Source organism: Watersipora subatra, chromosome 4 (assembly GCF_963576615.1).
Source record: "Watersipora subatra chromosome 4, tzWatSuba1.1, whole genome shotgun sequence".
Lineage (NCBI taxonomy): Eukaryota > Metazoa > Bryozoa > Gymnolaemata > Cheilostomatida > Watersiporidae > Watersipora > Watersipora subatra.
Genome location: NC_088711.1, coordinates 57,372,480 through 57,433,427, shown reverse-complemented (window position 1 = coordinate 57,433,427; position 60,948 = coordinate 57,372,480). Strand labels below are relative to the sequence as shown.

Sequence of the window (60,948 nt, the reverse complement as noted above, 5' to 3'; positions counted from 1 at the left end):
CAACACAAAAGATGCAAATGGTTATTAATATATTATATTGACATAACAATGTAGTCAAACTTTCATTATTCTGCCTACAATTGAAAACCGAAATTGTTTAAAACGTTTCTTAAAAACAGAAATAACCGGATTATATGTACACCAAAAGCAAGCCTTTTCTCCAACCAACCAATCATTGGACGTAGACAAAAATAGTAATTAAAGATAATTCTAGATAATTACTAGACAAATAGGTATAGCAAGTGACACCATCTCAACAAAAAAGAAACTTGTTTCTTTAATATTAATAAAGAAATTAACTATTATTATTGTACATCATGAGAATATGTTGAGTACCTCAAATTAGACTAAGTATTTTGATCTTAAAAAGTTTGGTTAAAAGAAAAATAAATATCACATGCGTAGTTAATTATGCGCTGTAATTATAATCTATATTAGAATTACACTCTGCTTAATTTGCCGCCGCACATGCAGAGCACCTGTTTTAGTATGTCAAACTATGACAGAGCAGGGCAGCCAAGTGCCAAGCAGTGGAAATAAGTGGTGACAAAATGCATGGTCAAGTATGACAGTGAAGGTCAGTTAGATTATAGTGCAGCCACAGCAACACTGCTGGGGGTAGTCAGCGGCGTGCACTTTCCTCTACATGCCATAGACCCAAAACTTTGATGCTCTGTCCATGAACTTGTAATCCACTTCTGTTACTGGAACAGCCCTTAGTATCTGCCTCTGCAAATCAAGAGAAACTAGACTAACTATTGAAAAGTTCTGTTTCTGTTGCAGAAATCATCTGTTATATTCAGTGCTACAGGTATAACCATTGAGTATAGTAGCTCATTGCTGGAGGAATCGAATCAAGGTGCCTGTAATAATTGTTGCAATCTATATTACATCGATATACAACTTTTTGAGGCATTTATATAGTTAGCTATGCGTGTAGATGATATGACGTTTTTCATTTTTAGGTGATTAAGAATTCAAATGTTATGCGAACAACAATGATAGAATTTGCCATTTTTTCAATCTCGAACTATAAAAACAACCTGATATTTCACTAAATAGACTTGATATTAGCTATTTCATAGGCAGTAGTAAACATGCAGTCATAAAAGCAGACCAAGGGAGGCAAATTAAAACAAATAAAAAGGTGAGAGTTGTTCCTTACTGAGTGTGAAGTATCGTGCAATACTACCTGGGAGACAATAGTCTAAATGAGGCTTAACAAAATCAGATCTTCCATCAATTATCTCTCAAGGTGAGTAAATTTACTGACCTGTTGGAGTTGTCGTTCCGTGGGATGAGCTCTCTTCGCCGCCTCTACCAGCCTCACAGAGTTGTCATTCACTGGTCTCACAGGAAAGGTTGTTATAGGCCAAACCTGGAGAGAAAGGAGAGGTCAGCAGAGGTATGGACAGCAGTACGTAAAACTATATCTGATCTAAATTACCACTTAAGCTTGTTTATAACAATTAAAATACACAACTAACAAAATTCTAAAACAATAATATTAATGACAAAAGATTAGAGGAGCTATTAAAAGTTACGTCCTTACTCGAACGGTCATCTATGCTTGTTTGCTCAATCTTGTACGGCTGTGAGTCTTGACAGTCAAACGAGAGTCGTGACAGTACATAGGTAGAGAGTTTCGGTCATTGAGATAGTGGTGTAGAAGAGGCTCAGCTGGTGAAGGAGAATGAGGCTCCAAGGGTGGAAGAGAGGCTCCTCAGCAGGCAGAGGGGAGTGCATTCAAAGAGATCCTCGGGAAGAGAAAGAGAGAGATAGAGATGCTGAGTCATTGGAGCTGTTCTTTTTTATAGATGTCTGGCATATAGGATGGCTAGCCTGTGGGTGTAGGTCAAGTGTTAAAATTCAATGCTTTATGTCGGAGGTGTGAAGATATCTTGTTTGTGTAAGTCTTCAGTTGGTGCATGTGATGTCAGCATGTAGGGTGGAGCTCATGACTTACTCCTGGTATCTAGGTCATGCTTGACAGGAGTGGCAGATTTGTATGTGACTCATTTGACTCGTCTCTAATGTTTCTCTGGTGGCTTTTTGGTGATGGTGGTTGGTAGGTTTAATTGCTTCAACTTCCCTTTGGCATATTCTCCATCTGGTGTTGACGCAATTTCTATGATTGATTTCTTCCAATTTTGAAGTTTCTAATTTGCTTTTGACATTTTCTAATTATTGAATCTTTTGATGCCTTTGGGCATTTTGCTGCTTGTACGTATTATATGCTTATTTTGTGGTCTGTCTGCATTCCCTATTGGTATGTATGTTGTTTTCGCAGTATTTCCATACAACAACATTTATTAACCATTTTCTGTAAATATTATGTCATTGTCTGGTGTCCGGGTTGTAAAGACTGGAGGGTAATTTATCATAAAACCTTTATTTGAATGCCATGGCGTTCTATTTTTCAACCCTTATTATATGACAACATTTAATTAGAGGTGACCTTCAATAAAAGGATGGCATTCAATTTTTCTACTAGCTGCTCAAAATTTTGGTAAATTAAACTTCATTTAACGAATAACAAGTGATAACACAACATCCGACATGAAGTTATAATATAATTTAACGAACAACCAATGATAAAATATCAACCAACATAAAATTATAAGAAAAGAAATATAATACAAGACATATAATACAAAATTACATGGTGATTACTAGTATGTAATAAAATATTCAATGTTGAAAATCAAATGATACATCCCTATTGCAGCAGTTCTCGTAATTCTCTAGAACTGTCGAATAGTTCTAGAATCACTCTAGAATCAGAGTCGAACAGTTGGATCTCATTTTTATTGGTAATGCCAGCATTAGCCCGCGCTTGTTGGATGTGACATTATGCAAGGACTGTTAACAAACAATGGATTTGCTTTTAAGTTACTATGTATTGTTTAAGAGTTGTTTTCTTTTGGTATGTATTTTCTAAGAGTCGTGCTTTCGTAGCTGGGTTTTAGCTCACAGCTGTTCTAGTTGCATGCTTTATTTGAGTTTTTGAGTCGGCCATTTTTAGGCCGACAGTTTAATGTGTGCGCTGAATTAATGTAAATAAATACACTCCATATCGCCACTATCACAGTATATCAACTCAAAAAATAATCTTACATGGTGTCAGAAGCGGCTGAACTCACATGAGGAAAGATGGAAAGTGGTCTTAGAACATCAATTCTTCTTTTATTTGAAGGCAACACTGCAGAAAACTGGAGAGTTTTTGAAGATGAATTGGATATATACATTGAGGCTGGTTTCTCAGGGAACGCTGAAAGATCTAAAGCAATGATCTTACTGAATCTAGCAGAGTCTGAAGCAGTAAAGAAAGCCAGATCATTTACATGTTTGCCAGAAAGAACTAATCCAGCTGACCCAACAGGGACAAATTGCCTGCCAAAACAAAGTATCAAGTAGACACTTTGAAGTACAAGTTTAAAAAGTTATGCAATCCAATCACCAATGTGATGCTTAAAAAACACAAGTTCAACACGCGTTCACAGAATTTTTATGAACCATTCAATCAGTTCTACAGTGATTTGCGAAATAAAATCAACCAATGTTCTTATGGTGAACTGATGGATGAACTCCTAAGAGACCGCATAGTTGCAAGAATCAATTACAATTCACTGCGAAAGTAACTCTTGAAGACATCAGATCTTACTTTACCTAGAAGTATCTAGATGTTTCAAATACATGAAGCAGCTGAGAGTGACCTAAATGCATTTCAGGCTAGCTCAACAAACACTTCAGTGGATGCTGTTCACACTAGGTCGAAGCCCATAAACAAGATGCGACCACCTATGACATTTGCACCAAAATGTGAAAAATGTGGACAAAGTCATAAGAATGAGGGTGCATGTCCAGCCAAAGGTCAAAGGTGCAACAAATGCAACAAGTTCAATCATTTTGCCATCGTATGCAGATCATCGGCCAGCAAAGTCAATGGAGTAGAGACAGACAATCAAACAGAGAATGATAGTTTTTTTATCAAAACTGTTGATTGCGACAAACGCAAGAGTGCACATGTGAAGGTTGATGTGTGCATATCTAAGAATTAGACCAAAAGTCTATCGCTAAAAATTGACACTGGTGCTAAAGTAAATGTCATATCTGAAGAGACAGCAATGAGGTATGCTGCTCCAAATGACATTAACAAGCCACAAAGCATTCAATTGGTAGGATTTAGTAGTAGTGCAGTTAGGTCAGTAGGGTCTTTAAATCTAGTTTTACTCAAAGGCTGTGAGCATTATACTGTATGTTTTCAAGTAGCTAGCAAATGTGATAAGATATTGTTGGGTTTTAGTGATAGTGTTAGATTAGGATATGTGTCATTGTTCAAGGGTGTTTACAAAGTAACTGACAGCAAGATGAATCCAAGTCTGCCAAGTAGTATAATAGAGCAGTGCAGTAGTCTGTTTGATGACAATTTGGGCATACTACCTGTGAAATATAGGATTACTGTGGACAAACACGTTGAACCAGTAATAAGACCAGTTCAGTCTGTGCCAATAGCATTGAGGCCCAAGCTCAAAGAAACCTTAGACAAGATGGCGAAACGCAAGATCATTGCACCAGTCACTGAACCTACAAACTGGCTGTCAGCACCGGTAGTGACAACCAAAAAGAACACCGATGATCTTAGGATATGTATTGATCCTGGTGACTTAAACGGGACAATCAAATGTCCACACCACCCACTCAAGACAATTGAACAGATAGCATCACAGATTCCTGGATCAAAGTACTTCACTGCATTAGATGCCAGAGAGGCATTCTACCACATACCGCTTGAAGAGAAGTTGTCATATCTAACCAAATTTGGCACTCCATTTGGCAGGTTCAGATATCTTAGAATGCCCATGGGCATCTGTAGTGCCAGTGAAGTTTATCAGCGAGCCATAGAGCAACTGTTGGAAGGCTGCCCATGTCGTGTCATCATGGATGATACACTTATAGCAGGCAAAACTGAGTCGGAGCATAATGCAAACCTCCACAGCGTACTGAGAAGGCTACAAAAGATTGATCTCAAGTTTTCGGCTCGCAAATTTGTGTAGAAGAAGTTTGAAGTGTTGTACATAGGTCATATTCTTACAGACAAGGGTCTTACACCGAACCCTGCAAAAGTTAAAGCGATCACAGACATAAAGGCTCCAGTGGACAAAACAGAGCTTTTTCAATTTTTGGGTATGACTAAATACCTAGCAAAGTTCATAGCAGGTCTTAGTGAGATCGCAGCTCCTCTGAACCTACTTCTTAAGAAGGATGTGGAATGGGTATGGTAAGACTCGCAGAGCAAAGCCTATCAGGCTGTCAAAGACAAGATAGCTAACACCACCCCTTTGATGTATTTCGATGTGAGGAAACCAGTTACACTCACTTGTGATGCTTCAAAGTTGGGGATTGGAGTAGCATGTCTTTAAAATGGCAAAGTGGTGTGCTTTGCTAGCAGGACAATGACAATGACAAACACGGAAACATGCTACTCACAGATTGAAAAGGAAATGCTAACAGTAGTATTTGCTTGCTCCAGGTTTCGTGACTACATTCTGGAAAATCCAAACGTGCTGGTAGAAACTGACCATCAGCCATTGGTTTCCATAGCCAAGAAGCCTCTGATAGCTGCCCCGGTTCGAATTCAGAAAATGTTGTTACAGCTTCAGCCATACAAACTGTGTTTGAAGTACAGAAAGGGCAAGGATCTTGTCATTGCTGACACTCTGTCAAGAGCCTATCTATGTGAGGCAGAAGTGTCTGCAATTGAGTTTGATGATGCCATGGCTGTATCTTCTGTATCTAAAACCGAAACACAAACGGAAGAACTGCAGCACATATCAACAAATGAACCTATAATCACCAAAATTCATGGAACTGTGCCACACAGTATGGCCAAGATTGACTTTTCTCTGGCAGCAGAACTCAAATGTTACTTTTCATTCAGAGATGAAATTGGATCACAGAATGGTGTTTTGTACAAAGGTCAGCGTATTATAGTTCCAAAGAAACTAAGACAGCAGTACATAAGTATTCTGCACCACGGTCACGTTGGAATCAAAGGAACCAGGAGACAGGTCAGAGGTATAATGTACTGGCCCAACGTGAACATAGACATTGAATAGCACATTGGAAATTGTGACATATGTTAGCAAATACAAAATCACCAGCCTAAAGTGCCTGTAAACAGCTACTCTATACGAACTAGACCATTTGCAGTAGTTGCAACAGACCTATTCGAGCATGCCAACAAGACTTACCTTCTGACCACAGACTCATTCTCAGGCTGGATAGAGGTTGACCTTTTTACAAGAACCACAGCAAAGATGGTCATTGGAAAGCTCAAAGCTCGCTTTGCTCGGTTTGGGATTCCTGTCCAACTTATGCCTGACAATAGCCAACAGTTTTTATGCCAAAAGTTTAGGCTTTTTACCCAAGCCTGGGATATTCAGCATAATTGAACTGTAATTATGCTGAATGCAAGAGTCTGTTGTTCTAGGAAGAGTCTGTTGTTCCAGCAACTGCTCTAGAACAACAGACTCTTCCTATTAAGTTGATGGTGCACAAGGCAATGCGTACCACCGAACTAGACAGCACCTTTTAAGGCTACTACCTTCAAAAGAGGTTAATGACAACACTAGCAGTGAAAGTCCATCAGACAACCTTACCAACCAGTCGGCAGCACCACCTTCAAAAGAGGTTAATGGCAACACTAGCAGTGAAAGTCCATCAGACAACCTTACTAACCAGTCGGCAGCAACTACAGATGGTGAGCTTGGTCGACACCCTACTTCCCTTTCAACCGCTTCTGCTAAAGGATATTACACAGCACGCTTTTGTCGTACTGTTCGTAAGTCTGCTGACAAACCAGATAGCCCCTATGTTTATTAATTACTGAAAGGGGAGGATGTGACATTATACAAGGACTGTTAACTAGCAATGGAGTTGCTTTTAGCTTACTATGTATTGTTTAAGAGTTGTTTTCTCTTTGTATGTATTTTCTAAGAGTCGTGCCTTCATAGCTGGGTGTTAGCTCACAGCCGTTCTAGTTGCATGCTTCATTTTTAGGCTGACAATTTAACGTGTGCTCTGAATTAATGTAAATAAATACACTCCATATCGCCATTATCACAGTATATCAACTCAAACAATAATCTTACACTGGAGACACTCCAGTCCAGTCTTAATCGTGCCGTCTGACCTGAAACGATGGATCTTGTTTTTCTCAGAGCCGTTTAGAGCGTTGGTAAGTCCATATCCCTTGAACAACCTGTGTTGTAAACGTAAAAATAAAGCGAGATATTCTAAAGAACAAACTCTATGAAAGGAGTGGTGGCCATGAAAAAGACTGTGGGGGGAATAACCCCGAAGAGTTGTCTTATTTGGATGCTATCGGTCCCATGGACGTCAGGCTCATCAAGGCGCTCCGTACACCCGTCGCAGAAAAACATGGTGAACTGATCAAAGGGAAAAGGTGACTTAGCCAATATATATACCGTATATAGAGAAGAGACTTCTGGGATAGTGGTTGACCTAGAAAAGATAACAGACGCCATTTATTAAGGCTTTTACGCAGTGAACAATCTTTTATAATTTATTTCTTACCGTTCACTCATTGGAAGACATTTTTTATGTTCATGGTTACATGTCAAAATATTCTAAGTTTCTGTTATAATTGATTGTTAGTGGTTTAAGATTACTTAAACAATATTGTTTCCGTTTTTGTTCTACGTTTTCTCGAGATAAGATTTTGTAATTAGCCCTTTTCGTTATCGAAATATGTCTTAATGTTTTTTTACACTTACTGTTCGCTACCCAGTATATGTAGAATTTCCTGGGCTTTTTGTTAGTGTTTAGATTGTTATGCTATAATGGCTCATTGTCTAGCAATAATTTTTTATTGTTCTGTATGTGAAAATTCTTAGAAACTCGGCAGTCAGCAAGACTATATGATTGGTCGGTTTGAACGATAACCGTCAATCTCTAGGCCAATCGCTTATGTAATATAAATACTGCCACTAATTTTTAGGCAGTTCAGCTTGGGTGTGACTCTTGAATTGGTTGCATGATTAGTATTACTATAATAAAGTCGTTATTGTTGGAGGAATATCGTTTATAATCGTCACTAACAGCAAGCTCACACAAAATGACTACAAATAAATAGGATAATTAAATAATTATCCTTACAAGAGTTGTGTTCTCTCCTGTTGGTTTCAGCAGGTTACAGCGTTGGTTTCGGCGCACTCTGTTGGTTTCAGCAGAACGGAAGTGAGTTGGGTTCAGCTCCCTCCTGTTGGTTTCAGCAGGTTGTACAGTCAGCAGCGCTGGGTTCAGCGCACTCTGTTGGGTTCAGCAGAGCACAAGTGAGTTGGTTTCAGCTCCCTCCTGTTGGGTTCGGCAGGTTGTACAGTTGGCAGCGTTGGTTTCAGCGCACTCTGTTGGTTTCAGCAGAACGGAAGTGAGTTGGGTTCAGCTCCCTCCTGTTGGTTTCAGCAGGTTGTACAGTCAGCAGCGTTGGGTTCAGCGCACTCTGTTGGGTTCAGCAGAGCATAAATGAGTTGGTTTCAGCTCCCTCCTGTTGGGTTCAGCAGGTTGTAGCGTTGGTTAAAGCTCAGAGAACTAGAGCTAGGGGTTGTCCCAACCCACTCTTGCGAGTTTTCTTCACTCCAGTCCAGTCTTAATCGTGCCGTCTGACCTGAAACGATGAATCTTGTTTTTCTCAGAGCCGTTTAGAGCGTTGGTAAGTCCATATCCCTTGAACAACCTGTCGATTAGCATCTTCGGATTCGTGCCTGCTCGATGTGTTTGCCAAAGTTTATAGGTACATTCTCGTAGTACTCTGAGGAATTTTAACACACAACTTATGCGGTAGGAACATTTTAATATAATGCCTAGGCCTCGATGTAGTAGGCTCAATCTCCAGGCACCACGATCTAAGTGCGTCTATTCACGTGTTTGATGCATGGTCAATGCATTTAATACCGGCCCACAAAACTCAAAGTCCATCGAAGTCGGACTGGTCATTTATTACAATATGCCTAACTAGGTACCTTTGATTGCTAATTAGCGTGATGAATGTCAAAGTGTCGCTCAAATATAAGTGGCCTTAAAATAAAGATAGCCTTCAAATAAAGGGTGCTAGGATATTGCCTTTGTGTTCTTCTAAACAGGCCCGGTTTTCACAGTGACTGAGTATAAATAAGTTGAGAAATTATATTGTGATCAGATATACTGTTCAGAGTGTCATTTTGTAATATTTTTGGTTAGAGGTGGGTCGCAAAATTTTTTAAATGTAAAAACGTGTCCTGGCTCAAAAAAGGTTGAAAAACACCGCTATAAATGACAATATAAGTAATTAAACACTGTCTTCACTTTTTTTACATTCTATAAAATCTAAGTGTCAACCAAAAGCAGCATAAGTGGACAGGCACTAAAGAACTGTTACACACTAGCAACAAGGTGTGTAAGATAAAGTAAGCAACTCTTTGAAATTGCAAAGAGTAAGCAACTCCTTGAAATTGCAAAGAGTAAGCAACTCCTCAATCTTAAGTTAACAAGTCAATGGATCTAAATAAGGAGCTGACTCTTCTAACCTTTTAACATCAGAGACAGTAAGCCAAAATAATAAAAAAACACAAACTAAATTCTCTTTTTTAAATAAAATAGTACATAATTAATATTTATAAAACAATAAATATTTTATTAGATGAATAGTAACCAAGACATGCAACTCAGCCAAAGTACAAATTCCACTTAAAACAACTAATAATTTTCACTGTATAGCTCTTAGCTGACAGTTTCCCAGCTCATTGTCATCACCTGTTATGGCGCCAGCTCACTTACATGTCTCACATGCTTCAGTAATCATCACCTGTCAATAAGTACTGTATGTACTGAAACTACAGAGCTATATGAGTGTAGTCTGTGTCTGTTAGTCATATAGTGAGTAGAACAGCTACAGTCAGGTTACAGAGTAGTGAACATACCTGTGGCATATACTGATTAAATACCTCGACTCCACTCACATCTCTAGTGAGCTCATCAGGCATGGCCGTCTCTTCAAGGATGTAGTCTGTCACATAGTTCTTGCTACAAAGCCACATGAGTAATGTTTAGTGCTTTTCCTTAGTAATATTACAGTATTCATACTGATATCGCTCTAATCATACTAATATTGCTCTAATATTACTAACAACGCTCTGATCGTACGGACAATGCTCTGATCGTACCGATAAAGCTCTGATCGTACTGATAACGTTCTCATCATACTGATAACACTCTGATCATACTAATATCACTTTGATCATACTGATATCGCTCTGATATCGCTCTATCGCGACTTGGTACATTTTAAGATTTCTAAAATGATAATAGCAGCAAATGTAATTTGGCTGACAATTCTCAGCCAAAATTGTCTTTTGGCTAGCTTTTTGAGGAATAGTTGAACTGGCCGTCATAAAGCAGGGCTCAGTTGTAGTCTTGCTTGTAAAATTAGTTATTATTTCAGTACAACATTTTGGTGTGATTCTAATTTATAAATTGTCTTTGGTAAGAAATATTTTTGAAATTGGCTTCCTCACCTTAATCTAGATAAATATTTTTTCACAACTTTGAACAAAGTAGACCAGTATGCTGCCCTGAGCAAGCAAACCGCCCTATCTTGATTGTTGTAAATTGTTGAGCACAAACACGTTTTAGTTAAGCCCGGCTATAGCATTGGCAGTATTTCAATTATTTTTTCTAAATTATTATGGATAGACCTCCAACAATGTTTCCCGAAAAAATTTTTTTGTGAAAATTCAAAAGCAAAGGAGTTATTTAACTTGGGACCTTTTGATTTTCTACATTGTCAGAGAGGGTGTTTTGCTTGCTCAGGGCAGTATGGTCTGACACAATTTGGATTGTTGCGTATCTATATAGGCTACATGCATATAATTATTTTTCAACGTTTATGTATATGTGTGGTTGTCCAGGTATAGCTATTGCAATCTTTGAATAACGAATTCGAATCGCAGAAGATTTGATCTCGGACATTCCCATTCACCATTCCAATGCCCTACTAAGTTAGCCACACGAGCTCAATGGATTTTCCAGGCAATATATGTCGCTATATGGGAGCAAATGCTCTACCACTTTATGTCACAACGCAGGGTGATTGCTTAACGTCACTAGAAGCTGGTAGTTCTTACTAGTAGCCTACTCAAATTATGCATTGGCAATGTGCCAGGCTAATAGCAAGTGGTGGGCAACTCTCATTACCTCTCATGGTTTATAAGCTGATTTTTAATACCCGGGCAACACCGGGTAGCACAGCTAGTATCTATATCTTCTATATATATATTTCTCAACTAGCTGTGCTTCCCGGTGTTGCCCGGGTATTCAAGTTCAGCTTATAAACAATGAGAAGTAATGATAGTTGTCTGTCACTTGCTAATAGCCTGGCACATTGCCAATGGAAAACTTGAGTAAGCTTACTAATGAGAGCTATTCGTCTTCGCGACGTTACACAATCACCCTGCGTAGTACGCAAAGACGTTGGGTATTTGCTCCCATATGCCAACATAATTATATCGTTAGCTAACGAATCAATCTTTGTGGCCTAATTGGTACGGTGTCGGACTGGCAAACAAGAGGGTCTGTGATAAAATCTTCATTGGTATGGATTCTTTATTCCAAAAGTTTCATAGCTATAGCTGGAGGGACACACATACCAACACGGAGAAATATATATATAGCAGTATGTGTGTCATTCCGGCTATAGCGCACGCTGATTATTTTACCAATGCGGCCACGCGTTACGATGCCCCTGTTAAGAAATAGTTTTCGTAAGATTCAATTACTATATCTGAGATGAAGGCCAATTCTTCTCACGCGGACAATTATGTCCAAAAACTTTTTTATTACCCGGGCAGCGCCGTTCATCCAGTAAATTCAGGTAAAACTTTTAAACACACTCATTTAAAACTTGTATCAGCAAAATAGTCAATCTTTATTTTGAAAAATTTTTCATAATATTGAATACTTCAACGGCATCTTAAGGCTTAGTTCCTTAATAAAATATTTAGAGATTGATGTAGCAGAATTGAAGAAGGTAGCACAGATGAAAAATATAAATCTGTGTATGAAAATAGTTTTAAAAATGTTACTTGTGGTGATACAGACAAACAAGACTGTTTGGACAAGATAAAAGAGACTGTTTGGAGGCTTGATCCTGTATGGCATAAACCAGCGCAGTTTACAAATAACTGAAATTACATCAAGAGTTCCTGTGTTGCCGATATGTGGCCATATGTATTAGCACTGAGCTGGTTGAAGACAACTCCTAAGGTAGTTTAGAGAATGTTACAGCCCCAGCAGCACTGTTGTGGGTAGTCAGGGGCGTGGACTGCTCGTTGCATTCCATAAACCCAAAACACTCCTTTAGAGTCTTCAAATACATATTCTACTTGGGTGATGGGCACTGCTCTCAATAGCTGCCTCTGCAACATTTACAAAATACAATCAAATGGTTAATCTCAATGTAATTACTTTTCGTTTGTTTATGCAGGCTGAGAGACAGCGATGTCGCTTAAATAGACCATGTAACTTATGTTAAACATAACATTGAAGATGGTTTCTTCCTATGATAGCAACCGCTTGGTGTAATATGCCGGTTTATGTAGTTGAAGAGACATTTAGTAACCTGAGATTTGGCCTCATTTTTTGTAAACAATGTAATGTACACATCAAGTATAGATGTTGTGGTAAGATTTGTCTACACTTGCTTATAAAGAGTCGACGCTTGTTGCACGTTTAAGTATATCGTATGGTAAACACCGCATCGCGTTCATTCAATCTTGTTTAACCCAAACTCTTGCCCATTCATTTCCACTGCCACTTTTATTATAACTTGAGCAATTGTGGCCCACTAGTAGTATTACGAGTCTGACACTCTTACTCGTCTACAGCAAATACAATATTCACTGCACTCACCTGCCTCACACTTGTCACCCACCTGATTTAGCTGTCGCTCATTGGGATAGGAACGTTTGGCAGCTTCTATCAGACGTATCGAGTTATCATTTACCTGCTTCATGGGGAATGTTGTTATTGGATGCACCTGCAAATCAGAGATTTTATATAAGGACTAGGCATAGTTTAGTCGTATTTCCATAAAGTTCATGAATGGCTGTAGAAAATATATTTTGTTTTCATAAATATATTATTTGCAAACAGAATAGAAGCTGTACAGTAGGATGTTTTTCCTAGATATTTGCAAGGCTACACACACTGAAGCTACTAAATGGCATATCACATTCACAAATGAATTAACCAATTTCAATTGGCCTCCGTCAAATAAAAGCCATGGCATCATGCGCCGGATTTCACTCTAGTGTTATTCAATCACCTGCCAAGTACAAAAAACATTTTCAATTCATTAAATCAAATCAGAAAATTTTTTTTTGTTTCAATGATGTCCATTACTGAGAAAATCATCTGAAACGTTTCATGGACAATTCTAATTTATACCAGTAGCCTTCCGTTACAACTGAGCACGTTCATGTTCATATATAAATAGTTGCTTGTGTGAACCCCTGCTTTTCAAAAGTAAAACTCCATAAAAATCAAATCATGCAATTAATGCAAAAATCAAGTCCAAAACATGCATTGGAAATGAATAAAACGTTCATTGGGAATCAAAATTTTTAAGCCATCTCATTAGTGTTAATTTTTTCTCTGCATGTTCAATTTAGATTCGAGGTATCGACACCACATTGGTTGCGCGAATGATGCATTTTGTCGGCGTGTGCAGCCACTCCTTATCACTTCACATCATTTATTCACACAGCACCGATGCAGTTTCTTTAAAATCAGGTAATCAAAGCTTATCCTGCTCTCGGGGTTGACACAAGCATGCTTTTTTCTACGCATAAGGTGACCAAATTCTAATATATCTACATGTATAATTATATATAGTACTTTATTGGCAATAACTTCATTTCTAAAATTAAAATGTTTTTCAAATTAGGCTATACAACGATAGTAAAACAGGAACAAACAAAAAAAAGCAACAGTTAGCCATTAAAATTTAATAGATAGGTTGACAAATAGTGTTTAAAATGCCTTTCTCTGCTAAGAGAACGGATATTTGGTGGAAGATTGTTAAAGCAGCTGGCAATGACATTTTCCAAATAATTGTTAGTGATTGTATGCAATTTGTTCATATCACATAAGTTGAAATGAGTTTGGAACCTGTAAATTTAGTATAGGCAGAGTTAGAAGATGCAAAGATTTAGAAAGATCATTCATTGGAATAATATATGCAGGAATATGATGTAGATTTGCAATGAGTGCAATTTTAATCAAGAAAAAGCAGGCCTTTACCAAGGTACTTTACCAGAACAAACCTGTGGTGAAACTTGGCGGAACAGTTCCTCTCCCTGGACATTCCTGACTAGGTGGTCTGGGAGATCAGTTTCTTCCAAGATATAATCAGTCATATGATTTGTACTTCAAAACAAACAGAAATAAAGTTTCAAGTTAAAAATATCTTTATCAGTGACTATTTATGCCTCATTTAGAGGTAATTGTATGAGAAAAAGTTGGAAAATCTCAAGCACTTTAAAATGCTAACTCACAAGGTAACTGTTAGCATAATGAAGTTTTTAACCCGTCCTTGACCATCACATTGACCACACGTGACCCGGCCATGTCCGTGACAACGAATACATTGTCTGCGTCCTGATCCATCTGTCAACAAATCATACATTGACTAGTAATCAGTATACGTGATAGTAAGCAGAGACTATCATAGCGGTAGTGACAATGATTATGGGAGGTACTAACAACCAACCCGTGATACTTTCTATCCCAAGGCTACAAGTATATGGTCAGCTATCAACTTGGAAACTGGTGGAATAGAAGGTACTTACGGCACCAGTTGCACGTTTGAACCACTCTCTCTCCGTTGTGGAAGCGTGTTGTGCGACCACTTCCACGGCATGAGTTACACCTTTTTCTTCCTCTGCCATGACATGATCCACACCGTACCATGCCACGCCCACCACATCTTCCACATGTCTGCAAAAAGACTACATATACACAATCATCGCTGATGCTGGTAGCAAACCTGCGCTGGTTCCTTTGATCAAATAAGCTCAACTATTCATATGGAGTTAGCTGCACTCTAATGTTTTTTAAGTTATAATAATCTGATATAATTATTTTAATTTAAGCTACTTTTTAAAAGATTTGACAAAGAAAAACTGGATATATTTGTAATTCAAAGTCGAACAAACCAATAAAACACAAAGTTTACCCATCTTTCTCCTGACGTTTGCCTCAAAACGCTGCAATTGGCAGGATTCAATTTTGATACAAAGATCTTTTTTTATTTTAAAAGTTATTTTAACTGAAAAAATTTTAAAGTGTGAAATTTTCAATGTCATTGTGATTTTTATGGGTGACTTGGATTTTTGTCTTTTTAACCAATTTTTGTATTATTAATTTTGTTGTTACTGTAATGTCTCATTGAACTCTGAACTATTCACTGACTTGCTGCTGTTTTAAAAGTTTGGTATCAAAACTTGCAGCCAAATACGTATAATAATAATAACAATAATAATAATAACGTTTTTTGTAGCAGAAAGATATTTCCTGTGACTGTGTCCACACACATGTTAACTCTCGAATGAATACTAGAGAGACACTATGAAAGTAGAACTGAGGAATGTGCATTGCATATAATGACATAAAACTAGGCCGTCTCAAAGCTTTTCCTTTTGGTACATGGTCAATATGCATAAAGGCTTATGTTTAGGCAATAATTCAGAAACTCTTGGCATCATTGCAGCTCTTACCCTGACTTCTTCTGTATGTGGAACGGGTATTTTACAGACTTCATTTTCAAACTGATTAACAGGATGGCATGGCATGTCCCATGGTCTTGGCGGTGGCCCATTCTGTGGCCCGTCAATCATCTCCCCTCGATATGGTACTTGAGTTCGAGCAGTGCTTCTCGCTTCCCCGAATGTTTCTAGGATGTACTAAATAAAATTAAAGTATAATTAAAACTTCAACATTTGTTATTCTATGATATCCATTGTTTGCTTTTATTATTGTTATAGCTTGCTCGCAGTGAAGGGTTGTCTCGCTCTGTTCAAATATGTTAGCACATTTCAGAAAATATCTTAAGACTTGTATTTTGCTAATGTAACACCTAATAGTTCAAAATTCATATATGTTTAATTTGCAAAATACATATAACTATACAATTTATAATAATTATATACTACCCTACAGGACAATATTATTCATAAAGTTATATTTTAGGGAAATTGTCTTTTCATGCATTTTTGCTGATTATTTTATTCACAGAGGAACACGTACGCAAATAAATTAATCTGTGAGACTGGCTAATAATACAGTGCAGATCATTCACAAGCGTTTAGCGCGTGTTTAACTTTCTATTTGACTTTTTTGTTCTGTTTGTAAACGTATCTGCAAATCAAATCATATACATACCATAATACCTAAATCAGAATCATCATTGTCATTAACTTTAGAAAAACTGCAAAAGCGACTTGTGAGATGACGGCACCATGCTGAATTCTGAATAACTTGTGAAAACCTTAAATAATTTTGTATAGAATTGTGATGCGTTGGAAAAGGGCTAAACTCTAACCCCCTCCGATGGTTACAAAACAGTTTGGAACTCAGCTATGTTTACTGATTACTCCTGGCAACTAGCTTTTAATTTTAGGTAGTTATTCTCCATGTTTTAAAACCAAAAAGCCACCAACTAATTACTCGCTGATTTTAACCACTCACGGAATTGTCTGCCCACGAATTTGCAAATTTTTAAATCCATCAATTAATGTCATCATGTAGGGTAATATTATAAAACTATTAAATATATATTGATAGTTAAATACAAGTACAATGTAATTAGTAACCGTCATTTGTAAAAGACAAAGCGTTCTTACATGTAATGCGTTGCTTGGGAGTATTTGTGTGAAACCCATTTCTTCAGCAGCTCCTTTACCATAGCAGCAATGTTGAGAAACATACTCAAGGAGGGCTGCTCTGGCTTCATCCATGGTGATATCACCCGCTCTGTGTATTGAAAAGACACTTTCTCATCATAAAGATCAAGTGAGTATGTGAGAGTATTATGAACAAATAACTATTACTCTGCGTTTCAGAAAGGTTCAAGGTCAATATTTGGGGTCAACCTGGCATAGTGAATCTATTCCTTTTATTCAGAACATTGACATAGGCTTTAGAACTTACTTCCCAAATTCCATACTAGGTGCCTGCGCTACTTCATATGTTGGGGGAGGAGGAGCTAGAAAGCCCTTATCTTCAAAAGATACATTCTCATATCCATCATACAGCTGCAGATCTGATGAATCCGTCGGCTTGTAATTTTTTACATCTTTTGGAGCATCAGCTCCTTCGGCTAAAATTGAATTAAAAAGCAGATAATTGCTTCAACTCAAGTGCTTGTGACACTTACCAACAGGTCGCAGCATTCTGTAGATCTATTACACCAAAAGCAGATTTTAAATGATCTCACTTTGGAGTTGTGCATCCCATAAAAAAGGCACCCAGCTTGTAGGAACTGTTTCAAATTAAGAGTTATCAACTCTTGTGAAGTAGTGTCTTTCAAAGGCAGGAGTTCAAATGCTATTTTTCTGGTATTACTTGTAGAATGAAAGGGCATTAAGTCTACAAAAACTTAGATTTTTTTTGCATAAATATGCATCAGTTAAAAATGCCTTTATGGTAAGTAGACCGACATCTTGGGCTAACTGGTGATCAGAAAATAAAAAGCCAAATGTGAATAGCTACTTTTTGGAATTATGTTATGCACATATTTATAACGACCATTTGGATATTTTATTTTGAGAAATATCCTGCATTACAAATGATGTTCTAGTAAGTTTGCACTAAACTCTTGAAATTGTTCAATTAATGTACATAATTACATATAGAAAAAACATAAATCTCTGCAGATATATATATTATGTCAGCATGTTTTTGCAGGGCATATAGTGTATGTGTTCATGGGATATATATGTTCGTATATGGCAGCGAACAACCATCCTTAACCACGTAAACACGTTATAAAGCAGTCTGAAAACAGTTTGCTAGTGTGGATAGATAACTCTGAACTTGATATGTAAGATCTGAAGCTGAAAATCCCATCTATCGATGAACAGCATACTTTGAATAGTATAATAATGAAGCTTAATAGTAATATATAATAATAACGTAAATATATTACATATATAATAGTAATGTAAAATAATCATAATAGTTTAATAGTATACTAATAAATTAATCTATTATCAATGTTGTTTGAGAGCAATGAAAGTTGAGAAAACTTAGGTTTGGGAGTTGTCTATTCATTAAAATGTGACAACTCCTAAAATAAATGAGTTAACGTCAGCCCTATTGAGTTGCATCATTATAAGTATTAGTTCTTACTAGCAGTTAGTTCACTTAGTGATAGTTCAGTAGTGATGTCAAACTCAATTTGTATCAACAGTCCAATAAACAAAAAAACATTTTGAGCAAGGCCTAGCTGTTGCTGTTGTTAGCACTATTAATGATAGTTATCACTTTCTTTCATATGTTGTTTATTCTCACTGTGGATAAATATATTAATTAAAATGATTTATTCCTTTCTCATGCAAAATTCAAAAGTCTAAAATAAAACTCATTTATATAAAATGAAGAAAGTGCTTGCAGCTTTATTTGTTTTTTATTTAAATGGTTGAGGTATTAAGTGGTAAACATAAAAGATTTTTTAAATTGTGTTTTAATAACCTACGTGTAGGTGTGTCAGGTGGTGAGTTTTCATCATCATCACTTTCAGATTCAGCTGGTGCGCCACCTTCTGGCTGACCTTGCGGCCTACCTTGAGGCTGACCTTGAGGCTGACCTTGAGGTTGAGAAGCAACAGGTTGGGATGTGTAATCAGGTTGGCCATTTCCATAGTTTGGTTGCTGTTGCGGAGGATAGCCGCCTTGTTGTCCTTGCCATTGAGGCGGTGCATGGGCTCCATCCGAAGAATTTGACATGTTTGTTTTGCGCTGTAATTCAATCATTATAATCTTAATTTTTTGTGTTTTTTACTAATCAAATTCTAAAATTAACTATATAATAATTATAATTCATGTATAAAATTTACTATTACCTGTATATTATAGTTGTATAAATGATGTTAAGGAATCAATTCTGTAAAAACTCGTCATAATTAAATAATAATTAAAAATTCATGCATATTTCAGACAGTTTTAGTTTATTATCAGCTTGTAACCAGCTTTCTTAACAAATGCACACCGATTAGCTGACATAAAACTGATGCTTGTTTTCTTCTAATTAGTTTAGAAGTCTATCAAATAAGTTTTTAATGTTGCTAATGCTCTTATCCCATCAAAACCATACTGTTCACCAGCCTTTGGAAAATTGGGTAAATTAGCAAGTTTTAAAAATGTTGTTTGTTTAGCTGTGGCTAGAGGAAAAAACAGTTTAAATAGTTATTTTTAACAGAGTGAATCCTAACAAAGAATGAAGCCTGTGAATTTGTGTTCTCAGCAGTAATTATTTTTTATAAATAAAACACTTCAAGATGTGTAAACAGGTTAGAAATGCTAATAAGGTTCTGCTGTGCTTCCCAGTGATAGAATAAATGAAATATATTTTTTATCAAAGTATTACTTTGGGGAATGACAGAAATTGTTCGTTTGAACATTTTATTCATATTGACCTTTCTACAAAGGTTAAATTTATTTATTGTTCAATAGTTTTTTAAAAAGCTAAAGGGGTTCATTAGCAAAGAACTAAGCAATATGCTTTTAGATTAACAGGCTTTTAGCAAATCTTATGAAATTAAACCAAATCACGACTTCAGTACATTCACATTGCCATTTCATGCTGCATTCACTTCGTTAAAAGAACTTTTAAAAACTTTATGAGAGAAGGTAAACACAAGCCAGCTCTGAAGTACTGATCAAGCCCTGGTGACAGTTAGTTGAAAGCTATTGGCATTCAATGAGCTAAGCCAGTGGTTCCCAACTGGTGGTCCATGGACCCCCTAGGGGTCCATGGACCACCTAGGGACCTAGGGACCTCCTAGGTCCACCTAGGGACCAAAAACCTCCTGTGGACCCCCTAGGGGTCCACAGGAGGTTTTGAGAGGGTCCACAGGCTGGTGCCAGGATTGGTTTTTTTCTAGCTAGATATTTGCAGCTATTTCTGTCTTGTAGTGATTAGATCAATGATATAAAACCCTAAAAGGATAGGCGACGGCAATCATATGGGCGGGGTTTAATGATCGAGCTCAGTTGGGATTGTGTTAGCCTGGATTTCGGGGCTAATGCAATTTCCGCGAGGTGGTCGCGTTGTCTTGGTAGGATTTTGAGTCCAGACTTTTATTACTGTACCTATATGCATCAATCGGTGGATAGTACCTGATTTCCAGTTAGTAGTACAAAACAACAAAACCTGTAACCAGCAAACACGTAATTTTCCCTCTTCAATTTCAGCGATATACTAAGATCCATGGAAAATAAAACATTTCAATTTACAATGCATTGTTATAAACACCATATATTATGAAGTTTATAAAGGGGTTCGTGACTTTTAGATAAGGAGCTCAGGGGGTTCACGACTCCAAGGTAGTTGGGAACCACTGAGCTAAGCAGTTGCTACATCTAGTTTTCTAATGTGGAAATAATGTACTGCTATACAAGCAACGCCTTGTATAACTCAATTTTATTAACGGAGTTACTAAAGTGCATACTGGGTTGTCCAGTTGTTGCCATGACGATGTATAATCTGGTCATGATTACATGTAGGCCTATGTCACATATCTTTATCAATTACAACCATTTGTAACTCACTCTCTTTTTTAACAGTGTTAACAGGAAGTTAACACAATGAGAGTCGCAAATGATAATTTGCTTGAAATCACCTGATCACCTCATCATTGGTTGTCACCATGTGAATATATATGCCATTATTTAAGCGTGTCTATGAAGTAAACATTGGTAGAACAAAGCAACATCTCAAGCTGAACTGTTTTTGATTAACTTTTTTTCAATTTATTACAAAAGTACCTTTCTATTTACTACAGAAATACTTTTCCAATAACTATAGAAGCACCTTTTGATCCACCATTAAAATACCCATACTTTTCTACATATTTACTAAGTAGCACAGTTTTGTTTCCTGATGAAGTATCCATGTCTATCTACATACCATAAAGGTATCCGGTACCATAGAGCAAACATCTGTGGTTTATTTGGTAATATTAAACTCACTCACTATTTGCCCAGCAAGTAATAGTTAGCCGAAGCAGATGTATAGAGATGTGTAACACTACAAATCTAGTTATAACAAATCTATCCGCAAAATTTGAGGCTTAGCATCTGCGCCAATTGTTAGCACCAATTGTTTTAAACAAAATTATATTCTGTTTTCGGTAAGCTACTAGGTACGTACTGGTGATTATACTCTGCTGCAAGCTATCACAATCCATATTTTGTAGCCTTTCTGAAAAGTACAAACCTGTCATTATTTTATTAACTGTATCAAAAAACTGAGGTACCTTTCACAGAAAGGAACATTTACTATTCTACTCGTGTAAATTATAGTTTATCAGTGCTCTATTCTGGTAGGCCAGAATTATCACTACTTAAACTACAAAAAGTTAGATAGATTAGAATACAAAAGACTATAAATTAAACTGTTTAGGAAGAAAAACTGTTCAATTATGACTTCAAAGGAAAATATTTACTTAAAAATAAAGATGACTAGACTAGCTGACAGAAGTCAGTGACTTGACATACATTCAGAGTATTTACTATTTAGTGATAATATTTACATGTGTATGTACAATCTATGAAGAGACTAGACTTACATCTTGAATATATAAAATGACTAAACTTACATGTAGATTATATAAAGTGAACTCTACTTACCTAACCAAAAACTGCTAAAATTGATATGCAATATGTGTTAGACCCTCTTCTATAAATTCCTATACAGCAATAACAACTCTCAAGAAAGTCTCTACAACGTTCAATGATTTCTTTTGTTTTGGCTCCAAGTGAAGCAATGAATAGCAATTGTCTGCTGCATGGTTCCCAAGCAACTTCATCGTAACCTAAACAGCCTCCATACTTGTCATTGATTGATCAAGCTTGATATCACATGGCAGCATTAAACAAATAAAATGGTCATTCCATAATGGGTAGCCTTGAGTTATAAATGCACATATACCGATCTATACAAAGCCATTTCAGACCAACAATAGTGAGAACTAAGGCTTACTTAAAACTAACTTGATTTCCCTTACATAGCTGCAAAATTACCTGTGCAGAGTTACCTGCGCCCGACATTAAAACTAAGCATTAGCCAACCATAGTTACATAGCAAAGCAATCCTATACGGAGGGGGGGTACATAAACTTTTAACAGTGATACGCTCAGCATATTAGGGGAAGGCAACTCTAGTCAGATGGAGGAAACCATAGTTATGCGTACTAGAGTAGACAATTATAGTTAGATGAGATCAGTCGTGTTCACATCAATCTGGTGTACATGTATGTTTCACTAAATCTAATTCTCTCCATGATGCCTTCCTAGCCTTACTGCCTCCATGACACCCCTAGTATTATCCCCACAGCTGTTGAGTAAGTGCAACATACTAATTTATTAATAATCAGGTATGAATAATACAGCAGGTCCCACAACACACTAGATGCAAATGGTTATTAATATATTATAGTGACATAACAATGTAGCCAAATTTTCATTATTCTGCCTACAATTGAAAAACCAAAATTGTTGAAAACATTTTTTAAAAACAGAAATAACCGGATTATATGTACACCAAGAGCAAGCCTTTTCTCCAACCAACCAATCATTGAACATAGACAAACCATTTCTATAGATATAGCAAGTGACCCCATCTCAGCAAAAATGAAACTTGTTTCTTTAATATTAACAAAGGAATTAACTATTATTGTACATCATGAGAATATGTTGAGTTTGTTGAGATCTTGCTACGATATGCTGTGGCACCAGAAAAACTTTCTGTTACAAAATAGTCCTGTCATACCCCCTTGCTGATTGGATGGTGAACAAACCGGCTAAACTAGGCAAAACCGAGTACACAACACAATGTAATTATTAAAAATTTGCTCACAATATAGCATAAAAATTCAAGTATCCTCAAACTAGACTAAGTATTTTGATTGTAAAAAGTTTGGTTAAAAGAAAAATAAATATCACATGCGTAGTTAATTATGCGCTGTAATTATAATCTATATTAGAATTACACTCTGCTTAATGAGCCGCCGGCGCATGCAGAGCACCTGTTTTAGTATGTCAAACTATGACAGAGCAGGGCAGCCAAATGTCAAACAGTGCAAATAAGTGGTGACAAAGTGAAGAAAGGTCAGTTAGAGTATAGTGCAGCCACAGCAACACTGCTGGGGGTAGTCAGGGGCGTGCACTTTCCTCTGCATGCCATAGACCCAAAACTTTGATGCTCTGTCCTTGAACTTGTAATCCACTTCTGTTACTGGAACAGCCCTTAGTATCTGCCTCTGCAAATCAAGAGAAACTAGACTAACTATTGAAAAGTTCTGTTTCTGTTACAGAAATCATCTGTTATATTCAGTGCTACAGGTATAACCATTGAGTATAGCAGCGCATTGCTAGAATCAGGTCAAGATGTCCGTCATAATTGTTGCAATCCATATCAAGTCGGTATTACAACTTTTCGAGGCATTTATATAGTTAGCTATGCGTGTAAATAATATGATGTTTTATATTTTCGAGTGATTAAGAATTCAAATGTTATGCGAACAGCAATGGTAAAGTTTGCCATTTTTTTCAACCTTGAAGTATAAAAACAACTTGATATTTTACTGTATAGATTTGATATTAACTATTTCATAGGCAGGAGTAAACATGCAGTCAAAAAACAGACCAAGGGAGGCAAATTAAAAAGGTGAGAGTTGTCCCTTGCTGAGTAGGAAATATCGTGCTATACTATCTGTGAGACAAATAGTGGAGGCTTAACAAAATCAGATCTTCCATCAATTATCTCTCAAGGTGAGTAAATTTACTGACCTGTTGGAGTTGTCGTTCCGTGGGATGAGCTCTCTTCGCCGCCTCTACCAGCCTCACAGAGTTGTCATTCACTTGTCTCACAGGAAAGGTAGTTATAGGCCAAAGCTGGAGAGAAAGGAGAGGTCAGCAAGGGTATGGACAGCAGTACGTAAAACTATATTTGGTCTAAACCACTTCTTCAGCTTGTTTATAACCTTTCAGCCTATTGGGTTTAGCTGAGAAGACATGTCTATTAGAGCTTGGAGTTGTTTTCTCATTACATGTTCATTGTTCTTTTCGGCGCATATTAAAAATCGGTGGCATAAGTATTAATAAAAAACACAAAGTAAACGAGAGAGAGAGAGATATATATATATACATATAGATGACATATATATGTATGCATATTATAGAGTCAATATAGTTTGCCTGCAAGTAAGATGTAGAATAAGCTAAAATAAAATATTTAAAAAATCATAAATAAATATCATAAGTCACAAGTCAACAATCTAATTAGTCTCATGAAGGAGGCACATATAGTGGGCTGCTAAAAGCATAACTCAATAGTAATGTCTACAAAAATTGGTGTAGCCAATCACAGCCAGTATAGATACACAACACAGATACACATACTGTAGGCCAGTATAGATAGACAACACAGATACACATACTATAGACCAGTATAAATAGGCAAAACAGCGGATAGGCATTAAAGAACTGTTACACACAAGGTGTGTGAGTAGAGACTATCAGATGTCTAATTGCAAAAAGTAAGCAACTCCTTGAAATTGCAAAGAGTAAGCAACTCCTCAATCCTAAGTCAACAAGTCAATGGATCTAAATAAGGAGCCGACTCTAACCTGTCAACATCAGAGACAGTAAGCCACAATAATAAAAAACACTAAATTATCTTGCTTAAATAAAATAGTATATTATTGTTAATATTAATAAAACGATGAATATTTTATTAGATGAATCATAACCAAGACATGCAAATCAGCCAAAGTACAAATTTCACATAAAACAACTAATAATTTTCATTGTAGAGCTATTAGCTGACAGTTTCACAGCTCATCATCACCTGTTACTGCGCCGGCTCACTTAAGTATCTCACATGCTTCGGTAATCATCACTAAGTACTGTATGTACTGTAAAGGTGAAAACACACTAGGCGATATTTAGAGCGATATCGTGATACGTGGCGCTAATCTGCGCTAGAACTCGCTCAGCGAGCTCACGCAGAGCGATGAGCACAACACGACGATGATGATTGTTGTGTTGTGAGCTCATGCAGAGCGATAACACGAGACTTTCTCTACACAACTTCATCACTACCGAGATGCATTTCGATTGGTTGGTTTTTACCAGAATGCAATTTTATGGCGGGTAATTATTTCTTATCAATGTTCACCAACGTACAGCAGCGACAATTTGCTATTTTGTTACGATTGAAACATCTTCAGAACGAACACTGAATTGTTCATAAATTTAATAAAAGCACTCCCAGTTCTGTACACCATAAACAAAAATTACAAAAAATCCGAGTTGAAAACCAACATTTGGAGTCAATCGTTGCGCATATTGACCATCTTGAGAATGGTAAAAATTTAATATATTACATATAAAAAACTACTACAAAATAAAATATATATGAAAATCGTAAAATATTACAGTTAAAAAATACAATAATCGTTTATTCTTATGTCTTCTTGTAGTGTAGGCAGTGTACAATCCGTGAAAGTGAGATAGGTTTAATAAAAAAAGCAGAAGTTGTTCCCATTGTTGCCTAGACGGCACCGTATTGACTTACCTAAATTTATTAACAACTCCGAAGAAACTAATGATACGAAATTTTATTGGCAGTTTGTGAGCGTATCCCTTATATCGTTTGCTAGTGAATCGCTCAAGTGTGTTTAGGCACACGCCAGCAATATCTCCGCCCTCCTCATGACGCTCGCAATAAAATCGCTTAGTGTGTTTGGACCTTTACTACAGAGCTATATGAGTGTAGTCTGTGTCTGTTAGTCATATAGTGAGTAGAACAGCTAGATTCAGGTTACAGAGGAGTGACCGTACCTGTGGCATAGACTGATTGAACACCTCGACTCCACTCACATCTCTAATGAGCTCATCAGGCATGGCTGTCTCTTCAAGGATGTAGTCTGTCACATAGTTCTTGCTACAAGCCACATGAGTAATGTTTAGTGCTTTACCTTAGTAATATTACGGTATTCATACTGATATCACTCTAATTATACTGATATTGCTATATCATTATTGATATCGCTCGATTACTACTGATGAAGTTCCACTATTACTGATAGTTTGATTATTACTGATAGTTCGATTATTACTGATAGTTCGATTATTACTGATATTGGTCTATTTTTGCTATTTGTCTATTTCAGAAAATAAATCGCACACGAATAACTATCATAGTTAAAGTAATATAAATTTTCATGAGTGATATTTTTATATAAAATCTAGTATAATGTTTCAGTCTTTTCAATGTAATAAAATTAATGTACTTAATGAAATTGTGTTGAGATATTAAGTAAAATCAACTCCTCTACTTTGTTCGAGTGCAAAAATGAAATGAAAAAGGATGTTTTTACTGACATACTCTATAAAAATCATCTAGGTTTGAAAATTTAGATTCTTAGTTATTTCTCAACATTCAGGAGTTGGATATGACAAAACAGAGACCGTCAATAACGTAAAGGCTAAAGCACATTAGGAAGTAGAATGAAGTGTTCAATGAATGCTCTGCAAAGCATAATCTGTACGAGTGTAATCTTTCATCCTTGACTTTTATCAAAATCAATTCCGTTATGATACTTTTAATATAGTATAGTTTGATATTCATTTTTAATAATTTTAAAGCAATTTTTAAAAGTGTGTTCTGAGTTTCATTTTCATTTTTTTATGGTAAGTCGAAACTATGGGTTTCATTTTACAACATATTCGCTGACAATCTAAGGCTAGTCAAGCCAAGGCTAAGCAAGCTAAGGCTAGGCGGGCTAAGACTAGACAATCTAAGGCTAGGCCAGCTAAGGCTAGACGAACTAAGGTTAGACAAGCCAAGGCTAAGCAAGCTAAGGCTAGGCGGGCTAAGACTAGACAATCTAAGGCTAGGCAAGCTAAGGCTAGGCGGGCTAAGACTAGACAATCTAAGGCTAGGCAAGCTAAGCAATTAGGGCAATGAAACAGCAGTAAACATGAAGTAAACTTGACACAAGATGAATACAGACACATTCCCCACCACCATCAGTGGAACTTGACTGTCAACTCCCAGACTTGCCAGTGAATCACCTCAATACTTCTCCGGTGGGCTTTAGTCTTTGCCCCCATACAAAATAGCCCTTAGTGAGCACAATTTCTGGTGAAACTGCTTTGAATTACTGCATTAGGCTACTCCCTCTGAGTTGATATGCTTGGTGTAGACATTCCATCTGTGGCCTTTTGGTGTCTAACTCAACTACCTAGCCCCACCTAAATCCTACCTTTATTACCGACACATCTCTTATAAACATACGTTTGTACACTTACAAAGTAATAGTCATCTCAATGAAGGCTTTTACACGACCTTGACCTTTGCAGTGTGGGCATGGAACTCGTCCATTGCCATGACAACGACCACAAGTGTCTCTTCCAGTTCCATCTAGAACAGAAGCGCATGGGTATTGTGCACTGCATAGTTACTAAAAGGGATGCGGAGCAACTGAGATGGAGTTCAATGAACACAAAGCAAACAATAAGACACAATAATACAACATCTTATGGATCAAATGGCCTAAAGCAAAAATCTTTTGCACCTGTATACTAGCAGGGTCACGTGTCAAGGAGGGTTATACTTTGAGAAAGCCAATAGCCTTTCAAATAAAATGCATCGACACAGAGATATGGTGAGATCTGAGAGTCAACCATGGCGGCGCTGACACTAGACTAAAAAATCCTTCCAGTTGCTATAGGTCAGGCTATAGGTCAGGCTATAGGTCAGGCTATAGGTCGGGATAAGATAGGTCAGGATTACTCAAGTGTAGATAGTGATGATATGCAAGGTACCTTCATTGTGACTAGAGTTTATCATCCCTTCTACTACAGACAGCGAAACCTGCGCCAAGGTTTATACCATTAGCTGGAAGAATACCAGTTAATTATAATCCAACTTCAACAAGCTGTAGCAAAACAGATTAAGCCAAACGTAAGTTAATTCAACTCTTTTCCCTGCTTCCTTGACCTTAGATTTCAAAGTTTATGACAGGAATAGAAGTAGGCTGCTTTTTATACATCTCCCAAGCTATCGCTCATTATATGCAAAGTCTCAGAGAAAACAATCATAGGAGTATCTCATCGAGTGACGTTATGCATCGAGTTGAATCGGTTCAACTTTTCCAGCAGCGACTGTCAGTGCCTCATTCAGCCAATAAGATTAATTAAAATGGCCACACATGATCCACATGAAAATGGCCACACACTTGAATGCTATGCATTCAAGCTAAATGATACATATAGAAGCAAAGCAGTGTCACTGGTAAAACATTTAAACTTTTTACCACTTTACAAAAATATCTGGATGCATTGACGCTAAATTAAGTGTTTTAGCATCTTGCTGACTGCAGCCGACCCATCAAAGTGTCAAGTAATCGACCCATCAAAATGTCAAGTAATCGCAACATTTTTAAACACAACTACACCTAGTTTAGCATTTGAGAAATTTTTAAATTTATTCTTTGTTGGGAAATTAAACACACTCTCTTGCAACTGCTGAGAGCGACTGTAACATTCGATAAGAAACGATAAACAAAATTGATAGCATGGTCTGATAAACAAAGGGAAATATCTAAGTTACTATTTATACTAAACAGTGATTGGCTCTCATGAGTCAGCCAGTTGCTCCAACCAATCAGCGCTATGATCTAGCTAACTCTTACTGATGCCTATAGTTTCCTTTATCAAACTCGAAATTATCATTTACCAGAAACACTAATGACCATCGTACTCCTTTATAGGCGCAACCAATAGGAGTGACGATGCATCTGCCTGCCGAGAGCTGCATACAAGTCTCATCTTGTCCTCGCAAGACTTGGGAGACGTATGACAAGTCATGCGAGGACTTGGGAGATGTATGACAAGTCATGCGAGGACTTGGGAGATGTATGACAATTCATGCGAGGATTTGGGAGATGTATGACAAGTCATGCAAGGATTTGGGAGATGTATGACAAGTCATGCGAGGACTTGGGAGATGTATGACAAGTCATGCGAGGACTTGGGAGATGTATGACAAGTCATGCAAGGACTTGGGAGATGTATGACAAGTCATGCGAGGACTTGGGAGATGTATGACAAGTCATGCGAGGACTTGGGAGATGTATGACAAGTCATGCGAGGACTTGGGACAAATCCTGCCTTAACCTCTGGTACGGTCATACTGAGTCATGGCAATATTTGACCATCACACTTCCTGTTAAACCACTAAAACTCTAGCAATGACAGCAGGTTTGTCATTTCTTATGGGGAGTAAGAGCCATCTGTGTAGCCTAGTTACTAGTCTGTCAGAATGAGCCAGGGCTGGCATGTTGTGGACAACTAATAAACACACATAGTAACTTACGACAGCGATGACAGTGTTCGTGGTGGTGCTCTCCATCTCGGTAATGCACCGTATGCCCACGACCTGAACAGTGGCTGCATGTGTCTCGCCCGACCCCATGGCACCGATTGCATCTGACGAAACCGCCTCCTAGGCACATGCCGCACATCTGCAGAAACATAAAATAGTTTTACGCATCTTTATATTGTCCCGCCTGAAGTAGACTAATATTTTAATCGGCACAAATTGCACAGCACCTCGGGATGTCTAGAGTCCACCCCTCATACTGCTGGGAAATGCGGCTACAAAAAAACATACAAAATTTTAGTAGATTTTATTAGAAAGTATCGGTATTCTTCCAACAGTTTTGATCGTTTTTCATGTTTGGGTTGGTACAACTTCCAAGATGTTTCAAGATTAAAATCGACAAAACTTGACTGCAGTTAAAACGCTTGGAAGAAAAATATGTGCAAAATGATGTCACTAGTTGTTATCATTGCTATAGTTGTTATCATTACTATAGTTGTTATCGGTGCTATAGTCGATATCATTGCTATAGTTGTTATCATTGCTATAGTTGTTATCGGTGCTATAGTCGATATCATTGCTATAGTTGTTATCATTGCTATAGTTGTTATCATTGCTATAGCTGTTATCATTGCTATAGTTGTTATCGGTGCTATAGTCGATATCATTGCTATAGTTGTTATCATTGCTATAGTTGTTATCATTGCTATAGTTGTTATCGTTGCAATAGTTGCTATCATTGCTATAGTTGATATTGGCTATTGCGTTCAAGTTGCAGCATTACGTTTCTCTATTCTGTCTCTTTGCGACTATTATAGACGTCATAATAGCAGTTTCACTTCATCTGAGCATTTTAACGGTCATCAAGTTTTATCAATTTTAATCTCAAAACATCCTAGCATCCAGATCAGATCACCATCAGAACTACATAAAAAGCAATCGCAAATAATAGAAAAATATTAATACAGTGAAACATGGATAACTCAAACTTCACAGGACCGAGCGAAAGTGTTTGAGTTATCAGAGCGTTCAAGTTATCAGAGCACAGTCACAAGCGAATGTATTTATCAGTAGATACATATACAAACTACATGTATATATAAAACTAAAGTATAAGTTGTTTGTTGTAAGTTAAAGGGCATCTGATGTAGAGTTTTAAAGTATTTATCAGAAAGTATAGATATTTTATACACTTGAGATTTGTGTGTTGTTTTAGGTGATGTGACTGCCAGAACTTTTTCAGATTAAAATTGGCAAAACCTAATCGCGGTTAAAACGCTCAGAAGACATTTTTTCTTCTGAGTGTTTTACTCGAGATCAATTTTGCCAATTTTAATCTTAAAACGACTTGTCAGTCACGTCACCTAAAACTGCAAACAAATCTCAGCCTAATAGAAAAATATCTATTCTTTCTGATAATTTTTAAAACTGGACATAAGTAAACATTTATGACCAATGCAAAAAAGCATACTTTACATCTGATCAGTTGTTTCATTTAAAAAACTTATCGAGTGTAGTCTGTGACAAGGTATTTTTTGACAAAGATCAACAGTGTGACTTATTGTAGAAATAGATTTTAAACAGTTATTATAGTCCTTAAAAACTTGTTAGCCTTTTCTAACAAAATTGGCTCATCGATAGATACGCCTTCACTACGCACTTGTCTAAACCAAGTCAATAATACACCATCCAAATCATCGTGCGACGTTGAACGATCTCTTAGCCTTGATGAATTTTGGTCACATAACGATCTTATTCTTTCTTTTTGTTTAATCCATGTTGACACTGCACTTTTTGGAAGATTTTCTCTTTTTGATAATGCTGATAGCTTTTGTCCTGCTTCGATTTCCTCGAGTACTTTAAGTTTGTCAGAAGGTTTCCACGCTTTTCTTTGCTTGCGTGATGCCATCGTAAAGCGGATGCCTGTTGTAGCGGACGCCAAGCCACGAGCCTATTTGTGACATTTTATCTTTATGTATCCGCATATAATCACTGTTACATTATGTATTTTGCATGCTGTGTTTATCTTTATTAAATTTTTATCGCTAATACCTTCTAACGTTTATACCTTGGCCGTAACTAAGCGAACGTCATAGCGACCCTATTAATCATTTTTATACGATTTCTTTTTCGGTTCCATTATACGGTACGGGGGAAATTATATGTACACTATACGCGTATAAAAAGCGCTTTCGTTAAGAAAGCAGAGTAGTCTCAGCTCCGCGACTAGTGGAAACTCCTTCGAAATAAATTGAACGGAAACCACGTTTGTGAATTCGGCAAAAAACTGTTCGAGTTAACGGTGCCGAGGTCGAGTTATATAAAGCCATTTATCATTGCGTGGGAACGGACCAAGCAAATCCATTCGAGTTAACCATGTGTTCGATATATCTGAGGGCGAGTTAACCATGTTTCACTGTATATATATATACTATGTACTTTCTTATAAAATTGTGTACAAGGTCATCATTAAGGTATTGGGACAGGTGCAGGTAGAAAAGCATGCATGTTGAGCGCCAATACATCAAGCATGCGCCATAGCCCATAAGTACTTTTTACATTTCAGAATCAGCGCATTCAACTGCTAAATTTCATGAATACCTTTTATCTATAGCGGAGGCTAAAAATTTGAACTTCATTTTATCATGGCATCTCATCAATCAATACAATCCATATCGCTGCCTAAAATATGCCTGATTACATACTATAAGAATGTTTCTAGCATCCCTTGTCTGTTTTACTGTTGCACAAAGACTTCAGGTATGTCGGAGTACAGGTATACTCCTCCACGCCGAACCATGCTGGTTGGATGTTTTTAAAGTGACATCACCACTAGCCCATGCATGGCAGGGGTGACTCGAACCCTGATGTAGAGACCACTCACATACCTGAATGAGAATACTTTAATTATGACAGAGTCAAAAGTGTTCATAGAGATGTTCGCAAACACCAAGAAGACTGACTAATATAGTAGAGAAGCAATGTTGCAGCACCTGCTATTAATGTCACTCTATCATCTCGATAGACAACTACTGTAGTATGACAGATAGGAATATATTTTTACCATGCCAGAGATATTTTTTGAGCCTAATGTGAAATTGCAAGTTTCATTCTGCAAATGATAGCTATATAGAGATCATAGTGAGCTACATAGAGGCCATGGTGAGCTATATATAGAGGTCACGGTGAGCTATATATAGAGGTCACGGTGAGCTATATATAGAGGTCACGGTGAGCTATATATAGAGGTCACGGTGAGCTATATATAGAGGTCACGGTGAGCTATATATAGAGGTCACGGTGAGCTATATACAGGCCACAAGATGAGGTAGTAACCAGAACAGCAACCGGCAATGGATGCAATTCAATTTCTCACAAATTAGCTAATAGAAGAGTACTTGACAATCAATGCTGACTATTAACCTTTACTTGACCTTACATGGCAGCTGTAAGGTTAATACCTTCGATAGTAATCCACTGCTACCAAGACCTCAGGCTAGCAATACTGCAGCGTAGGTTAAACCAATGATATACAGCCCCCAAGGATAGCCGACGGCGCTCATATGGGCGGGGTTTAATGATGAAGCTCTGTTGGGATTAACCCGAACACGGCACCCGAACAAACAAATATGCTGAATAAAGCACCTTGTAAATTTACGAATATTATGAACTATAGTGGTTATTTTACTTATCTGTTAAATTCATTTTGTTGTCAAATAAATATAGTATCCCAATATTGTCACCGTTATGATCAGTCAGTTGCCATTCACAAGCATTCGTGATATTAATAGTCACAATCGTAAAATAGCTCAAATTCGGTTTCGCATTTAGATTTTGAGTATGAAAACTACATTGCACAGCTTTGCATGCTGTCCCATCTTATTGGCAAGGTAAAACAATGTGAAACCGATGAAAGACTTTGTCATTTTATATTAGGGGTGGCAAAATATTAATCAAAAACTAGAAAAAAAATGCCGTTGTTCGGGTAATTATATTTAACTTTAGGCATATACTACGACCTTTACCAATTTTAAAATTACTAAAAGTAGGTAATTTGAAATGTTTTATTTTGAATAAACACATTATTTTGGTTAGGTATTATTCCTACATTGCAGAAATTCAATGTTTGCTATTGTGACCCGCGGGGTCTACTGGCTGAATAAGCTAATGAAACGATAACAGCGATTCGTGTTTTCTAAAACCTAACAAAGCAACGCGACCGCCCCGCGAGAGTTGTGTTTGCTCCGAAACCCAGGCTAGCACAATCCTAATAGAGCTCCATAATTAAACACCGCCCATATGATAGCCGTCGGCTATCCTTGGGGGGCTGTATATCATTGGTTAAACCAATAGCAATGTTTGTCATAAGCGCACGAGACCTTGTTCAGGCGCCTGCTAGGTAAGAGATTGTAACAGATGTCAAAGGTCAAGCTGAGGATTGAAGTGAGTCAGCAATGCCCAACCATGATAGAAATGCTAAATTTAAACTTTAAACCAAAAAGCTGACAAACACATCATTACCATCTATTCATATGGTTAAAATATTGACAAGACAGATAACTTTATTTTAATTATAAGTAATTTTTTCATAAAACAACTTTTAATCGTACCACACGTTTGAGCCTCAGCTAAAGTTGATGATAAAACAGGCATTCTTGCCATTTAAGCTACGTTATGAACAATCTACTCAGATAAATATAAACTATGATATGCGCAATGTCTTACTACCGACTCATGTGATCATGTGCAACATCTAGAAGAATTTTGTTCAAGATAGCCTAATTCTTCACTTCATTGTTCACGATTGTTTCAGAAAGTTATATATAATAAATATAACGTTATACGCACGGTGTTTTTTCTTCCGCAAGTGCGGCGAGATAAACTAACATTCAAATCGAATTTGAAAACTCGCCCGACTTGACACTTTACGTTATAAGGAATTTTTTATGTAGTACGAAGCAGAAACTTCACATAATTTTTTTACGTTATCTGGAATTTAAGTAGGAGGTATACGCTATAGTACTTGAACTGGAAGTCTACTGTACTTGAATTTCGGTTTTGCTTTTAAAAATTTTTAGGAAGTATAAAAACATTTTATTTTAGAATTTTTGTTATGTAGTGTTACATGAAATAGAGCATAGACTGGACTGGAGCACAGAATGAGCAGCAGCCAAAGTTGTAGTCAGCACCTTTTGAGTAAACTCTCTAATAAATAGGAGACCAGGGGAGGAAAATCTAAATTTGGTTGGAACATAAATCTCAATACTATGACTTTATTGCATTAAGTTTGTAAACTACTAGTGCTAGACCTCCTTTATACCTCTTCAACTCTATCCATTGAAAGCCTGATAACACAGCCGTAGGTACTACATGTCCTCAATCCTATCCATCGGATGTATGATAAGATTAGAGTAACTCTAACTATCCAATAAAGATACTACGGCTTCGTCCACTCACCCTCACTTCAGCTGTGTGTGGCACTGGTAGCTTATATACTTGGTCAGAAAATTGTTGAGTGGGAGCACAGGTTATATCCCATGGCATAGGAGGTGGTCCATTGAACGGCCCATCCACCGCGTCTCCAAGGTATGGAATCTCAGTACGAGCTGTTGTCCTTCCCTCACAGAATGTCTCCAAAGTGTACTGAACAACAGAGAAGAAATGTAAAACTATGGCGAAAAGTAAAAAGCCAATGATTCACAGACACTGTACATACCACAGATGGTAGCACACTTACATGGAACGCATTGCTTGGATTGATGTCTTTCATCTCCATCTGCTCAGCTGCCCCTTTTCCATAGCAGCAGTTTTCAGCGACATAGCTCAGCAGGGCAGCTCTCGCCTCCTCAGCGGTAATATTAGCAGCCCTGCAAAAAAACTTGATCATCACATATTCCAAACACAACACTAGCTGCTTCTAGTAGGCCATAACCCTGTCAACCATCTGCTAGATGATAAATATGCGCCATTTACCACTATCAAGAATGGTAAAAGATGCACGAAAGCACAACTTAAGGATAGTCTTTAAGTTCACAAACGGAAAACTTATCAGAAACATGACATAAGATAAGATTTGGTATATCAAAACTGAAAAATTCTCGTGTAGACTTTCAACCAAAAAACCATGAAAAGCCTAGTGTTAACCCCGTCGCGGGCGAATTTTCAAAACTAAATCAAACCCCCATGGGCGAATTAATTGTCCGAAAAATGAATTTTTTTTAAAAAGGTTCATACACTTTTCTGTGTGCTATTATGTGCATATATCTATGTTTAAAGGTGCATATGTATACATGTATATGTCCATAGGCATATATATATATATATTATAAACGAATAAAAATGTATAACATAAAATATATGCTTTTCATAATAATTGTCTATTTACGAATGATATTTTCGAAAGCATTCTCCTTTACAAAGGCATTCTCCTTTACATTTCTCCTTTTCAAGTAGTACTTGTGGTACTTGTTAGTCTCTGTAACAAAGAACTCCCACAAAGATGTACTTCCTGGATTGACAGGCTCAAAAAACTTTTCAAAATACTCTACTGGCTGAGCATCTACTGGAGTAAATACTGGGCCTGTCACTGCTACAAACTGCTGAATTGTAGGAGATTTATCTCTGTTCATGTTGGTTATATTCTTCCAGGCACTGGCATCACTCCTACTCACATACTCATAATTACTGCTACCAGCCTCTTCATCACTGTCACTTCCAGATGTAAAGTCATTCCAATCACAATCCGAACCTGATTCACCGTCATCTCTCGCTACTAAATCTAAAAAGTCACTGTCAGCTCTGAATCTCTTAGTAATTTCGGTACTAGTACTTGCTTTATTAGAATAATTTCGGGAGGTTCTTTTAGAAGTCGCCATGACGGTAAACTAAATTCAAACTCTCAAAAAATTCAGTAAATAAAAGCTAAAACCGAACCAAGAAGAATAAAAGTTGATAAATTATTTAGAACAATTTTCTAATTTTTTTCGAAAGTTTATTTATTTATCACTGCTAAAAACGATCGTTTTTTTCAAATTTAAAGTCAATTTTTGAGACTAACCGAAGCTACTATATCGTAGCTTGCTATTGGTAAAAAAAGTAAACAAAAAACGGCATTTAGCTAACCAGAAACTGCAATAATAAAATACGTTACCGAAACGACAAAAATGTCGCTCTGCCCATTAGCAGCCGTATCGTGAAGCGACAAAAACGTCGCTCTGCCCGCGAAAGGGTTAAAGATAACCAATTATGAATGCTGTCAGACAAAAATTCTTCATTCAATTTCCTACTCTAGGCAAACCTTTTCTTACAATCGCCTCGGAGTTTGAAATTTTTGATATAAGAGGTAAAATTCATGCAATTATCTATGTCAAGATTTAGAGTAACTCCCAGAATGTCCAAAACAATTTTCAAGATTGGTTTTTATGCAAAAATAAAAATGAAGATAGAAAATAACAATAAAGCATTTAAATAACAAAAATCATGTCCGTCAAGTAAATTCAAACTATATCTAGGGTAAGTTAGAGTAAGTTAGGCTTGTATTTACCTCTACTAAAAAATTTACGTCTTGCTAAGCCTTCAGTTTCGTTACCGTGTCTCTATTAATAATAAATAATAGAATAATAATAAAATAATAATAAAATTTATGTTACTAACTTACTTATTATAATGCAGTTTTTCACTTAGTTTCTACGGTTTCATTTGTTTTAATTTTGTATCTAGTTACTTGAAGTATTCGCCGTTCTTTTTAAGCAGAAGAACAAAGTTAACACAAAATATTATGTATTCTTATTTGAGCTTCGAAACGGATTAACTTCACGTGTCTAAGTTTGACTGTATAATCATTTCTAACATTTAAACGCATAAAACATATGAAATTTGAAACACTGTTGCAATTAATGGATCAACCGCATGAACATAGTTCAAGCGAATCAACAGGAATTAATTACGATGTCACAATTCAGTCTATCGGTGAGTGGCAAATAACAGTTGAAGAAACCATCAAGAGTGTTCCAGATGTTATTTGTCAACAGCATTACTGATTCGCCTGAAGTTTTGACATACACGTTACTCAACCCTATATCAATATCGCAATACACTTGAAATCGCTGTTGCATCGCTGTTCAACATATTCTTGAGTCTGTTCAAATATATGAATGGGTTGTAAGCTGAATCCTTTCAAGGACACCTCTAAAAGCCGACGGCTGCTTATCTACAGTACTTATCTACTTACTCATCGACTTTCTTCACGTCTGCAAACTAGTGCGAACTGAATGCTGCCATCAGTTTAAAACAAAGCTAGTAGTCAAACATAAAAGATTCTTCCACTGTGTAAACACAAAATCTTGCAAAGACTGATTGATCACATTTCATTCCGCATGAATGGTTATCAAATTCAGTGTTCAAATCAATAAAGGATAAAAGATATGAATAGCCTCCATACCCATTGCATCACATTCTCTACATTGTGAAATCATAGCATTAGAATCTTATATTAACATGCCAACAACATTATAATGGCCTGAAATCCCAGGAGAAAACGACTACAGCTTTTTCTAACTGAAAGTGCGGCCATTGAAATTTTCAGCTGCATAATAAAGATGACGCTTGTATTCAATGATGCATCAATGAAAGGATCAATGAAGCTGTCGTTCATCAACTAAAATGATGCAGATCATTAATGCTGCATGTACTCAGAAGTGGTCCCACAAAATAGAATTTTGAACCTTGTTTAACAACTTTGAGAGAAAACTTGCAACAATCACTACTAGGAGTAATCCTCCCCATGACTATAATCCATAGTCATAACAGTATAAAGTTTAAATAATTCATATATCTACTTATTTATCGTTCACCAACTCAGAGAATCATATAAAAGTAATAATACCATCAACATTATCAGCGTATTAATATTCTACTCAGCACATAACTTATTATTTTTATATCATTTGCAATCGTACCTATGTAGAGGTCAAGGTCACTTTACTGTATGAAGTGGGTTCAGAACTTCAAGTAAAGTCAAACTAGCATTCAGTGACGCTCGAGATAAGCAATATCCGAGATATATTGCGTCTCTTTACATCCCTTTGTCTAGCACGTAGTTTATTCATGGCTATGTATTTACAGATAAACTTGAACCAAATTTTAGTAGATTTTATTAGAAAGTATGGATATTTTTCTATCATCTGCGATTGTTTTTGACGCTTTGAAGGTGATCTGACTGTCAAGATGTTTCAAGATTAAAATTGACAAAACTTGATCATGGTTAAATGGCTCAGAAGAAAAATAAGTGCAAAATGACATCACAAGTTGTTATCATTGCTATAGTTGATATCGGCTACTGCATTCAAGTTGCAGCATTATGTGTCTCTATTCTGTCGGTCTCTTTGCAAATATAGACGTTATAATCGCACTTCTAATTGCTCTGAGCGTTTTAAACGAGATCAAGTTTTGTCGATTTTAATCTTGAAACATCCTGGCAGTCAGATCACCTTCAAACATAACAACCAATCGCCAATGGTAGACAAATACCCATACTTTTTAATAAAATCTACTAAACTTTTGCGCAAGTCCATCTTAAAGCATTAAATAAACTGAATAAATGGGCAGTTTTATCTTTCATTCTGCAAAGACTTTTCACAATTACAAACCAAAAGGTTTAAACTACGAAAGACCTTCAAGTTTCTCAACAAGATCTTAACATCACTTGAAACAGTCTAGCATACTGGTGTGAGCAGATCCTATAGTAACTGATAAGGCCACACCTCCATGCATTATCAGCCAAAGATAACTCACTGGCCAAAGTCCATGCTTGGTGCTTGCTGTTCATCATACGAAGGCGGCGGTGGAGGAGGTAAGAAGCTCCCACCTTCAAAGCCGACATTCCCATACCCTTCAAATGTTTTCAAGCCAGATGTATCTCCCGGCCTATAGTCAGCCACCTCCTCCGGTGCAGACGCTCCATCACCTACAAGTTATTAATGCTAAAAATTAGTGAATGAAGAATATGCACCAGTTATTTACAAACTGATTTTGATAGCAGGAATTTTTATCGATATATGAACGATAATCAGCACATGTAACTTGACAAACACAACTAGCAAAATCAATCGGGTTGAAGAAAACTCCTTGCAAAATCATTTTTAATAAACAGTAATAAGATGGTTCCAATAAATTTAGACTGTTTTTTACAATCCCATACATAAACCGATACCTAATAGAAATTAGATGGCCCAACTTATGTTGGCTGTAGTAGTTTTATGGCCTCGAAACAATAATAGCTTGAAGTTGTTATGTAGTTACTAGTGAAACGTGATTAATCACACACTTTTAAGTTTTAAAGCAATGCCTTGACCAAATACACACAGATGCCTGCTCCCTCACTACAATGAGTTGCACGTGGAGTGGCTAATCCTGTTGTCTTACCTGAAGGTGCTTGTCCTGCTGGTTGTCCTTGTGGGGATGGATAACCTCCTGCTGGTTGCCCTTGAGGCGGTGGGTATCCACCAGCTGGCTGTCCTTGAGGTGGTGGGTATCCACCAGCTGGCTGTCCTTGAGGTGGTGGATACCCACCTGCTGGTTGGCCTTGAGGAGGGTAACCGCCAGCAGCTTGTTGAGGCGGGTACGACATTTTCAAAAGCTATTGAAAATAAAAAACAACATCCTGATCGCCAAACAAGTCATGATTTCCTATGCTTATTAGGTGTCATTTTCTTGTACGAGGCTAGAAAACGATAATATTATTAATACAAAATTAAAGTAAAACACTGCAACATTTCCACTGTTTTTAATGACAATACTAACCTCAAGTTTGATTTTTAAACGAAGCGCTTACTGTCGACTGATCTGAATGTTTTGTTACAAGCGGATTCACCGCGGAACTTCCCAGCGGCCTTTAGTTTCTTTCCGGAAGCTTTCGATGCGGTTTGCAAAACGCACATTTTGATTGGTCAGTATTCCGATTTTAGTAGTTAGCGTTTAAATAGCTTTATCGTAGGATTACGCTGGGAACTTGATGTATAATGTGACGGCGCGACATTTACGTATTTCGCTTTCAATTATAAGTTTCTCTTTAATTTAGTTGACGTTGATTCTTCAGCCAGTTGTTATATTAGTTTCACTTTTATAATATGATTTTTTTTTATTACATTATTTATTGTGATAATCGACATTCATGACAAAAAAGCATGTTTTTCAAGACGTACCACACACTAATCTAGATATGAAGCTAAAATATAATATGAAGGCTAGAACATAAGCAAATGAATGTGAAAAATATATTGTGCTGTTTCCGTGACTAGTAACAAAAAACGAACATAAAACAAATACAACATTTGATGAGCATTTACAAGCGGTTACAGTATTAGCAGGTATAGTAGTAATATCATATGATTTGTCCAAAAGAACATGGTATTGGTGTTGTTGTTGGATGGCATACAAAGAGTTAGGGTTATGCAAATTGGCAAAGAAGATGAAGTTTAAGGTTAGTTTTAAAAGAGTTAAGGGTCAGGGTTCGTAATTTTCTGGGGAGAAAGTTGAAGTTTCTCAAAATGTTTAGGTTTAATTGGTTGTGATGTGAGGAGCTGGGAAGCTTATGCCGATTTCTGGTTGTATGTGGATTTATTAAGTGTTCAAAAGCACCAGAAAGGTAAGTTGGGCAAAGGTTATTCTTTATTAGAAAACCAGAGAGGCAGGTAAAGTAAATTAAGAGGGCTGGCAGAGGTAGTATGGCTGTCTTGTTTATAATTAAATGTGTTGATAGAGTTTTGGCCAGTTTTAGATTTCAATTGCCGGTTGGGTTTGACACAGATGAGTCGGAGAGCTCTCTTTTGGAGTAGATATAGTTGGTTAGTGTGGAGAGTTGGGCTTTGTGAGTAATATAGGTGGATTCCGTATATGAGGTAAGGGTGGATGAAATTGAAGTAATACTGTTTTGAGGTGAAGTCTAAGAGGTGCCTTAGATTGTAAAACAATTAATTAAATCTAAGATTGGAAGAAACCTTGCTGGAGATGTGTGATATGTGGCTTTGCCACTTGAGAGAATCGTTGATTACGAAGCCTAACAACTTAGATTGGCTTTGTTTCTTCAAGAGATGGCCACCGATACTAATGTTGATAGGGTTGGTTTTGGAGGCATTGATAAGTAGGTAGTGTGACTTAGAAAAATTTAGTTCCATTTTGTTCATGACACACCATTGCTGAATGAGTAGCATGTCTTGGTTTAGTTGCTGCAGAAGAAGTTGCGGGTTGCGGGAGGAAATAAAGAAAGTGGTGTCATCTGCATAGGTATGGACTTTGCAATAGTGGGGCAAGGATAATAAGTCATTGGTGTATATTTGAAAGAGGGTAGGCGCTAAAATTGATCCCTGAGGGACACCAGATGTGGTTGGCAGCATGTTTGATAGAACGTCTCTGATTTTCACGCATTGGCAATGATTAGATAAGAAAGATTGAAGGGTTTTCAGAAAGTTACCAGCTATTCCTATGTGTTCCAGTTTGCTCAGTAATATCTGATGATTGACTACGTCAAAAGCTTTGCGGAAGTCTAGAAACAAAAGTAAGAGAAGTTTGTCACATTTGACCTCATCAAGCCAAGTGGAGTAGAGATGGTGCATAGCTGTAGCGCAGGAATGCAATCTTCTGAATCCTGATTGGGCTATGTTAATGATTTCGTTAGCACTCAGATGAGATTGAAGGGCAGACAAAATGTGCTTTTCATATATTTTAGAGAGGACGGGTAGAACCGAAATAGGTCTATAGTTTGACAAAGCATTAGGATCTCCACCCTTGTGCAGTGGTGTTACAATAGCTACTTTCCATTGAGAAGGAAAGATGCCTTCTGTAATGCATTTGTTGAGGATGTCGGTGATTAAGTGAAAAATGAAGGGAAATGCTAACTGGAGGATGCGAACTGACAACTTGTCAAAACCGGTGGCTTTTCTATGGCCAAATGCTTATAAGAATAGGATTACTTCTGAAGCGTTGATGTTAGGTATTGTGTGTATTAGGGGAGGTGGCGGTACAGCTGATGTCAATGGTGTTGTCACGTTTTTTGAGAAATCAATTTTTGTTGATTGAGCTATATTAACAAAGCGATGATTAAGCGAGTTCGCTACTTTTGTGAGTGACGAGGTGCAAGGTTCGGTCGGAGACTGTGGTATGTTCGGAGAATAGTTATGGATAGCTGAGTGTTGCGAAGTACATTCCATAGATGTTTAGTTTGTTGGGTGTCAGATTGAGATACAAGATTGGCAACATATTGTTTTTTCTTTTTCTGTATAAGGTTGGTGGTGAAATTTCTCTGATGTTTATATTCAGCCCAGCGTTGAGCTTTTTTTAGAAAGTCCCGACGTTGGATGCTTTGTTGGACTTCATGATTCAACCAAGTTGGCAGTACTTTTGATTTAACGAATCTTGTCTTTAGTTTAAGATGACTATCAACTATTGACTGTAATTTCGTATTGAATTTATCCAGCATAAGCTCTGAAGAGTTGGCTTCATACACTTTCCTCCAGGAAGCAAAATTAATGTCTCTTTGGAATGATTGGGTCGAGAAGTTTTTCCAGTCATAGTATGTGATTTTGGTGCGGCGTTTTGTGGTTTGAGACGCGACCCCTAATTTGCGTCTTGCGTACACCATGTTATGATCACTTAAACCAATATCAATGATACTGTGTTGGTGGATGTTACTTGGATTGGTCACATAAATGTGATCAATTAGTGACTTTGAGTGGGCTTGAATCCTAGTAGGGGATTGGATAAGTTGTAGAAGACCAATTTGATTAATTAGGTCCGTCCATTTTTTATTTGATGTGTTTAGATCAATGTTGAAGTCTCCTAGAATAATAATTTCGTCACAGATTTCTTTACATTTTGTAAAGTATAAGGCAAATTGGTCTAACCAACTGGCTGGGGAATTAGGTCTGTAGATAACCGAGGTGATAAAAGGTTTGGCTGAAGGTTGAGATATTTGTATGGTTAATGATTCAGGAAGAATATCGTCAAGATTAGTTAAGACTGTATGGTTAAGAGTTGAATGAATATAGGTTAAAACACCGCCACCATGTTTTACAGCTCTTTCTCTACAAATAGTAGTAAAGTTTGGAATATATAGCAAGTTTGAGCTCAAGTTAGGTTTCAAAAATGTTTCGGAAATATGTATAATTTTCAAACTATGTTTGACTATATGGTGTTTAAGTTCATCAACTTTTCTAACCAGGCCTCTGATATTTTCGATGGACGTCCTATTAGTTCGATTTCAAATACTTTTGTTGCACTCTGTTAGCATGGGCTAGTGATTATGTCATTATTATTCTTGTATTTTGGCCTTTCTTGACCTGTGTTTGGTACGCATTAATAAGAAAACAAAAATTGTGCGTTACAACTGGGCGTGTCTATGACGCTGATTAACTCTTTATTCATAAAATAAAATATGATATACAACAATGAAACAAAAGCCTCTTTTTGCAGGCTAACATGAAATTGTATGGTCCGATTATAGTACATATTGACCTGAATAGATTGTAATATATTATATAGCAAAAAAATTGATAATGTTATATACAATTAAAATGGACGTGTTTATTTTGATTGTTCATGTTTGGCAATGTTGACTGGCAAAATTTTCCATAATCAAGTTTTTATTGAGTGTTTGGCATGATAGTTTTAAGCGTTTGGCAAGAATTGTCTAGAGTCCTAGATAAAACATGAAGAGAATAATGCCAAGTACAAAAATATCTGCGTGAAAGCATAACTTTAACATTAGCCATATACTGCATCTACTTCCTGGTAAAGTATTAATTAACCAGGGGCATCAGTGATTGAGGTTGTCAGAGATTCACACATTTATTTCTGAATTCAAAACAATAAAATTGTTTAACCTACTAGTCTCCAGTATAATTCTATTAGCTCTTCTAATTCTAGCAGTTGTTGGTTGGAAAGGTCCACAACTAGTTAAAAAACTATATTTGCTGATAGCTGAGTGTAACAGCTTAGTTGAGAAGTGGGTAAGGGTGACTGGGCTGCTCTGTTTAATGGTTGAGTGTCAGGAGCCAGAATTGATCTAGCATGAATAAATTACATCTAAAAACTTTGCTTGCGAGCTTACTGTTATAGCAGCTTGTGTTTGGATGTTCGGTATAAACAATTCCTGTGAGTAATGTGTGCCTCATCATCAATATTTGGCTTTGGTAATTCCTTCATCTTAATCTCTAGTTAGGTATCTTTCATATGCTGTTAGTAGATCTTATTGCTGAATCTACTGTACAAAGAAAGTATTGATGAATCGGAAAACTTCTCAAATGAGTTTTTTTTTAATCATTCTTTCTGCCACTCTATACGCATGGACATGGCCCAAAATTGTCATGGTCTAAAATTGATAGCTTTTACTAAACACAACAAACTCAAATGTTCTTTTCCCTTCTACTACCAGATGCAATGTGCTTTCTTTCCTTGCCCAGGCGCTCATCAGATGCTAAATCACCTTTTATGATGAGAGCAGTTTTAGTAGAACTACCTCCAGGTGTCTTGAATAGACATGTATATCAACTACTTGGTAGTAGATGTTGCTTTTGTGATGAGTCAAGTCAGACACTAACTATTGCTCACCAGAGTTTAGCAGGTGTCTTTAGTGGCTGCTTTACCTTCTGTGGTCTTATCCAGCATGTTTGTCAATTTTTGATTTATGTTCTTATTTTTCACATGGAAGATCACCTGACAGCATTTCTTGTTCTAACAATACACTAGACGGTTGTCAGGTACTCTGAATGATTGAACACATCCCTTCTTTCTTTAGACTGAGAGTACATTGTTATGATGGTGAATGTTTATAAATCCTCTCTTGCATTATGGCTTTTCAGCATTGGTGACAGGTTATCCTGTCACTAATTTATGTCAAATTGCCAAAAGAATGTCATTTTCCTTCGGAGCTTTTACTAAACTCCTCAGGCAAAAGTGGCTAGTCAGAAATAGTCTTTTCAAATTTGACTTACAAATGATTGCTTATTTTCCAGATATTTGCATATTTTTTTACAAGGACTTTCAATAGTGCAAAAAGATGATACAGAGTATCAGTGTAAGCCAGTTTACGGCTATATAGCCGGTTAAATTGGCAGTGAGTTTTTGAAAAATTAAGTGTGAGTCGGTCTAGCTACACAGTTTCCCTAAGTAGTACTTTTAAATATAATCATTGCAGTTCCATTCTTTCCATTTTTTAAATCCTTGAAACAATGGAAGCATAAAAAACTACAATTCAGTTAGCGTATGTCCAAATCATTTCCTATCTCCTTTTCTCATAAGGCTTAAGTGAAAGAGTTCTTTATTGGCAGTAAAAAGTAAATCACCTGTGTCCAGTGTAATTTATTGCAGTTCTTGTTATAATGGATGTCTTTATAATATATTATATATTTTTATAATTATGCAATTAGAATGAATTGTGTTATTAGATTGCCTTTATAAATTCACAAATTTGCAAATCTTTTAACAGCTGAAAATTCATTGTATTTGTTTGTACCATGAAAATATAGTGTTACTCTGCCTAATCAAAACCCCTAGTGCAAAGCTCTATTCCAAATTGAATGTCCAGCACATTTAGAAGTTCACAGCTGGCACTTTCATGGAAAAGTAATTCCAAATACTGCATTATCTGATAAGTCACTCCAGGGTTTACTTCGTGAACAGTTGACACCCTTATGGGGAAACAATTCCAAATACAGTAGTATTTGATAGTACCATGCCAACAGAGTGCAACAAAAGTAATTGAAATTGAACTAACAAGACATCTGCAATGCCTCAAAAATCATATTATAAAAGTGAAACTAATATAACAACTAGCTGAATAATCGATGCCAACCAAATTGAAGAGAAACTTATATAGAAAGCAAAAGATGTAATTGTCCTGCCATCACATTGTACATCATGTACCCAGAGTAACTTCAGGGTTATCTTAAGCTCACTTCGTAAACTTCGTCTTTTAGCCTAAGATAAGATCCATCACACCCTCAATGGCATACACATCTGTTGATTTGATTGTATATTACAAAAGCTGATAATTACACCTTTTCACTGTCACTGAAGCAGTAGCTCGTATCAGCCTCGATGACCAAATTAAAAGTACTCGTGTTGTAAAAGAGTGAAATGTTTTTATTTTTGGCTGATTGAATCAAGGCACTTCTTATAAATTTTTGTTGAGCAATATGCATTGCTGCCTCGCTCAGGTAAACATGACACAATTTCTTAAATATAATATGTGAACAAGTTGGTGTTTTACAGAAAGTTGTTAAAAATTGTTTATTTTGCTTCAAGTCTTTTAAAGAGCTCAAATACCTGCATGTTGTAATATGTCTACCATCCAAACCTTTCTCCTCTTTTTGAGTAAGTCATTTTCACATTAGCCAATGCCACTCTCTAAATTTTATTCCATGTAGAAGTTATGTGAAAGTATGTCTTGCTACATTCTGTCGAAGCCTTCAAAAAGACTTGGAGTTGTCTTCTTGATGCTCTTGTAGAGCACTTATAACATTAGTGAAGCAACTCCAAGTTGATGGGCTATTTCATGTTGTCGTGATATGCATTATTATTCTTGAAGATCAGTTTGAATATAAATTAACTTTTAACTCCTTCAACTCCTTCTAGCTAATCAACTTCTTTTAAATACAGATCAACAATATGGCTCACAAATTGACAATTTATTGATAAGTCTTCAGTATTATGGTAATAATATTAACAGTAAAAACTTTATTTGACTAGATTATTTGCAATGAGCTCTCTGTGCATTATACTCATAAACTAATCTCTCTTTAATTTTTTTGCGTGTAGCTCATTCTTTCATTCAGTCTACACAGACTGATAGATGAACAACGCAAAACTTAGTTGCGAGATTCGCAACCAATGTTATGGTTTGGCTTAGTTGTCAAAACACGTTTGTAATTCTGATGTATTTGATGATTCCTTCTAAGGCTACTTTTAATTACTCTGTATTAGAAAAACACACACTCATCAGAAACACGACAACATTTATGTGTGAGTTCTATTAGGGTCCCAATAAAGCACAACTCCCAATCGAAGAAGAGTTTCAAAGACTGTTTTAAAACAAGATGTATGTGAATTTCATTATACTTACTGACCATTACTATTATTACCTTAGCAGCACAGTTTGCTGTGAGAGATCGGCAGGAGTGATGATAAAACACAGAGAATAACTATCTGCACAACTATTCCAAAATGCTGGGAAGCATTTGAATGTCACAGGTGTTAGAGTGTTGGTCTACCAAGCTGAATGTTGCGAGTTCGAACCCTGTAGGATGTAATATTTTTTCTCTACCTCCAAATGTGGCTTCGAACAGAAGGACACAACTCTTATTATGAAAAAGATTATATACATGCAGATTATGAATAGACTAGGTGAATGCCTGGCGTTGCTCGGGTAATAAGAATGTTTTTGGACAAAAAAGTTATTTTTATTTAACATATACAACACTTACCATTTTAACTTTCAAACTTCATATCACTGGAAAAGTGTTTTTGTGCAGTTCAAATGAATTAAGAGAAAAAATAAAACAATTTTAAAGGTTTTCAAACTTTTTCAAACAACTGGAGCTTTTAAATTTCATATCATGAAAGAAAAGTTTTGTTAAAATAAATGAGGAGCAAAAACAAAACTGTAAAGGTGTTTCAATGGGAAATCATTAGCCAGTAATGGCTAAATATAGCCTGTTGTGCTACGATTACACTAAAAAATAATTTAAATCATCATCATTGAAAAATAGTAAGAAAACAATATGTTAACCTTAGTAACTATGGTTACCTACAATAACTCGAGTGCATTATGTGGTTATGATCTGCAAGATAATATAACATTACAATTTACTACAAACAGAGTTCTTACCTTCGAGGCAGGCGTGTAACATAAACGCTGAATCTAACTTAAATGAATTTAGCGTATTAAACACATACTTTAAGGAAGTCTTAGTATGTATTTTAGTAAACTTCAAACTTTCAACTACAATTTTATCCCTTATCTTTTTGCGAATCCGCTTTTACCATGACGGATATCGCTGAACTGATATAGTGCCAAAATAGCATATCGCATAATCAGTACAACAATCACCAAATTTTGATTTTGAAAAAAATCATTGTTGGTATCGTATGGCAGAAAACGAATTTGCCATAGCATGGCGAGGACAAAACAGCATCGTGTTTCATAGAGTTAGCTGAAAAATATTTTATAACAGGTGCATCGTAACACGTGGGCACAATGTAACAATTAATACATCATTTAGCGTGTGCAATCGAGAAAAGGGTATATGATAAGGAATTTGAATACTAAGGATTGGGTAGCTCAGTGGTTAAATGCGTGGTTAGAAACTGATGGGTGCAATCTCCATGAGTTCAATTCCAGCACGAAGCAAGCTTTCCATAACTGGGCAGACGGATATCTGAACAGACGAATAACAACACACTTTAATATTTATATATGTACATGTAGACTGGTTGCTCCTGTTTTGATAAGCCGTTTACTAAGTGTGACAGAAACAGACTGATTCTGGTTCTTGTTATTATAAAGCCAACAACAGAGGTCTATGGAGAGTAGAGTTGATATTTTTTCTTGTTCTGTCTGTCTTCATGGCAACCAGCGTCACGACAATCAGTGGTTTGACGTCATTTGAGCGTTTGGACTCAAATATCTCTTTTGAAAAATGTGAAATCAATAAACATAAGTGAAGACGATAAATATGCAATAAGCTTTTCTCACACCAACTTGTTATTTCAAACAACTTTCATATTCATGGAGGAGGGCTAATTCATTAGTGAAGTATTTAGCTTTTAACAATTTGAAAAAGTATTTACCGTTGGCTAACACAAGTCATTAGCTTTCCTCTATTGCTGAATTCAATTTGCGGATGTCCGAACCATCACTTCACTTGCTCACATAATGCCTGAGTAAACGAGTTCCCTGTTTTTAACTGTGTAATCCATGAATTATTTTTTTAAAGTTTTTACACATTTTTTTCGTTTCATTATTAAAAAAACATTTATATCTAAAGCTTAACGTCTATCTGTTCAAAGTGCTGTCTGAAGTTACAGTATGTTGAACAACTCACTTTGCTTTGCAAAAAATTACATCTCAATTGAATTATGTATTAATCAAATTTTTAGATGAAAAACATTGCTATGAGTGGTTAAATTTGATAAACACTAGCAAAAAGTCTGACAATTCCCGAAATTTTTTTAATTTTAAACCAGAGTCCACAGGCTCCAGAGACTGATTCTCAGGAGTCTGATAAATTTATGAAACCAAATGTTTTTAATAACTCTGTGGGAGACACGATGCATACGCATGGGAAGTAGGGATAAAATCAGCCAAAAATGTGGAAATCACGATCACAGTTATGAAATCTCTTATTCTTCAAAATGAGTTTGTTGTCAATTACGAGCAGGTGCTTTGGTACAGATTTCAAGTTATTCCATCTAACTTGATTTGCTATCAAAACATATTGAATGGCTTGCTTTTCCACTCAACTCTTCACAGTGGAAGTTTCAATGTTTACTGAGCATATTAAAACCCCAGCATCTTGGAGCGAGTATTCTCATAATATGATAGTTTATACCTTGTATACTATAACTCCTGATTTACTGGAGAAAAATTAAAACATAAATATTAGATAACACTATGTAAAAACTAAAGTAACAATGTAATGACAAATAAAAATGTGTTTCATTGAAGTCTTAGAGATAAGCAACTGAAAGTTTAGGATCGGTGTTGTGTGGGTTCAGAGGTAGAGGTAACAAGAGAGAACAATATGTAACCTACTGCAACTTACGTGTAGGTAAAGTTTAAACTAACTCAGCTGATATATTTTTATTAGTTTTATATTGTTTAACATCTTTATTTCTATTTCATTATTTCTAGGCTTCACCAGCCTTTTTATGTTCAGCTGGAATGTTTAAAATGTTTAAAAAGCCCCTAGAACTTTGTTTGTTAGAAACCACTCTGAGCTGAATATTTGTACAAGTTTCGCATTGTATGCTAGAAGGCACTGTGTGTAAATTCAAATATTTGTACAAATTTTACATTATATTGTTGGAAATCACTCTATTAGTAAAATACCTGTACAAATTTTACATTGTATCGTTGGAAATCACTCTGTGAGTCAAATATTGGTACAAATTTGACCAGCATTTGTATCATTTAGCAAGAACTTTAGCCTGAACTTCATACATTTAGCTCATATATATTCTTTGAGGACTATGTCCCTCTTTCTCTTTTGCGCAGCCAGTCATTGCGATCAATTATGGCTGAGGCTTCGTCTTGATGGTTACTCTCCATAGAGCTACTCTCCATAGTGCTACTCTCCATAGAGCTCTGTTGTTGGCTTTATAATGCCGAGAACCAGGATTAGTCTGTTTATGCATTATGTTACACTGAAGGCTGGTTCATGTCAGGCTAAAGGCTGGTTGAGTGTCAGGAGCCAGAATTCGATCTAGCATGAATAAATTACATCTAAAAACTTTACTTGCGAGTTTAATGTTATGGCGGTTTCTGCTTGGATGTTTACACAAGACAATTCTTGTGTCTAATGTGTGCCTCATCATCAATATTTGGCTCTGGTAGTTCCTTCACCTTAATTTGCGAATTTTAGTTAGTTATCGCAGTATCTGTTGTTGATGCCACAATACTTTGGTGATCGTCGGTGATAACAATGTTCAAACTATCACAAACCCATCGAAGTTTGCATTAGCAAGTACTCCATGATGTAGTGTTCTTATTTTTCTTTTCAAATTTTTATGAAGAAAGGTCTTTGTTTCCGCGTGCTTGAATCAAATACTAGTCTCGCTGCGACTATCATAGACGAGATTAAATAAATTGCGCTATCCATGATCACGAATAACTATTATTGCCGAAATAATTCACATTGTGCAGGCAGTCGTCGATGCTCGGCGAAATATCAGGAAAGTTTGACAGCTGCAAACTTTTCCAAGGTGTTCACGTTATTTTGTCGATGTCATCGGTTTACGGTTCACATAATCGTCGATGAACAGTGAAAGGAAAACGCCAACATATGACGATGTATTGTGAACCAGCCTTCAGTGGACGGCCTATCAAAACAGGTACAACCACTATATTAAGATTTTTGATAATCTTACAATAACAAAAGTCACGTGCGTCTGTCCGGTTGGAGGTTGAGAAAAAATATTACATCATACAGTATTCGAACTCACAACAGTCAGCTTGATAGACCAACACTCCAACACCTGTGCCATTCAAATTCCTCCCAGCATTTTGGAATAGTTGTGCATATAGATATTCTCTGTGTTTTATCATCACACCTGATGATTTCTCACTACAAACTGTGCTGCTAAGATAACAATAGTAATGATCTGTAGGTGTAATGAAATTCACAGACATCTTGTTTTAAATGTATTTGAAACTCTTCGTCAATTGGGAGTTGTGCTCTATTGGGACCCTAATAGGACCTACATATAAATATTGTTGTGTTTCAGATTAGTGTATGTTTTTCTAATATAGAGTAATTAAAAGTAGCCTTAGAAGGAACCATCAATTACAATATTAGCACCAGAAGCAGAAGAGCTCCAAACAAAAACTAACATGCTGGACATAGTGACACACAAATCCAGCCGATGTATGTAGGATAGCTGCCCTTTATTTAGATAAACTAGGTTACTTTATCCATGTTATAGAATACCAGCATAGGTAAAGAAGGTGATCAAAATATATCAGTTTCTAAGTCTCTAGTATATATATATCAGTTTCTAGCAAACCAATCGCTAATATCTAACAAAATCACAAAAGGTTTTTTTTTTCAAAATATTCTAAATTTTTTCAATGATTTGTTTCTATTTATAGTTATTGCAGAAATATTTATCGTGTTGGTGTTTTTATTGCTTATGATAATTTAAAAAAACGCAAAAGCTTGGCTCACTACTAACAAAATTAACCAATAAGAAGTAAACAACGCAAAATTAACCAATAAAATGTAACTGATGTAAAGTGGTTGAAAACAAACACCTATATGCAAAACTGAGCACTGTTGCCATGAAAAGCACGTGCCAAACACATTAGGGCAAAATGATGGCTTTAGTGACCACTTCTTCACATTTCAGAATCGCTGCAAGACCTTTTATACATGAGAAGATGTGAGAATTGCTGGCAAAGTAATTATGTTATATGAACTAACAGTACAGCTTGTCAGAACAAATCAGTTAACTAATTCAGATGAAATTATAATGTAATTTAAATAATAAATTTATAAATAATTTATTATAATAATATAATAAACTATTTCATAATAATAATATAATTTAGAAAAATGTTCTCAATGCTTGAACTTAATATTTGTAACTATTTCTTGGCAAGGCGCCAGCTTTGTTTGTCCGTTGCTAAGGCAGAAAAGTAGACTGGGATTCTACAAAAGGGTATCATAGAGCTGGCTACATTGTAAACATACAAAAAAGTTTGCTTTATCTGACATTATCGCACCTTCACACTTGTCCACTTCTGCTTGTATGACTGCAACAGTAATTATATCCGAACATTGACAGACCTTACAAAGCAAAAACTCGATAATGCTTTAAGATATCACGACTAACATAACTGCAGTAAGATGACACTTAGGATATTGTGAAAAGTAAAACCAGTTTTATTTTTGTTCAATCGGAACCAACTGTTAGACGTATCGATGACATTATTGGCAGACATATCTAATTTCCCAGAACCGAAGTGTTTGTTATTGAAATGTCGATTGATAGAAGCGCGTATCAAGAGTGCTCAATCTATGGCTTCATTCAAGAGAAAAATCTCTCTTGTTTACTGGTATTATTTTTGCTATGCAGGCATTAGCCATTAGACACGCCGATTTTTCCTAGTAATACTGGTAATGGGTCGACAAGTTGTCAATCCATTACTAAAAGACCACCAACAGAGGTGAAACTGCTTTTGTTAGCTGCCACCATTCATAAGAGTAATAGTCTAACTGACATTCTCAAGCAGGTCCTGTGTATTTACCGAGACAAGCGTCATGAGCATACAATATTTTAGACATATTCTATTAAGTACGGTTGTCTGTAACTGTTAGCTTATGGGATCTCCAAACTTAGTACTGGGGGGTCAATGGATCACACAAATCGCTATTTTGGATGTGTGGTAACCGGAAGGTTTGAACTAGTCTGCGATTTCTAATATCTTTCGAGTATTGATTTGAGGCATTGGTCCTAACTCTATAGTAGTCCTAAGTCTATACACAATTATTCTGAAACAGAAATGGGTAGTCGATTGGTACAGTTGCTAGAGTGTTGGTCCACCATGGTGAAAGCCATGAGTTCAAATCCCCTATGGTGTGATCTTTTTTCAAACCTCAACTATCGCTTCAGACGAACAGACACGGCTCCTAGTATAGTAAAGAGTAGTACTCTGACAGTCCTGTGCGCTGTGAGAGATCGTCACGTGTAATAAGTATGTGTACAATTATTCCATGATGCTGCAAGGCGGTCCAGTGGTGCAGGTGGTAGTGTGCTTGGCTGCAAAACTCGGACACCAGAGTTCAATAGCTGTGTGATGCGTTTTTTTTAATGCTCTTAGCGTAGCTTTGGACATATGGACAGACACGACTCTTATTATAGTAAAAATTACTGGAAACGTCTGCCACCCTTCAACGATGTGAGTGGTAAAAGAAAAATCTGTTTATTCTAGCTGCGCGGGTGGTAGAAGTTTGTTTTTCTTTGACGGAAAGAAGGCACTAAAGAAAGCCATGAATCTCAGATAGAAAGCGTCAACAGTAGCCAAGGAATGTAACTCAAATAAAAGAGATATTAGCTCAGTATTAAATGAACAAACTCACAATAAAACTAGTGAGAGGTACTCGCATCTGCTGAAATCTGATTCGGTGTGTTTTTAATGTCTCTCGCGATAAACTCCGGTCAACAGTCACCTGCTAAAATAACATGCACTTTAAAACCCGATCTTTTAAAGTTGAAACTCTAAGTGGCAAATTGTAACTGAGGCTTTTGTTGCTCGGTGGACATTGTCATTGAATACCTGACGATAAACGCTGGACACACATGGCTCAGCCACTTCACGAGGCTCTCATAGACGTCAGACATTCTCGTGAGCAGCTGCAACTCACTAGTGTCAACATTCAATAAAAGGCTATCAGCGGTTATGATTGTATTGCATCTTTCACGGCCAAGTTGTACATATCTGTTTGAAATTTCTTCAACTTTACTGTATAGTAGACGATCTGTGTTAAAATATTTAAAAAAATCCTAGGAATTATCATTTCTTGGCTTGTTAACACCTATCAAAACAAATAAGTGCTGTTTGTTTTTTCATAAACGTTATTCGGTTATGTTATCAGGAATAAAATTTTCAAACGGTAAAGTTATTGACATGTGTGCAAGAATTTCACAGGTGTTATGTGACACAATAGGATTTAGCATGTGATTCTGCGTATGCGTTTTGGAGTTCACATCCAATAATGAATGGTTAGCGTGTTTTACAAAATATAGGGCTAATTATTCCTTAATATCTTTGACTCCCTACTTGCTCTGGTAGTTAAATACTTTGCAGTATTTCAGCAAACTGAATGCAGTAACATTGTCAGTTTTTACTGCTGTGTTGCGCTAAAGAATGCCACACAAAATGAAACCAGACATTTGTGTCGCACCGTATATATATATGGTGCCACACAAAATGATAAATAAATAAAACGAAAGGTATTGCCGTGTGATGTCATAAAGTGAAAAAAGATATATCCAATTTTAATTAAAATAATATAATTAATAATATAATTAAAATTATTTGAGACTGAAACTAGGAAAAGTTTAAACAAAATTAGTTTATATAATTGAATGATATTTTGTATATTTTCTGCATTATAATTTTAATCTTCTTAATTTTACTTGCGATGTGTTAAGAAGCTGTCTTGTTTCTTAAGAAATGTGTTTAACTGTCATGTGGTAGGAATCATGGAAGTCAGAGACCCAAATATTTGCTCAATTTTTCGACGGTTCTTTAAAAAATTGTGATATCAAACAAATCATAACGAAAGACTAGCTTAACCAGATAGCAGTTGGTCTTTAGCGATTGACATTGGCTAGCATTTTTATGCATATTTGATTGTCAGAAGAATTTTAAAACTGTGTAGTTGTCTGCTCTTCCGAGAAACCTGTCAAGTACACAAATTGCTTCCATCAAATGGTATGCCGAGCATCAACTGAAGCTTTCTTTTTAAAAATATGGTATTATTTCTTATGATTTATTTAAGTTTTGCACAAAAACAACATTTTTAGTCGTTAACTGGTTAGGATTTAAATATGTAGTTCAATAGCTATTATCCTGATAAATCTTAACATTTAATAACCTATGATATCCAGATAACATCAAACTTGTAAAAACTTAGCATTTGTGTTCTCTGTAAGAAAATATGCTGTATTCCTTACATGAAGTTGACAGTTTAACAGTTTTACCTCTGAGCTAATATTATAATTTTTACATTTTCTGAAACGTCTAGTCAATCGATATTGAGAATATATTTTTAAACCTACCAATTAAAATCTAGTAAGCTGGTACACTTTTTAGATATGCAGAAAAAAATCTGCTTATGTTTGTGTTTCTAGAGTGTTTATAATTACTTCAAATTTATACAATGGTAAATTCTTGTATGTTCCCGCACTGAACTTGCCTGCAAAAAGTTCTCGGAGCAGAAACCTGTTTTTTCTAATTTTTTAAATTTGTGTCATTAAACGTTTTACCACACAGTATATTTGAACGTTAAACTAGCATTTTTACTGATCGTTTCTAGTAGCCTTAGAGGTGCATGCTAAGTTCTAACAAAGTCATCGACATATAATCAATGAAAAACACTATTATGCTGAATTAAGCAATGTTCCTGCTTGAAGAGGGCGGCTAACAAATTACTAGGAAACAGCTGACAGCCCAGCCATTAATTTAGGTAATAATGGTACCTGAAAATATAAACTAAGTTAAAAACAACTTTGTTAATCAAGTATTGTTTTGAAACAAGAATATTGTTGGAATTATTTTAGAAATTATTAATTAGCTTTCTATGTAGGTTTGTTTGGTCATTTTTGTGGTAGACCGCATTGTGCAACATGCAAACATATTTTTATAGAGATCATACGATGTTAAATTTTCATAGCACACTAGTGCGCTGGCAGTCTAGTTTGGAGATCGTCAGGTGTAACAACTATACGTACAATTATTCTTAATAACAATTGGGTGTTGATTTGTGCAGTTGTTAAAGCATTGGCCCACCATGCTGGAAGTTTCAAGTTCAAATCCTGTGATGATGCAACCCTTTTTATCCAACTGCGGTTTTGTACAGACACGGCTCTTATTATAGTAAAGATTATGTATTCTTTCCTAAAATTCCAAGACAACCTTTGTTTAAAGGAGAATTTGCAAAAATCTGTCATACAGTCAACCCTTTAGAATTTAGATACAAAGTTAATCTGTTTGAATACTCGACATGTAACTTAAAACTGTCATGTTTCTAGAATCAAAAAGTCAATGATGAATACTTCATTAATTACATAGCATTAAAACAAATGCATTATATAAAACTATGTGAAATACATCATTTGAAAACCTACATTATATAAAATATTGAGTTATTAAAATCAAAATCTGTCAACAAAGATTTTGGTTGTTACGTAACTTTGAATACAACATGGGATTGTAATTGCAAGCTCAGCAATGTGTGAGTTCAGTGGTAGAATGAGTAACAGTACTATAATTTAGTCAAACTCAGGCCAAATACTATTAAAATTAATTTAATAAGTCTATTTTCAATTTTTTATATCTTCCTTTTATTTTGTACGAGTTTTGCTACTTTTACTTATAAAACTGCTTCGAGAAACTTTGGACAAAAGTGCTTCAAATGCTGAGACAAATATTTGCTCAAATGTTTCGTCGTAAGTAAAGAAGGTCAAGGTTAGACAGTTTGTTAGAATGTTTTTATTAAACTCTTAGGCTAATTTGGCAAGAGTTCTTGGTAAATTGGTTCAGCCAATTTACCCAGAACAAGGAACTCCTCAGCACGAAGTTAGGAACCGCCCAGCTAGCTGGTCACTCACTAGTTCTGACAGTAATGAGGAAGTCATGTGATTGACCATGATTCAATATAATGCAAGTCGTGTGAATAGAGTTATTCCTGTTACACAGGCTAGGCATTATGCTGCAAAGGGGGGGTTGAGTTGATATGCTGTTGTTTGTGTTTTATCGTGAAACGTAGCTTCAGTATTTTTAGCATTTTTCTGGCTACCAAACTTATGGTTTTTTAATCGAGATTGTTAAGTATTCACTAATAAAACTACTTAATAAACTAAAGAGAAACTGCTCACAACATTGTTTTTTCACAAAAAGCTACCCATTTATGGTATGCTCGCTTTACGGCGCACCAGATGGTCAGCATCATCCAAAACATTTCCAAAAGAAGTCTATTCTTGCTTGGCACCCACCGCTTTCGCCTGTGTTGTGATAACAGTAACATTTTGTAGATGGTCTGCTATTTGGCTGACATACTGGTGGCCATAGCCTTGCCTACGATAAATTCTGCAGTTATGCTCATCTATACATAATTGTTTGCTATCAGATCAACTTTGACTATACAAAGCCTGTGGTCATACTATTCGGCATACAGGGAAGGTATTAGAATCAACGCTTTCAATTGCTGCCAGTGTTAATACTTGGTATAGTTTAAACCCAAGGCTTTTTGTTCTTAATGTTTCAGGTTAGATGTTTTTATCCTACTCTATAGCTAAAACTGGAATGGCTGTTTGGCTGATACCATCTCATCTTGTTTCAATTTTCTTATTTGTAATGCCCAAACCATACATCCTGATAGACTGCAACTGCTTCCTGTTGTCGATATTTCCTTGTAAGAACTGACTAATGTAAAAATGGCATGACGAATAATGAATGTGTTTTTTATTATTTAGAATAACAAAATATCAAAATAACAATTTGTATTGCAATGTCAATCAGGATTGTAGAATCAAGTGTTTTTAGACAGAACTTTTGAAGTTCCTGAAAGAAGTTCTCAAAACGGAACTCATTTGAAGAATTTACAAAACTGTACACGGCTGTTGCACATTATAATAAACTTATATACAATAGAATAAATAATAAAAACAAAGAATACGTCGTAATTTCGTCTAAACTCTTGTTTAGACTGCAGCGTTTGAGCACAAAGTATAACAGAGCAGGGGAAGCCCAAATCATATACGAGACGAAGCTACACTTCCTCCGTCTAGTCAGCTGGGACCAGCATGAGGTATTGTCCGACACGCTTGGCAGGTGACATCACATGACGGTGATGGAGTTACTCGGCCTTGCATCCTGAGGAATTCGTCTCTTTCTTCAACGTTTGTGGCCATATAGTGATTTTCGTCATACATTTTATGTGTATAGGGTTTGTTTGGCAATGGCCTTTGAGAATGTACTACGTGTGATGTATGTAAAGAGTGTAGACTTATAGGATACTGTCCATTCTTGTCGCTGCCATTGCTGCTGCTGTACTCGCTCATGGCCGGTGTAGAGTATTGAGTCGGCTTTTTGCGGCGATAGACACCAAAGTGTAGTACTAGAACTGTTATGATCAATGTACAGATGAAGCTACCAAGAATTGCACCTATAATATCTACCAAGGTAAAGTATTTTATTTTAAGCATGTCCGTCTGTGAATTGGTTTCGGCTTCATCCTTACTTGTCAGGATGATTTCTGTAGGAGTTGTCGAAATCATACCTGGTTTGCATCCAACAGTAGACGTATCCTCAGCAGAAGATTCAAAAGGCCAATCTACATTTACTGTCAGCGAAATATTCCCACCGTCGTTTACGGCGACACAACGATATTGTCCTTGAACATTGGGCTCACCCGCCAGTAACTCTATTTCATTTCTGTTTTGTCGCTGATTGGGTTGCGGTACTGAGCGAGATATGATGCCATTCGGCTTATACCATGAAACGAGCGGAAGTGGATCTCCACTCGAAACACAAGATAGAATGCCTTTGTCTCTTGTGAAAGAGATATCTGCTTGTAGTGTTGGTTTTTCACAGGAAAAGTCGTCTAGGGAAAGCCGTCCGAAGAATTGTCCAGCTACAGAACTTGGAGAGGAACATCGTGGATCCTGTTGGGTGTCTTGTTGCGGGTCCCGAATCTTGTTTGTATCGATGTTTAGATCATAGAATTCTTTTAGCCATTTTGATTCACAATCACATATCAAGGGATTGTCATGGATGCGAGTTTCGATACTCTCAAATATAGAAAGCATCCCTTGCGGAATCCGTTCTATTTTATTTTCACCAAGTAATAATTTTCTTAGTGAGCCGACCAGTGGACGGTATATAGCTGGTTGAACATCTGTAAGGTGGCACTTTTTCAAACTGAGTACCTCAACGGTCATACCAGAAAATGTCCCATCTACTAGTTGTATCGTCGGATTGTTATCCATAAACAAATATCTGAGTCTGAGACCAGTGAGAGCTCCCTGCGAGATTATATTAAGGTTGTTGAAGGATAAATCGAGGGTCCTCAGTCTGCTCATATCTGTCAGATAAAAACAGATGGAGTTAACCCAAGTTGATTATGGTCAAAAGCCAAATATGCAAGTTTTATACAATATTTTCTAATATTTGATTACAAACTCCAATGTGCAACTACAAACTCTGGTTCCAGGGATTAAAAATGGTCAGATAACGGATAATTTATGGTTTCTTTTTATGATAGATCTTATTGCATAATAGCAAAACAAATAAGCAGAACAAATACTCATACAAACAACACAATATATGCAATGGTGTCACTAGATAGCTCCAATACTAATGTAAACATTCAACCACTTCACAAGTTATTAGAAGTTCTACAAGTCTTTAGTTTTATGGCTGAAAATACAAAAGTGGTCCTTTCCACCTTTAATTACTGGAATGTTTCAATTTTTTTTACAGATATTCCTACATAAAACTGGCTATACTGTTCAACCCAAAACTTGTCAGAAAGAAGCTAAAGTTTTAAATACAAGTCACAATTATTTTAGTCACTGTCTATTGATCGTCTCTTAGATGGCTCCAAGCATCTATTCGAGAGTTGTTTTCTTTTTAATTATAAAGAGAAGGTTACTCTGAATACCACAATTTTAGTACCAATAATTTGAATTCCTAATATAAAGATTTGACTTACTAGTAGTTGA

The 60,948-nt window shown here is 36.3% G+C and overlaps 3 protein-coding genes across 4 annotated transcripts in view; all 3 read right to left on the bottom strand.

Annotated features, from left to right (window-relative positions):
* Positions 1 to 341: 341 nt before the first annotated feature.
* LOC137394386 (protein SSUH2 homolog) lies at positions 342 to 19,061 on the bottom strand. Its single transcript, XM_068081100.1, is given in 9 exon segments — positions 342 to 729; positions 1,274 to 1,378; positions 9,981 to 10,083; positions 14,613 to 14,724; positions 14,907 to 15,054; positions 15,834 to 16,019; positions 16,959 to 17,088; positions 17,266 to 17,434; positions 18,812 to 19,061. Coding segments are annotated over 9 exon segments (1,350 nt in total). The 3' UTR covers positions 342 to 582.
* A 3,618-nt stretch (positions 19,062 to 22,679) lies between these two features.
* On the bottom strand, positions 22,680 to 40,645 carry LOC137392775 (protein SSUH2 homolog). 2 transcript variants are annotated; one of them, XM_068079096.1, is made up of 10 exons: positions 40,528 to 40,645; positions 40,150 to 40,363; positions 39,520 to 39,691; positions 35,465 to 35,594; positions 35,185 to 35,370; positions 29,722 to 29,869; positions 27,654 to 27,765; positions 26,181 to 26,283; positions 24,126 to 24,230; positions 22,680 to 23,596 (listed from the first exon to the last, which is right to left on the bottom strand). In XM_068079096.1, the coding sequence occupies exons 2-10, from the start codon at positions 40,352 to 40,354 to the stop codon at positions 23,450 to 23,452; spliced, it is 1,308 nt and encodes a 435-aa protein (XP_067935197.1). In that variant the 5' UTR covers positions 40,355 to 40,363; positions 40,528 to 40,645; the 3' UTR covers positions 22,680 to 23,449. The 2 variants fall into 2 exon arrangements, with proteins under 2 accessions (XP_067935197.1, XP_067935198.1); XM_068079097.1 differs by having other exon boundaries at positions 40,150 to 40,366; positions 40,528 to 40,636.
* Positions 40,646 to 58,678: 18,033 nt separating this feature from the next.
* Positions 58,679 to 60,948, bottom strand: part of LOC137393480 (leucine-rich repeat and fibronectin type-III domain-containing protein 5-like) — an 11,545-nt gene continuing 9,275 nt past the window's right edge. The window contains exon 3 of the mRNA XM_068080053.1: positions 58,679 to 60,308. Within this exon, the coding sequence (XP_067936154.1) occupies positions 59,014 to 60,308 (1,295 nt within the window). The 3' untranslated portion in view covers positions 58,679 to 59,013. The remainder of the gene's footprint in view (positions 60,309 to 60,948) is intronic.

Bases quoted from the DNA above. Each gene is read 5' to 3' on its own strand.
- LOC137392775 (XM_068079096.1), bottom strand. From the start codon at position 40,354: ATGTCGTACCCGCCTCAACAAGCTGCTGGCGGTTACCCTCCTCAAGGC. The intron at 35,371-35,464 runs GTAAGTGTGCTA...TCTGTTGTTCAG, and splicing joins ATCCAAGCAATGCGTTCCAT to TACACTTTGGAGACATTCTG. The intron at 24,231-26,180 runs GTACGGTCACTC...CTTTCTCTCCAG, and splicing joins TCAATCAGTCTATGCCACAG to CTTTGGCCTATAACTACCTT.